This window comes from Muscardinus avellanarius (genome assembly GCF_963383645.1).
Source record: "Muscardinus avellanarius genome assembly, chromosome: 8".
NCBI lineage: Eukaryota > Metazoa > Chordata > Mammalia > Rodentia > Gliridae > Muscardinus > Muscardinus avellanarius.
The window spans coordinates 102262103-102334191 of NC_137794.1; the positions used below are offsets into that span (position 1 = coordinate 102262103).

Genomic DNA, 72089 nt, shown 5'->3' on the forward strand with positions numbered 1-72089 from the left:
ATTTATTGGTATGTTACAAGTATACATCACAGTGAGGTTCCATACATTAAGAACATTCCTGTACACAGCTCTTTGGGATTTCTTTTATACCTGCCATCTCCCTGATGTAAGTAAGTCTGGATGTGGTGAGAATCAGTCAAGCCCGAGTGTGGCCCCGGCATGGCCAGGCACCCTGCAGTCAGAGGAGACCCCAGCAGAGGGCTCCTGGCTGAGGTCTGAGTTTGCCGCCCTCCCCCACTGGACCGAGTCCCACCTGCCAACAATGCTTTAAAAAAAAAATTTTTTTTTTGCAATGTCTGGGTTAGCACCAGGTCTGCTAAAATATATTTTTCCTTTCTTCTGAAAGAAATCTATTGGCGAAGGACTTAAGTTCCTTCCAGACATTATAATTGCTAAATCCTCACCAGTGTGTGATTCTATTGAAGATAAAAATCTCATTACTGGAGGTAAATCGTTCTTTTTCTCCGTTTCAGGTCATTGTGTGGTGCAGATACACCCTGGGGCTGCTGAGGACCTAGGTGCACCTGTATCTTCCTTCAGGCATTACAGGGGATGAAAAGACACCTGGGCTGAGGAAGAAGTGGGAGGGTGGAGGGGCCCAACTGGGGCTCTTGGTGCTGTGTCTGCATGGGAGCTGGCTCTGTTTCTTGTTCTCTCTTCCTTCCTTTTCTCTCTTCCTTCCTTCCTTCCTTTCTCTCTCTCTCTCTCTCTCTCTCTCTCTCTCTCTCTCTCTCTCTTTCTTTTTGTCTTCCTTTCTCCTAGGGATTGAACCCAGGGGCATTCTACTTCTGAGCTGCATCCCCAGCCCTTTTTATTTTTTATTTTTTGACCTGATTCATGGGGAAAATCTACCTGCACCCATGTGACACTAAGCCTGGAAGCCGGCACAGGAATTCTCTCTTGAAATGCCAGCTACAGCCATTATTATTCAACTTACTGATCTTGAATATGAACACGCCATGGAGTGGAGACAAAGAAACATTAAAACCACGTGGTCTCCCACCCAAGTACTAACCCGGCGCGACCCTGCTTGGCTTCCAAGATCAGAGATCATCGGGCGCGTTCAGGGTGGTGATGGTTATGGAGGTTGATTAATGAAGGAGCTACATCGGAATTTGTGTAAAGATATAAATATAGCATGGTTGACCTGGACACTCATGGTTGAGAGGGGGGAGGGGAAGTGGAGGGAAGAGGGCACCAAGCACAGTCTGAATATATGCCATTTTCAATATGTTCCACATAAAAATAAAAATAAAAAATAAACCATATGGTCTGCTATCTGTGACCACTTCTACAGCTAAAGAGAGATCAAGCATCACAGAGCAGGCGCCTCCCCAGGCCCCGCTCTACAGCTCCAGGGCTCCTGCTATGGCTTGCGCTTGGCATCCAACTTCTGGGCTCTAATTGCCGTATGAATCAGCCCCAAGCCTCGCATTCCCTGCGGTGTCCCTGGCAGGGCTGCGGGCAGGGGGAGCCACGCTGAGGTGCCCAGGAATCTTAGCGGGAGTCTGTGAGTGGCTGAGGGCAAGAGCAGCTGCCTCCTCTGCAGCGGGCTCCTTCACAGGAGTCCCCTTTTCACGGAGCCCCTGGGGACCCTCTGGAGGCCAGGGTGGCTGCTCCTGTGGTTTCAGCCGCATGTGAGCGCGGTTCCTCTCTTGGATCACCTATTCCCCTACCGCTGAGAAAATGCAAAACAAAGGAGGCAAGAGCAGAGGAGAGATGAGAGCAGAGGTGCAGAATAAGGGAGCTTGGGAGACAGGAGAGGCAGGAGCTCCCCATCTGCAGAGACCCCTGCGCTCCAGCCTGGCTGCAGGCAGAGCCTCCTCCGGGGCCTGATGGCCTGTCTCCTGGGCGGGATGAGCAAGGGTGATGGCCAGCCACTGCGTTCCACGAGAACCCACCCACGGCTTGCTTCAGCTGCTTTTCTCTGAGGTTGCACAGACTGGAAACACCCTGCCACACACAGCCTGCTTTAGGACATGCTTGCTGCTGAATCACTTCTCTGCACATTGAAGTGTCAGGAGGCTCCCAAAGCTGCAGCCTGACCATGACCTGGGCACACAGATTCCAGTTACCTGGAACAACGGGGTTCTTTTGTGAAAGAAGCTTTATGAGCTTTGATAGTCACGAAAGAGAGTAGGTGGGGCCATCAAGCAGGCAGGCTGCAAAGAAGCTGGAAAATCTCTTCTATAGGATGGAGATGCTGACTTGAACAAGGTAGGGAAATCTTTTAAGAGATTTTAAAGATTTAAGATTTTAAAGATTTAAGATCTTTCAAAGATTTAGATATTATTAGGTCCTTGGCTTCCGGGTACGTGGAGGCCAGACTTCTGGCGAGCATAGCATACTTTCCAAGAATGCTAGGTCAGATACAGAGGTTGACTGTAAACGGCTATTAAAGAGTGTTGATTGCCACACTCCAGCTCTCCACAATCAGTCTTAGTCAGCCAAGATCAAACAGTCTTTGAGATTTTTTTTTTTTTTTTTTTTTTGTCTTTTTGGAACTGGGGTTGGAACCCAGGGCAGTGCACTTGTAAGGCGCGTGTTGCCACTGAGCTATCCCAGCCCCAGTCTTTGAGATCTTGAATACATCAATGCGGCTAATCTAGAGAACTTCAGTTCACAGGCTGTGGATATAATTTTCTGGGGAAGTCTGAGAGAAAATAAAAAAAAATGACCTTGGAGGTTTCCTTTGGTTTATTTTGACCCGCTGTGTACAAAATTCAGATGACCTAGAAGTTCCTGTCTGTTGGTAAATATCGGGACAAGGAGTGCACAGCTCAACGGCTGGAAGATAATTTATTTGGGATAAACTCGGGAGGAGGCGCCTGACCAGGAGAGAGTCCCCAAGAGCCAGGGCCCTGCCTTACAGACGGGCTTCTGTGGGGCATGAGGAGGAAGGATAATTACACAGTCGTAGCCTTTCCCCATTGGTGGTCTTTAAAGGGGGCCGGGCAGGTAGATTTATGAGGTTGGGCAGGGGGATGGTGAGGGCCGCTTTCCCGCCACTGATAGAGTTCATTTGTCCTCCTCCTCTTCCAGCCAGGCCTCACAGCCAGACCTCACAGTGCCCACACTCTCCTGGAATCTCAGACCGGGAGCTGCAGTCCATGTGAGCTGACCTGTGAGCGGGCTCTGGCGACTGAGGGAAGAGGAGGGAGGCGGTTGCTAAAGAAATCCGATGTGGGAACAAAAGCGTGGTTCAAGTCCTGGCCTGGCAGCCCACTTCTAACAGATACTCACTTCCCGTTTTAGTTTTGATGACTGTGAAAGGGGAACAGCAGGTCCCTGTCACAGTGGATTCTGTATTTATGAGCTCTTCCTCTTGCTATAACCTGTATATAATCCCCAAACCAACCCCCAAGGTGCTTGCACAGTTACTCACTGATGTGACAAATCTGAGCAGCCCAGGAGCACACTCTAGCTGCGGTTGACCCTGGCCGGTTCCGTGTCCTCCTTCTTGCTTCATAGTCTAAACCAGAGGTTTCCTTACTTCCTTAAGTTTTTATTCTTCTTTCCTTTTTTGTGACTTCACTCTTAAAAACACCCCTCCAACCTATTGCCTAAACGTTGTCTGGTGTTCCTAAACCCAGGAGGACTGCGGTGTGCCTTATAGAAAAAAACTCATGTCCAGGTCAGCTTTATCCAGGCGTGAGTTTTAGAGTGTAGTAGGCCAGGACTTCAATGCTAATAAAACTATTTGATAAAGTGTCTTTTAGCAGAAACACACACAAAACAAGGCTATAGATTGACTGGTTGATAAAAGTGGTGTGATCAGAGAGTCCTAAGAACCTAACCCCATGCTTCCCCTAGGGACAAGGGCTGGGTATTTGCTAATTCAGTGCCTTTCTGGAACATACCTACCGCAAATAGGGAGACTTGGCTGGTTTTGTTCTAACTAACTCAAAAGCTGTTGTAAAGGTCAACGAGACAGTTGATGCAAAGCTGCTTTCTACACCAGAATCACTAAGACAGGAGCATTGCTCTCAGCCAGCTGTCCAGGGCATATGAAGCAGCGACATTCACTACATCAGTGGATCTCCACCACAGCCCTATGACACAAACCTGTTTGTGGTTGTTATTGCTGTGAATGTTCCAAGTATAAGACAATCGGAGCCAGGAGAAGGGAAGGACCTGCTCAGCTCTGGACAGAGAGCATCAGCTGTGTACGATGCTTTGCGCCAAATGCACCAAAAGATGAATGTGCTTGTCTCTTCTGCATCCTCTACACCTGAACTTGGCCAGCATCTTTCAGAAGCATCCACCTATTTGGGACTGGAGGATTCGCAGCGCACAGCAGGAACGCGAAGACGCTCCCTGCTGGCTGTCTCCTGATTCCTTCTTGCTGGGCTTTGGGAGGCTCTGTGAGGTGAGAAGGAAGTCAGTTAATCCTTTCCTCTGACTAATTTGGGAACTGGGGAGAGGCTGCCACACACCAGCCTCGGGAATACAAACGTGGAGTCAGCTAGTAGTTGGTGGATGAAGGCTTTCAGGAAGAGTTTTTATCAAACTTCTTATTATGGTTTAGATCTGAAATGATTCCCAAAGCTCAGGTCTCCGAGGCAGCAGTATTCAGAGGCAAGGCTTTGAGAATGATCAGATCATGAAGCCTCTGATCTTAATCCTAACTGAATGGTCTACTGGGAGGCAGTGGCAACTGTAGGAAGTAGGACCTCATCCGAGGAAGTAGGTCACAGTGGTGCTCCCTGGAAGGCTACGTCTTGTCCCCAGCCCTTTCTCACCTCTCTCAGCTTCCTGGCTGCCATAGGCAAATGACTTTCCACCACACCCTTCCGCCACGATGTTTCTGCCTTGGCACAGGCCTCAAATCAGCCAAAACCTCTGAAACTGAGCCAGAATAAACCTTTCCTCTTTAAGTTGTTGTTCTCAGGCATCTTGTCACAGAGACAAACACTGACTAACCTAGACCGAGAGGTCCTGCAGGGCCTGGGCAGGCTGTGGGCCACAGGGCTGTGTTACTGCTGCTGCGTGACCACATGGTAGGCTAAGTCTCGCCAGGCCTCTGAGGGACCTACCATCATGAGTTGTAGGATAGGACTGAGTTGCCTGGGACCTGCCAGCGACAAACTTCAGCCCTGAGAGGCTTTGTCTGGAATGCCCCAGGGCAACAGGAAGAGGTAGCTGGACAGGGCTGCAGGAAGCCCCAGGATTTTTATCAGCAAGACTGGCCACTTCAGAAGGCCTGCCCCAGAGCCTCTCAATGCTTCCCATGCACAAAGGTCACCTGGGGATGTTACAAACCCAGATTTGGTTTCAGGAGGTCTAGGGTGGGGTGTGCAGAGGACTGCTTCCTACCCGCAGCCAGTGCCTCAGGACTCCGACCACACTTGAAGTAGCCAGGCTCTATGTTGCTGGACCAGATTACACTTGCAATATTAGTGTTTGTCTCCTCCTCCTCCTCCTCCTCCTTCTCTTCTTCCTCCTTTTCCTCTTTTTCCTCTTCCTCTTTCTCCTCCTCCTCTTCCTCTTCCTCTTCTTCCTATAAAGTAGTGGTAGAGACTTGGGAGAGCAAGGGTCATACACTCAATATAGGAAAATATATTTAAAAATATTTTTTGTAGGCATACATGGTGGCACACACTTATAAACCCAGCATTTGGGAGGCTGAGACAGGAGAATCATTGGTTCACAGCCAGCCTCAGCTACTACTTAGTGAGGCCCTATGCAACTCAGTGAGACTGTTTCAAAATAAAGAAAAAAAATAGGGCTGAGGGTGTAGCTCAGAGGTAGAAAGCCCCTGGGTTCCATCCCTAGTGCTGAAAAAAAAAACCCAAATTGTTTATATATAGTATATATGTCTATACACACATATGCATGAATTTATCAGGGCTCTGCAGAGAAACAAAAACCATTCGATATATATAGAGATAACTAAGATTTATTAAGAAAATTAATTGGGTCACTCTCAGTCATGGAGGCTAAGAAGTCTCATGACATGGGGTCTGCAAGCTGGAGGACCAGGGCAGCCAGCACTGTAATAAGTCTGAGCCCAAAGGCCCCAGAGGACTATCTTCTTATTGTTGAATGAAGCATATTTTTCATTTTGGAGCCCTGACAACCTATCACTGGTGTTTTCCCAGGCTTTACTTGAAGCTTTAAAAATTAATATCTTAGCTGGCCCTAGTGGCTCATGCTTGTAATCCTAGTACATGAGAGGCTGAGACAGGAGGATCACAGTTTCACGGCCAGCCTCTCATCAACCTAATGAAACCCTGTTTCAAAATAAAAATAAAAAATAGGGCTAGGGGTGTAGTTGGAGGTAGAATACCCCTGGGTTTAATCCTCAATAACACACACACACACACACACACACAGAGAGAGAGAGAGAGAGAGAGAGAGAGAGAGAGAGAGAGAGAGAGAGAGAGAGAATACCTTTTGGTTTAGGAGGTTTTAACAAGGAGAGGAGTCTTTTTTTTGGTGGTGGTACTGGGGTTCCTGGAAACCCTTCTACCTCCAGGGTACACTCCCAGACCTATTTTTTATATTTTTATTTGGAAACAGGGTCTCCTAAGCCAGTGAGGCTGGCTACGAACCTGCGCGATCCTCCTGTCTCCACCTCCCAAGCACGGGGATTACAAGTGTGCGCCACCACGCCCGGCTGAGAGGAGTCTTTTGATGTTTCTTTCAATCATGTTTTGGTGGGCCAAACTAACCAGAGAGGAGTGGGAACATAAAAAGAGAGAAAAAAGAGAAAGCAAAGGAGAGGAGAGGAAAAGAGGGGGTATTAAATCTAATAAAATAAAACAGTAGAAGACAAAAACAAAAAACTCACAATTATTTCTGGAAATGCTAACTCTAAACAGCACAAAAAGTAAAATGTATTTTTTTTTTATTTCGTCTACTGCATTTATTGGGGTTTGCATTAGTCAGCATTTTCATGACTGTAATCTAAATACAACTTATAGAGGAAAGTTTACTTTCTGAGAGTTTAGTCCATATGAGGCTGGGACCTCAGATCTTAGGACATAGCAGCAGGACATGGAGAAATGTAGGGTACAAGGCTTTACTCCTCACATTCATCATGAAGTCTCAAAGAAAGAGAAAGCAAGCAAGGGGAGAAATAACCATACATAATCCCCAAGGCTGGTACCCTGGTACCCACTTTCTTCAGTCACACCCTACCAGCTCAGACCATATCACAGTGGAATTATTTACTGCTGGGATTACATCCCTTGTGACTCAATGACATCAACTCCAAACACCAACTTATTTCTTTTAAAGACACATTTTATACTTGACTATAACATTCTACCCCAGTATCTGAAGAGTTGTTACCAATTTCAGCATGCAAATTGCATGTAATTAATTTTTAAGATTTTCCAAAATTTTAACATTTCTAGCACCACTCAATAGTCCCAAAGTTCAAAGTCTCTTTTGAGACTCAAGGTGAACTCTTTGATGTGAGTACCTGTAAAAGAAAATAAATTTTAAAACCAAATTATATGCAACCAATATACAATGTCACAGAATAAACTTTGGATTGTAAGGGGGAGGAATAGTACTATATGAAGAAGAAATGGGAATGTATGGAGATCCATCAGGATAAAAATTTAATATGGAGACTCCTTTCTGGCATCTGGGGCACAAGCTGGTGAAATAAGTCTTCCAAAGAGCCTTGGCAGACACACACCTGTGGTCTGGCTGATTGCAATGAGTAGCATACTGGCTCTTCCAACCTGGCTCCGTGGCTCATAGCTAGTATCCTATCCTAGTGATATTTTCATATTTCTGAAGTTTATAAATCTCAGGGGCTTTTCTTGCAACTCTGGCCTCACCCTCACAGTTTCACAAATTGCCCAATTTGTGGCTTGCAGAGATCCTAACCCTGACACATTTTGCCAGAATATCCAATTCATCCTCAGAATTCTGGGGTTTGGGGGTCTCCATGATTCCTTTTAATTTCACCAAAGCCAGCATTATGTGAGAACCAAGACTGGGTCTACTTTATCTGGGATGTCAATTGACCCTACTACATCTGGGCAACTTTTGGCCCAAAATTCATCTGATTCACTGCTGGCTTCAACTCCATCTGCCACTTCCATCATGGCCATTGCTGGCCTCTCCTCCACCACAGCTACAGCTTCCTTTTTCCTTTCAGCCAATTTATTGTTTTTTCATAACCATGTCTTTCTGGGCCTTAGTTATACACATGCCTTTCTTGCCAAACTGCAAATCTATAAACTCCCTTTGATTTACTTTTTGATCTTGAAATTCAGAGTACAATTTGATGAATGCAGATATCAAAATAAATAATACAGTGTGGATATTTTCTGTTTTATATGACCTCCACCAATATATTAATTATTTTATCATCTTTGAATTCAGCCTCACACAAAGTTTCAGGTAAAGGGCAAAATAACAATAAGTTTTTATGCCAAAGTGTAACACTCTTGGTACCTATTTTATTTTTCTATGGAGTCCTCTTTGCCCTCCCACATAACCTCCTGATCACAGTCTCTTTCATCTGCTTTTCTAGCCACATTTTGAGTCTTTCAATTTTTTCTTACAAAACACTTATATAGAGTCACAAACCACAAGGTTTGTGATATAGCAGGACCTTCACTTCCCTGGTACTATTTTCTGTATTAGTCAGCATTTATAAAGCTGTAATTAAATAATTGACCACACAACTTAGATAAAGGAAGGCTTATTTGCTCACAGTTTAGTATATGTAAGGCTGGGGACCTCAGATCCCAGGTCATAGTGACAGAAAGGCAGAAATAAAAAGCATAGGTTTTGCTTCTCACATCATAGAGTTTTTAGTTCTACCATCATGAAGGTAATACAGTTCAAAAAAGAGGAGGAGGAATTATATATAATCCCAAATGTTACACCCCCAGGAATGCACCTTTTTAAGTCACATACTACCAGCCCAGAAGACCATTCCAATAACTTTATTAGAATAAATTTATTAATTGCTCGAATTACAACCTTTTGACTCAATTATATCAACTACAAACATCAATTTATAAACTTTTTAGAGGATATTTTGTATCTAATTATAACAGAAATTTTATTTTGTTTTGCCTATTGTCTAAATAAAACAAAAGAAGGCTTTATTATATTCTGTATTATAAAAGAATTATATAAATTATCTAAAAAATAAACTTGCCTGGTAAACTTGATCTCAAAGTTCTAAAGATTTTAAAAAATAGTATAATACTAATGTGCTTTCTTTTTTTTATTTTTATTTTTATTTTTATTTATTTTTATTTTTTTATTATTTTTTAAATTAATTTATTTTTTAAATTGGTGCATTGTAGTCATATATCAATCACATTGGAGTACAAGACTTGAGAGGATATATAAGCACACATCATCCAATTAGCCCTCCTCCAGCCCCCATCCCATTCCCTCCCCCTCCCTCCATCCCACACTTCTTTGGTGATTTACTTTGATACATTTGTTTGTGTACCTCCTGCGTTTTAAAGAGGCTCCGTCCTCCAGTATTACATACCCTCTGATTGGTCACATTAGTTGCTTCACTATAGGGCCCTTTCTATAGCTCAACCTCTTCCTGTTGCCCTTTTGCTCCTAGTTATTGCTGATTAGGAGAAGCGTCTGATTTATATTTTCTGCGATATTTCTCTGTGCATGCTGCGTTGCAAGTACCAATCCCACTCTTGATGGTCCCAGTAGTGGCCTGGCTACTCAGTGGATTGATCCAGACCTCGCTGGCTCAAGCAGCGGCCTTGCCTCATGGGAGGCCCAAGTTCTGGTCTCGCTGGCCCCTGAACCGGTCTAACCCCTAAGCTGGCTTTGGTCCCGACCTTGGAGGCCGCAGGAGTGAACTTGCCTCACGCCAGGCTCCGATGCTGGCCATTGGCCCCTGCACCGGTCTAACCCCTTGGCAGGATTCCAATCCCGGCCTCGGAGGCCCCAGCACCGGCCTAGCCTCATGGCAGGCTCCAATGCCAGCCTCGTTGGCCCCAGCACCAGCCTAACCCCTCGGCAGGCTCCGATCCCGGCCTCGGAGGCCCCAGCACTGGTCTTGCCTCAAGGCAGGCTCCGATGCCGGCCTCACTGGCCCCAGCACCGGCCTAACCCCTCGGCAGGCTCTTATCCTGGCCTCAGAGGCCCCAGTACCGGCCTTGCCTCACGGCAGGCTCCGATGCCAGCCTCACTGGCCCCAGCACCGGCCTAACCCCTCGGCAGGCTCCGATCCCGGCCTCAGAGGCCCCAGCACTGGTCATGCCTCAAGGCAGGCTCCGATGCCGGCCTCGCTGGCCCCAGCACCGGCCTAACCCCTCGACAGGCTCTTATCCTGGCCTCAGAGGCCCCAGTACCGGCCTTGCCTCACGGCAGGCTCCGATGCCGGCCTCACTGGCCCCAGCACCGGCCTAACCCCTCGGCAGGCTCCGATCCCGGCCTCGGAGGCCCCAGCACTGGTCATGCCTCAAGGCAGGCTCCGATGCCGGCCTCGCTGGCCCCAGCACCGGCCTAACCCCTTGGCAGGCTCTTATCCTGGCCTCGGAGGCCCCAGTACCAGCCTTGCCTCACGGCAGGCTCTGATGCCGGCCTCGCTGGCCCCAGCAGTGGCCTAACCCTTCGGCAGGCTCCGATCCCGGCCCAGAGGCCCCAGTACCGGCCTTGCCTCAAGGCAGGCTCCGATGCCGGCCTCGCTGGCCCCAGCACCGGCCTAACCCCTCGACAGGCTCTTATCCTGGCCTCAGAGGCCCCAGTACGGGCCTTGCCTCACGGCAGGCTCCGATGCCGGCCTCACTGGCTCCAGCACCAGCCTAACCCCTCGACAGGCTCTTATCCTGGCCTCAGAGGCCCCAGTACCGGCCTTGCTTCAAGGCAGGCTCCGATGCCGGCCTCGCTGGCCCCAGCACCGGCCTAACCCCTCGGCAGGCTCTTATCCTGGCCTCGGAGGCCCCAGTACCGGCCTTGCCTCAAGGCAGGCTCCTATGCCGGCCTCGCTGGCCCCAGTACCGGCCTAACCCCTCGGCAGGCTCTTATTCTGGCCTCGAGGCCCCAGTACCGGCCTTGCCTCAAGGCAGGCTCCGATGCGGGCCTCACTAGCCCCAGCACCGGCCTATGCCCTCGGTAGACTCCGGTCCCGTCCTCGGGGGCCCCAACACTGGCCTTGCCTCACGGCAGGCTCCGATGCCGGCCTCGCTGACCCCAGCACTGGCCTAACCCCTCAGCAAGTTCCGGACCCGACCTCGGAGGCCCTAGCACAAGCCTTGCATCATGGCAGGCTCCAATGCCAGCCTCGTTGGCCCCAGCACCAGCCTAACCCCTCGGCAGGCTCCGATCCCGACCTCGGAGGCCCCAGCACTGGTCATGCCTCAAGGCAGGCTCCGATGCCGGCCTCGCTGGCCCCAGCACCGGCCTAACCCCTCGACAGGATCTTATCCTGGCCTCAGAGGCCCCAGTACCGGCCTTGCCTCACGGCAGGCTCCGATGCCGGCCTCACTGGCCCCAGCACCGGCCTAACCCCTCGGCAGGCTCCGATCCCGGCCTCGGAGGCCCCAGCACTGGTCATGCCTCAAGGCAGGCTCCGATGCCGGCCTCGCTGGCCCCAGCACCGGCCTAACCCCTTGGCAGGCTCTTATCCTGGCCTCGGAGGCCCCAGTACCAGCCTTGCCTCACGGCAGGCTCCGATGCCGGCCTCGCTGGCCCCAGCAGTGGCCTAACCCTTCGGCAGGCTCCGATCCCGCCCCAGAGGCCCCAGTACCGGCCTTGCCTCACGGCAGGCTCCGATGCCGGCCTCGCTGGCCCCAGCAGTGGCCTAACCCTTCGGCAGGCTCCGATCCCGGCCCAGAGGCCCCAGTACCGGCCTTGCCTCAAGGCAGGCTCCGATGCCGGCCTCGCTGGCCCCAGCACCGGCCTAACCCCTCGGCAGGCTCTTATCCTGGCCTCGGAGGCCCCAGTACCGGCCTTGCCTCACGGCAGGCTCCGATGCCGGCCTCACTGGCCCCAGCAGCGGCCTAACCCCTCGGCAGGCTCCGATCCCGGCCTCAGAGGCCCCAGTACCAGCCTTGCCTCAAGGCAGGCTCCGATGCCGGCCTCGCTGGCCCCAGCACCGGCCTAACCCCTTGGCAGGCTCCGATCCCGGATTTGGAGGCACCAGCACTGGTCATGCATCAAGGCAGGCTCCGATGCCAGCCTCGCTGGCCCCAGCACCGGCCTAACCCCTCAGGAGGCTCTTATCCTGGCCTCGGAGGCCCCAGTACCGGCCTTGCCTCACGGCAGGCTCCGATGCCGGCCTCACTGGCCCCAGCAGTGGCCTAACCCCTCGGCAGGCTCTGATCCCGGCCTCAGAGGCCCCAGTACCGGCCTTGCCTCAAGGCAGGCTCCGATGCCGGCCTCACTGGCCCCAGCACCGGCCTAACCCCTTGCCAGGCTCCGATCCCGGATTTGGAGGCCCCAGCACTGGTCATGCATCAAGGCAGGTTCTGATGCCGGCCTCACTGGCCCCAGCACCAGCCTAACTCCTCGGCAGGCTCCAATCCCGACCTCGGAGGCCCCAGCACTGGTCATGCCTCACGGCAGGCTCCGATGCCGGCCTCGCTGGCCCCAGCACCGGCCTAACCCCTCGGCAGGCTCTTATCCTGGCCTCGGAGGCCCCAGTACCGGCCTTGCCTCAAGGCAGGCTCCGATGCCGGCATCACTGGCCCCAGCACCGTCCTAACCCCTCGGCATGCTCCGATCCTGGCCTCGGAGGCCCCAGCACTGGTCATGCCTCAAGGCAGGCTCCGATGCCGGCCTCGCTGGCCCCAGCACCGGCCTAACCCCTCGGCAGGCTCTTATCCTGGCCTCGGAGGCCCCAGTACCGGCCTTGCCTCAAGGCAGGCTCCGATGCCGGCCTCGCTGGCCCCAGCACTGGCCTAACCCCTCGGCAGGCTCTTATCCTGGCCTCGGAGGCCCCAGTACCGGCCTTGCCTCAAGGCAGGCTCCTATGCCGGCCTCGCTGGCCCCAGCACCGGCCTAACCCCTCGGCAGGCTCTTATCCTGGCCTCGAGGCCCCAGTACCGGCCTTGCCTCAAGGCAGGCTCCGATGCGGGCCTCACTAGCCCCAGCACCGGCCTATGCCCTCGGTAGGCTCCGGTCCCGTCCTCGGGGGCCCCAACACTGGCCTTGCCTCAGGGCAGGCTCCGATGCCGGCCTCGCTGACCCCAGCACCGGCCTAACCCCTCAGCAAGTTCCGGACCCGACCTCGGAGGCCCTAGCACAAGCCTTGCATCATGGCAGGCTCCAATGCCGGCCTCGCTGGCCCCAGCATCGGTCAAACCCCTCTGCAGGTTCCAATCCTGGCCACGGAGGCCTCAGTAGTGGCCTTGCCTCACAGCATGCTCCGATGTCGGCCACTGGCCCCGGTGCCTGCCTAACCCCTCAGCAGGTTCCGATCACTGTCTCTGTGGTTATTATTTCAAAGGTTCCAGTTGTAATGTATCAGATCTCTGCCTCCCCCGAATATTGGCCACTGTCATTGCCACTGCCTCCACCATTTCAAATCCTTCCCAGGCTCTTTTTCCACTCTGAATGTTGTCCAGTGTTCCTAAGCATGCGTGATGGTAGCATTCGACATTTGGTGTAATTTCTCCAAAAAAATAAAGTTGGTAAGATCCGGTTTCTGCTTCTCCTGAATACAAGTCTCCACCACCATCGTGGAGAACTCTTTCAACACCGCATTTCTCCTTGGTCTCCGCTAAACTCTCTCCTTATATGTGATGTCTGAGATTCTTAACAATATAGGGAAATAGCAGTCCTCTTTCACGGCGAATTTTTTCATAAGTTCCAGTGCATTTAGATAAGTTTTGTCTGCATCTCCAGTGTCCTGGCATCCATAACGGCTTTAAAATGTATTTTTATATAAAATGTATATAGAAGAATATAAATAGATATTTCATTTATTAACAACTGTAGATTACCATATATCCTCCTGATCACCTCTTAGAGTAATTTATTTATATATTTTCCATGCTGGTCACAGTACAAAATAAATTAAGAAGATTGTCTTAATTTTGAAGTATTAAAGTAGATATACCATTATTATAAGTTATTCTTATTCCACGAGGGGGGGGGAGACTGAAAAATTCAGCAGTTTGTTTTAAATACTAAGTAGAGAGAATAAGAACTCAAATACCAGTTGCTACCAAGGCTGGGGAATGGAAACATGTTAGCCTGCCCCTCATCTCTCCATCAGTCCCTCTCCATTCTATGATGTCAACATTTGGTATTTTCTTCCCAAATGCACCATTAGACCTTGTTTCTCAACCAATTTGCTGTTCCTAACACTCTCCTATAGAAATTTTGAAGCCACCAACGATTAGGCCTGTAACACCTCTTATAAAGTTAGGCAAAGGTCTCCTGAATACTACTTCAGTGATATAATTTTGATATCTGAAGGATATTGACAGTTATGGATTGGATATCTAGTTGGAAGGCTGAAGAACTTCCTGGCAGGTGACCACTACTTTGACAAGGTGCTCATCAACTGGGCGAGTGAACTAGGTAAATTACTCTAGTGGCCTCACAGACCTGCCAGTCATAGACAAAGCAGACCATTCATGTTTCTAACTAACCACATAATCTGCAAGACTCAATTCTAAAGCTGAGTTATTCACATTTCTAATTCTCATGACCCAAAGGCTGAAGCCTAAAGCCAGGTCGAAGAAAAGTATTCAAAAGGCCAAGTGGGAAAGCATAATTCATATGTAAAACACAGGCTTAGTCAAGAGAAAAGGAAGTGATCTGAAAGGGTTCAACTAACTGTAGTGTCCACAAATAAACTAAATAGTAGATAAAAAATTCAGCAAGCAGACCCTCCCTTTTAGCATGCCTGCCCATTTCCTGAGAAGACACAGCATCCAGTAGGGTCTTAGGAGCCCTCCGTGGCCAGTAGACAAATGGAGGAGGGGACAGTCTCACTGACAGGTGATAAGGGGAGAGGGAAAAGGCCCTGGCTGCCCACTGAACCTGGAAATAGCTCTGTTACCACTCTGTGAGACAGACAAAGAAAATCTTTGTCCTCTTTGCTTTATGGATTAAAAAATAAAAGAAGGTTGGAAAGGTTCAGTGGTTTGCCTCAGGTCCAGCAGCCTAGAGGTAACAGAGAGTTTAGCTGCAGGTGGTTTGACCTGGTGGTTAGGGGGAAGCACAGTGACCTGGGGGTCAAGACACCCATTCTGTCTATAGAGAAACCCACGAAGGCCACTTGCCAACTGGAAGTAGGAAGCTGGGGTTACCTGGGGATCCCTGAAGCTGTGTGATTCTCTGCTAGTGAGATGTGGGGCCATCCATTTTCACCTCCCGCTGATTCCTCATAAGACTATCTCAGGGTATGGAAATTAGAAATATAGATTAATAACTTCGGGTGAGAACTCATTTCTTTTTTAAGTGCAGTACCAGGCATAATCCCTCAGCACTTCATGCTGCCCAAACCCAAAGTTCAGCTCCAACTTTGTTTTGGCTACTGCTTGGCTTCCTGATTACACTATGGCAGGAATCTCCATTGGGTCTTTCAAAACAATCAGCTTTACCTGTAATTCATTCTTAGCTCAACTATGAGTTTTAGAATGAGCAAGGAGCTGGTGTTACAAAGTTCCAACTCTGGATGTGGTGTTTATGTGGGGCCTTAGTTCACACCTTGAAGCCCCCTCCACATTCCTTTGGTAACTTTCCTGCCAGAGTTTCTGACTCTCCAAATGGACCTTTCCCCCATCAGTAATGAGATTCAGCTTTCTAAATATTGTCTTGATTTCTATGGCAACCCCCTCCACAGGGAGAAACTAAGAAAGAAAATGCACTCACATCTTATAAGCTCCATATCAAATCTATGTGAAGAGATGGATTTGTTTGGGCGAGGCAGTCACCCTCATCAACTCCCTGGAGTCTCTGAACTTGGGCTCTCTTTGGCCTCCTCCTCCTCCTCTGTTGGGAATACTCTGCTTTTAGCATCTCCCTGCTATTCCTTTTTGACTGCAGAGTGGTGGTAATTGATGTTAATGTCCTATTAAACAGACAGAGGAATGAGCCAGGCACATTTTAGTTAAAAGACAGTTCAATTCTAGCAAGCTTGTTGAAACAGTCTCCCCTCTAATTTAATTTTATTCCCTGGAATCTGGTGGCTGGCTCCTGAATCTCACTCTGTTCATTCACATGTGCACAATCTCAAGAAAAGAGATAAGACCTGCTCCTGCCCTTCCCTGGAAGATTAAGGCTGGGAGGGGAAGATAGAGCACCCAGCAGGGTCTTAGGAGCTCTCTGCTGCCAGTAGACAAATGTGGGAAGGGGACAGTCTCACTGGCAGGTGCTAAGGAAAGGGAAGAAATCATGGCTTCCCACTGACCCTGGAAATGGTTCTGGTTCCAGAATGGAAGGTTCTGCTGAACACACCCCAGCCAAAGCTCGGGACACAAAAAGTGATGAAAGGAAACAGCTTTATACAAAGGCATCCCTGAGGAAGGCCCGAGGGACTTTTATGCCTCAAGTCTCCATCTTGGGGAGCTCTGGGACGCGAATGGCTTTTGTGAAAGAAAAAATGGGTACAGTGAGACCAAAGGCAAGAAATGTTCATATGTAGATTGAGCTAGGCTAGACTTAGAACATATGTTATAATTCTGGTTTTCCACTCTTGTTGACACCCACCCAAGCTTTGGGGACAGTTTCTCAATTTCCATTCTCAGTGTGAAGAAACTGGCATGCAGAAAAACAGGTTATCAGGAAATTGAGAAGCAAAAAGCCAATGTGGGACTTTTAATTTCAAAGGAGCCCCATTCCAGTGTAGAAGCTTGGTCTGATGCCATGAGTGTAAACCTCTGAGCGTCACAGGGTTTCCTCTGAAAGGTGATTTATTTGGCTGCTTCTTTCTGCTTAAATGTCTTGAATGCAAATTACTGTCAGTATATACAGAAGTATTCAGGTTGAAACAGGAGCCAAACTCTTTTTTTTTTTAATTACTTCTAAGTTAACAGTCCAGGTCCATGTGTCTCAAATGATGGACTTCTTAGGCCTTAGGAAACTGTTCCTCTGGAGAGATGTACATTCCCTGGGACTGTGGAAACCATGTGCCTCGAACTGGGTGGCCCGATCAATAGAAATGTACTGTCTGAGTTTCAGAGGCAAACACAGGTGTCAAGGTGTCGGTGGGACCGTGCTCCCTGGGAACTTGTCGGGAAGAATCCTCCGCTGCCTGGTCTAGCTGTGGTGACCGCTGGCAGTCTTGGGTGTACCTCGGCTTGTAGAAGCCCACTCCAGCCTCTGCCCCCACACGGCGCTCTCTGGGTACATATGTGTTTCTATGTCCCTTCTTCTCTTAGAAGGACACCACTGTATTGCCTATGGGCCACTCTATCCCAAAATGGCCGCAGAGAATTAGAAGTGGCTTTTGCTGAAAGCACTGACCCTTTCCTGGCCCACAGATGCCCGATGGGTAAGTAAGCAGGACAGAGCTTGGCATCTCTGCCTTCATTTGTATCTGTCTCCTTTGTTACTTTAGCCTCGGGTCTGTAAGAGTGCGCACGGGCATGTTATTTACTGAAAGAATAGAATACAAGGTTTTTCGGCCCCGAGTTTACCTAGACTAACTCATCTCACTTCAAGACTGAGGAAACCAAGATAAGAGCAACCAAGACATGTTCAAGATGTGCAGGGCCATTCAACGGCCAGACTCTGGAGTGGAACCTAAAAGCTTCTAGTCCCTGCCCCACGCCTGCAGTCACCTTGGGTCCCAGGAACAGCCAAGTCTGTACACAGATCACTTCATGAAGAGATCACCCTCGCAACGGAAGCAGCTACCCGTGAGGTACCCAGGAATTAAGGTTCCCCCACACTTACACAAAAGCCATTATCTCACGGGGACCCAGATTGCCCCGAGATGCCAATGCCTTCTTCAGAGCCACCTCGTGGAACCAGTCTCGAGATGATGACCCGCCAGACCATGATCTGGGCAGGATGACCTGCTCTGCCAGCCACGCAAGCCCCCAACCCACCTTTGTTCCCCTTTTCCATAAAATCTTAAGGCTTTTGTCAGTCCTTGGAAGAGAGATTTGGGTCCCTGAACCCTCATCACTGTTCTTCCCAGTGTGGCCACACTGATCAAAGCTCCTTCCCTTCTTATCACCACTCTCGACTCTTAGCATGTTGGGACAGGAGATGGAGCCTGGTCTGATGGGACCTCGGGGCTGGTCCTTTGCCCAAGGGCTCCAGTAACAATGTCATCTTTATTTACCTAATTACATCTCCAGGGACCCTATTTCAAAATAAGGCAATTTTACTGAGGTGTTCTGGGTTTGCGTATCTTTTTAGGGAACATAATTTAACTCATTACAAGAAAGGATGCAGAATCCAAGGTTTCCTGGATTTGAGTGTCCAGAGAACTTTCTGCTCCGAGCAGGTGCAGCGGCTCTGCACGCATGGCGGCAGCCCTGGGCCCTCTGCAGTGGCTTGGGGTTCTCCCCTTCGCTGGATTCCTGCCATCAACACAGCGTCCATGCCCTGAGGGTCTGACACCACTCATTTTCCATTTCAGTTTTCTGGAGAAGCGTGGGAATTGCCACCCACAAGGACTGCGACTGCAACAAGTGTCCTGAAGCTGCCCAAGGGAAACGGTCCTCACTAAGTGTGTTGTGCTGCCATCTGGTGGCAGGGTGTTTGGTCTGTTTTGCTTTAAAGCAAAAAAAAAAAAAAAAAAAAAAAAAAAAAAGCATTTTGCTTTGGCTGAGGTTGATGCTGCCTCAGGCACCCAAATATCTGAGGCTCCTGCTCTCCGCCCTCCACCCACACAGTCCTGCTCCAGTCTTTAAGCTGGTTTTTCCTAAGCACGCTCTGTCCCCGCAACCTCTCAGAGGAGTCTGTGACCTTTGAGGACTCCGGGCCTTCACATTCCCTGTGTTCTCCTGGGCTATTCTCAGCTTCGTCTCCAGGCAGCTTTTTGGGTCTCAGCTACGTCCATGTAACCCAATGTGTAAATGTTACTGCACTTCTCCAATAAATAAGACCTGTGGCTTCAAGCTTTTGTGACCAAGAACTATAGGAAGGAGTTTTCTTGTAATCAGGAATTGGTGCACACGTACCAAAATCTTCTTTAACTACATTAAGTGCCAGGAAACAGTATTTACTGTTATAGGGCACCATGCCCTTCTATTCTAGCTTGGGCTATTTTAACTTAAAAATGCTAACAATCTTTGATTGATTTCACTATCTACCAATGGGCGGCAATTTGCATTTGAAGGAAAAGTGGCTGAGACTAAGACAGAAATCTGCTTCTACTCTTGTATTTCGCTAATCTGTGTTCCTCCCAGTAGCAAGAATCATCTTTTAAAAACCTAAATTAAGACAGATGTGGTGGCGCACGCTTGCAATCCCAGCGCTTGGGAGACAGAGACAGGAGGATTGCACGGGTTCGAAGCCAACCTCAGCTACTGAGTGAGGCTCTCAGCAACTTAGTGAGACCCTGTTTCCAAATAAAATATAAAATAAGTCAGGGAGTGTAGCCTGGAGGTAGAAGGCCCCTGGATTTCATCCCCAGCACGAGAAAAATAAATAAATAAATAAATAAATAAATTAGATCAGTTTTTTCAGTACTTTACAGCTGTCAAACCCACTTAGAATAAGACCCAAAGCCCTTATTGTGGCCTGCAAGCTCCTTGATGGAAAGGCTCCCTTTCAACTTTATCTTCTACCACAAGCAACCTGGCTCTCTCCACTGCAGGGAGCAGCCTTCTCTGTTTTGCAACCACCTGCTAAGCCTGACTTTGCCTTCTTTGATTCTATCATTTAGCTCTGAGTCCCAAGGTCATCCCTGGAGGCCTTCGCTGGCCACCTTTACAAGCTCTATCACTCTTGGTACTTATCAATTTACCCTGTTTTTTTTTAAATTGCTGTTGTTGTTGTTGTTATTATTATTATTATTATTATTATTATTATTATTATACTGGAATGGAACCCAGGGTATTCTACCTACAAGATACACCCCCAGACCTATTTTATTTTTATTTTGAAACCAGCTCTCACTAGGTTGATGAGAATCTCACTATTTGCTGAGGCTGTCTTTGAACCTTTGATCCTCCTATCTCAGCCTCCCAAGTACTGGGATTAGAGACATTTGCCACCACACCCAGCTCTTAGGCCCTTTTATTTTATTTTTTTTAATCATGTAAAGTTTAATCTTCTAAGTTAATGAAAATATCACAGTTTGTGAGTTAGCGTATGGAAGCAGAAGTGTATGGCACCTTTTTTGTGCAAATAATACAGTATTTGGTGTTTCCATTACTGACAAGCTATGCTGCAGAAAGAGCAATTGTGTTAAAACTTAATTTATCTGGATCATGTTCCATAAACCTCCTGCAGACCTCGTTGGCATCCTGTAATGAAGTTTCATCACTGGTTTGTCCATGGTTCATTGGAAATAGTTCCCACCCATCGAATTCATAGAGATGTCCATCCACATGTTACTAATGCAAGACACTGAAGATCTCCTTTTCCATCTCTGCCCGATGCCCCAGCCGACCTTCATGGACACGGGGCTCACGAGTTACTGGAATAGCATCATAGTTTTCCAGGTATCTGGATTGTTCTTCAGGGCTCTTTGACACAGCCTCCTCCAGGAATTTTTTCAAGGTTGATCCACAACCAGAGTGCATCTCTTTATTATCTTAAATAATAAAAACACAAATAATAAAGATGTCCTCTTTATAAAGTGCATTTTTACTATTTGCAGTAGCATGGATTGGGCCAGTTGTTCCACAGGCGTCATTGAAGATTTGCTTCCTGAAATATACTGAAGACTTAACATCCTGTCCCTGAGATTTTATTTTTCCCTCCTCTTCTGTTCTGACTACTTCAGAGTTATCTGTATAAGGGAAGAGAAGTAACACGGCACAGAATGGTCCTGGTATCATGCTAAGGACTTCAGGATCCATTCCATATATGTCAGCAAGTTGTGGTAGGAATGCAGACCTAATTGTTTGAGAAACTGTTCAGCATTGGCCTCCGGTGGTAGCCAGCACTGACCCACCATGAAAATATCACCATTTGTGAGTTAGTGTATGGTAGTAGAAATTTAAGCATTCTGCCCGGCCCCTTTCTAGCTTTCTCATATCGTTTTAATCTAGTCATTCCCCAGTATCTCTGGGAAATTGGTTTCAAGATCCCTCTCACATACCACGATTTGAAGACCCTCAACTCCCTTATGTAAAATGGTGCACGTGGCCTAAATACATCTTCCCATAAATTTAAGTCATCTCTAGATTCTTAGAATGCCTGATATAATGCAATGCTCTGTAAATACGTGTTTTATTGCATTGTTTATAAAATAATGACAAGAAGAAAGTCTGTCTGTGTTAAGTACAGGCAGGTTTTTCCCCCTGGTTGATTGATGGGTTTTCCCCCTGGTTGATTGATGGGTTTCCGTGGGCTTCAGGGATGCAGAACCCATAGAAATGGAGGATCGACTACACTTACTATCTTCTGGAAGTGTTTCTGGGTCACTTGCTTGTTTCCATCTGGCTCTCCCACTCGGGTGTCAATTCCACAAGAGGAGGACTGTCCTAGACTCTGAGGTGGAGGTCTTGACCAGGGAGAGCTGCTGGGATGAGCATTCTGCCATAGGAGGGGAGATGTTGGGTAGAGATGGCGTCACACAGATGCCTCTGCCACTTTACGGGAGGTCTGAGGATGGACGACCGCTTGGGGTGTCTAGATTTGGGCCCAGGGCATGGCCTCTGGATCTCTATTGTGATGCATATTGATTGCAAGCTGCCCCAGGATGTTGGACAAGAACCACCTGTCTTTACCCAGGCAAGATCCAGAGGGATGACAGCTGGGCTGAGCACCCCAGCACCTGGAAGGGAAACCCGCTGCCATTGCTACAGGCCCTAAGCAAGCCCTGTTCCCTCCCCTCCTGTCAATTCAGCCTGACTTAGGTTCCCATGGCCAGCCTCTTATCCTGCTCTGATAACTTGACTCGCTCCAAGATGCCAACATCTCCCCTTGAATGCGATACAATCCCCCCACTACCAACCAACTTTTAAGGTTAGGAGAAGATGCTCCTGCCATATTCTTTGGGCCACGTTCTAGAATTCCTGGACCTGCACCTAGGGGTGAACAGCCATCTCTATTTCAACAGCCAGGAGGCTCTTGACTGCCCAGTTCCTTATATTACCAGCAGGCGTCGCTGTTGCCTCAAGGGTAGAAAGAAGACAGAGCCTTTCAATAAAATGTCAAGTGGCCTGTTTGGGATTCTTCAACATCTCGTTGCCCGTGATATTTAGTAATCATACTACTTGGTATTATAATGTCATCACAATGATGCTAATGTTGCTGCTGCACATATTTTCATAGACTGACTGCCATGCTGGGCAGGTCACTTCTGATTTGGGGAATACTCTAAAAGGAATTTAGAGACAAAGGGCTGGGGCTATAGCTCAGGGGTGGAGCGCTTGCCTGGCATCAGTGAGTTTTGGGTTTCATGAACAGTACCACAAAATAAAAAGTAAAACAGTAACAGGGAGTGATGAGCCTCTTGCTTTATAGGCAAAGAACATCACCACTGGCTCAGCACTAGTGTGGAGCGGGGGTGAGAGGGAGGAGTTGGACACTGGAGATAGTAAAAATATAAAGAAATGAAGAGAAATGGGCCTTGCTTGTAAGGAGTGTGCAATTCAATTGGGGCCTCCTCTCCCCCTTGTTCTATATGCTAAGAACTATCACTTTCATAGGTCTTACTTTATACATTTTACATATATTAACCCAACAACTCTTCACAAGAACCCTACGGGCTGGGTGTCATTATTACCTATTTTACAGGGAGAGAACTGAAGCTCAAAGAGGTGGGTAACTTGCTCAAGGTCACACAGGTAGTACGTGTAAACAAGACAGAAACCCAGGAACGTGGCCTGGAGTGCGCAGGAGACACACCGTCTCCAGGAACGACTCCAGACCCGAGAAGCTACTAAGGAACTAGGAATAGGAATATACTTTTAACCTTTACGCTTTATAGAAATATTACATATTGATTGTCAAAACTATTGAAAAATATAAATAGGTACATTAAAAATCAAGTAACACTCAAATGTTACCACCACTATTATTATTTTTACACATGCCCTAAGTTTGTTCTATGCATGTTTCTGACAATATATCTATCTATCATCTATGTATCTATGTATCTATCTATCTATCTATCATCTATCAATCATTTATCTATCATCTATCTATGCTTTAAATGTTGACATTGGCTATGGGCCGTATGTCAAATTTTTCAAAGCAAGTTTTTGGTACCTAATGTATTCAATCTAATGCTAATTTACTTATATAATTTTTCATACATTCCCCTATGTTACTAAATATTCCTCAAAACCTAACTTTAATTTGCATTTTAATAGTCTATCAAAACATTCAATCATGTTTTTCTCATTGCTGTTTATAGTTGTTTTCAATTTTTTGCTATTATAACTTGTGCTAAAATGGCCATTTTGTGCAAAAAGCTTTTTTAAATTTCAGATTCTTTCTTTTCAGGATTGTTTCTAAAGAGAAATTGTTGGTTTATAAATACTGTTCAAAAGATGCTTAGTGGATACTGAAAATGCTCTTTTCATAAAAACTGTATTAATTTACATACCTCAAATATGGATAAATGGGGAAAGACTATTTTGTCTTACTCTTGCCAGATTTGATTATTACAATTTAATGATTCACTGGGAGGCAGAGAATCCGGCTAGGTTGTTGAACTGGTTTGGGAAATTAAACATAGTATTCAGTCATTAATTTATATTTTCTCACCATTGAGTTTGAAAATGTTTCATATGTTCACAGACTAGTATATTTCTTTTGTGCTAGTATTCTATTGCCATCCTTGTATTTATTTAACCATTGGGTTATTTGATTCTTAGTGGTTTTCTTACATTAAATTTTACAAACTTTTTTTTAAAACAGGTTTTTGCTAAGTTGTTGAGGCTGGTTAAAAACCTGCACTCTTCCTGTCTCAGCCTCCCAAGTACTGGGATTAGAGGCATGCAACAAATTTTTAACACATGAAGTGTCTATTTTCTTTGTCTTAGTTACTCTAACTGCTCTGATTTGATTGTCTAACTTTCATTTATGGTACTTTTATGTAGATGTTTGAATTTCTATACAATCAATTTTATCGCATGTTCCCCTTCTGACCTATTTCATTGCTTTTAGATGTAAAACATGCGTCTTGGTCCAGGTGCTCTGATGAGAGGTTTGCCCACGGAGTTGTGTGGTTGAGGACCAGCTCCAAACTAACCTCTCCTGGCTCCCACAGGTCCTGTTCTCAGGAATGCTCCCCAAGGCCCTTGTTGCCGGGGTCCACCCCCTACAAGGTGGTGTTATTAACCAGGATGCTGGCAAGATGGTTTGGTCCACCTACCTTCTGAGGTTTCCACTTGATTCGCAGGAAACTCACTCATTCAGGTAAGTACAAGATGCCCTTTGAGTGTCCCCTGTGAGGACAAACTTAAGTAGGCTTCTCTGAGTGCCTCTCTTGACTAGTTCTACACCTTGGACTCTGTCCTTGGCTGTTTTAGTACAGCTTTATCAAGAATCCTGCTGAATCCAGGGGAGGTGGTATAGGCCTGTAATCCCAGTAGTTGGGAGGCTGAGACAAAAGGATTTTAGCTTTGAGACCCTTTGGTTCAATTCCTAAGAACACCAGGGGAGTGGGGAGAGGAATCCTGTTGAATCAGTTTAGCAAAAATTCCCTATTCTCAATATCTGATCAAATTCCTCATCCCCCATTCTTGATATTTGAATCCCCCTGGCCTGCCCTCTGTATGAATCCTGTTGAGTAGGTCAAGCAGGAATCTCCGTAGCCCTGACGTTTCCTCCTGGTAACTTTTCATCCACTTAGCCTGTTCCCCTCCTTGGATTCCTTCGAATCCCCACCTACTTGTTTTTGTTGCACTTGGAGTTGAGGCCAGGCTCTCTCCCCTGCACCAGCACCCCCACTAGGGTAATGCCTTGAGCAAGGTTGTCCTTGCCCTCTTTAACATGTACCAGGGTGAATTTTTTCCTTAACGTTATAGTTATAGAAACTACTAATAGCTTTGCAGAAATATCAGCCCTCTAGAATCTTGTTTGGCATTATTTCTTAAAACTGAGCATTTGCTCACCTATGACTCAGCAGTCCCCTCCTAGGACACTCTTCCCAGGGGTCCGGGGTCACTGTGCCACAGTGTGGAATAGGAGGACTTGCATCGTGAACTTAGGATGGTGCTGTTCACCTCACAGGTGTCCAGTCTGATCACCATGGCCTGCCTCGTTCATCTCTCAGCCCAAGGATGTTCATGAATATTGTTCATCTCTCAGCCCAAGGATGTTCATGAATGCTGTTCATCTCTCAGCCCAAGGATGTTCATGAATATTGTTCATCTCTCGGCCCAAGGATGTTCATGAATGTTGTTCATCTCTCGGCCCTCAATTTCTTCTACTAAATAAAAGACACTAAATATGCCTGCTGGCCTGCTGTGAGGCTTAGCATCACAATTAACTGCCCCTCTCTGCTCCTCATAGTTCAGACATAGGCCCAGGGGTTAGGCAAGCCAAGCCAAAATACTGGCTTTATTACTTCTGAAACTCAACTGACAAATGCAGCTTGATCTGTGGCAGAATCAAGCTCCCAACTCTTCTCCCTCATGACAACTGAAGTTAGGTCCTTAGCACTCCCTGACCCCCACTACACTTCATCACCAGCAACTCCAACACCAATTCTGCTCCAGTGAGCTTAGGACTTGGAGACACAGAGAGTATGCACATCCTGATAAGCCTGTAGGAACCAGAGGTGTTCAGGCCACCAGAAAACCCTTGGTACACAGTGAGCAGGAGAGGCCTAGGAAGCCCAGTGGGAGTCCTTGCTGTCTATGTGGGAATGTTGAGGGAGGAGGGTGCTACATGACATCTACCTCATAGGTTTAAATTGAGTTTTACATGTTGTACAGTGATGATCAATGAGACATGCTCAAGAAAGCGTTAGCCCCCGCTGTCTCCTTCAGTTGGCTTGGCAAATCTCTATTCCAGTCTTCTCCAAAATGATTTAAATCTCAGGCACAGGTTAGCTAATGTTCTGTATTCCTAGATTTGGGGAGTACATTTCAGTTTTCGCTCATGTTTTGAATTATTACTGTAGTTAGCATTATATTAGTAGGAAAATCTGAATATAAGATAAATTAAAATACATAACCTTTGGACCTCAGGTCTTTCTAGAGTCCAGGGATAGATCTAATGGAGGGTGGAGGGAACTCCAGCATTTGTATCAAACAATCTGAAGGTCTCAGCTAGGCATCCTGGCCATTGATGAGGATTCACCCCTCAAAGGGAATAGATGGCAAACAAGTTGGTTGGGTCAATGCCTTGTCTTCAAGGTGAGACAAATGGGCAAAATTCATCCTGCTCTTACTTCACAATTAGAGCAAAAACCTGGAGTCTCTATGGGATTTGACTAATGTTTCACAATTAACTGATCCTCTACACAAAGAGGCTGAAGTATCTTTACTTCCATTTTGCCTAGTGTTTTGGACCAAATTGTGTTCCTAAAGAGATATATTCAAGCCGGGCGTGGTGGTGCATCTTGTAATCCCCGCACTTGGGAGGCAGAGACAGGAGGATCGCGCAGGTTCGAAGCCAGCCATGCTAGCTTAAGAGACCCTGTTTCCAAATAAAAATATAAAAATGGGTCTGGGAGTGTAGCCTGGAGGTAGAAGGGCTTCCAGGAACCCCAGTACCACCACCAAAAAAAAAAAAAAAAAAAAAGATATATTCAAGCCTGAACATCATGTCTCTGTCAGAGTGACTTTATTTAGAAATAGTGTTTTTGCAGATGGAATCAAGTTAAGATGAGGTCATGGGATATGGCTTGGATCCACTATGACTAGTGTCCTTATAGGAAGAGGAGACACACAGAGACTGGGCCCACAGAGGGATGACATGAAGACACAGAGGGAGCGCCAGGGACGGCAGAGGCAGAGACTGGAGTGACGTGTCTATAAACCAAAGAATGGTGAAGATTGCCAACAAAAGCCAGGAAGTAAGAGAAAGGCACACAGATGTTCTCTTCAAGCCTCCAGAGGACCTTGATTTTGAAATTCGGGCTTCTAGAGATATGAGAGAATAAGATTCTGTTATCTTAAGCCACCCAGTGAACGCTATTTTGTTACAGCAACCTGAGGAAACCAATACCCCAGGCATCTCCTTAAATACCAAGGAACCAATGCCTTCATCAAGAGCCATCTTGTTTTATAAAAATATGCCTTATTATCCTAAGAAAAAATAACATTGAGGGATAATTACTAGATCTGATGGTGATTCTCTTTTTTTTTTTTTTTTTTTTTTGTTGGTACTGGGGATGGAACCCAGGGGCTTTTCTACCTCCGGGCTATACTCCCAGACCTCTTTTATATTTTATTTGAAACAGGGTCTCATTAAGTTGCTGAGAGCCTCACTAAGTAGCCAAGGCTGGCTTCAAACCTGTGCAATCCTCCTGTCTCAGCCTCCCAAGTGCTAGAATTACAAGCGTGCGCCACCATGCCTGGCTGGTGATTCTCATTTTTATTAGCAGGAAAGCAATAATAAATCTCCATAGAAAACAAATATAGTATTGATAAATGTTACATGTTATTGCTCTGGAACATTTCATTTTTCTATTTTAGAAGACTTGTAATTAATATCACTATAGAGTTTCTGTCCTTCTGTCTAGAATACATGTCATTTTGTTTGTGGATGAGTTCTTTCATATAAAAAGTATTGATTTCAAAAGATAATGGAATACAAACATTGAAGAATTGCCATCGCTTTTCTTGTACACCCCAGCCTGTGCCTTGAGCAGCACTGTTTGAATATTGTTTGGATGAGGAAAAGCAGTCTGTAAGTCCTCCACCTAAGAATCGATGGGTTTTATTAGGAGCAAAGACAGACTCACTTGACAGATCACATTTCTACACAGACCCCAACTTTCTGAGCCCCGCGCTTTCTTCTAAGCTTTTTTCCTGAGAGCTCTTCTTAGGAGCTTAGTAAAGAGCCTGTCCTTTGAGACCCCATAAATGACTCCACTTAGATGCTCTGAGTTACATAATACACTAAGCCTATGAAAACCCAGACTCTGAGGAAAGTAAGGAGGGAGACCAAGTATGGATTAAAATGTGATTTGAAGGAGGGAGGTAACCTTTGACCCCCAGGTCCGGAGTATCACTCCTACCACCACTGGAATACAAGCAGCTTACTGGGCCTCTTTTCTAGAAATTTTCTTTTAGCAGATCTGAGCCATTGATGGAAACCTATTTGGTTAAAAACACCTTCTCCAGGTGTTTCCCAGCTTTAGGCAAGTTGAAGACATGCCCAGCGCAAAGTTATCCAGGAGGAAGATTAATGCCTTTACCACTGTGGCAAGCTTTAGATCACTGCAGTGTTTATGTGGCTCCTGGCAATTACTGTCTAAGAACGCAGCCACCGAGTGCACAGTTCTAAAAAGTGAATGCACGGGTGCACACACTCACACCCCGCACGCGCAGGACCGTGATCTTTGCTCCCTGGCAAAGTCATCCTGGAGTTTCAGAGTTCTACACTTTGCTCCCTCTCAGGCGCGCCTCTCTCTCCCCCCTTCCTTCCTCTCCCGGCATTCCCTGCTCGTCCGTTTGTTTAAATACCAGTGTGGGAAGTGTGCGCCCCTCGGGGCTCCCACTGCCAACTATGTTTTCTCTGACTCCAGTCTTGGTGGCGGTTGTCTGCATCTTGATCGTGTGGATTTTTAAAAATGCTGACAGAAGCCCCGAGAGAAAGGAGAGGAAGCCCCAAGCTGGTCCCTGGGCGGAGGAAGACCTGAAAGACAGCTCTGACCCCTGCCAGGAGGACGAAGGTAAAGAAACTGGGCATGTTGGGAACGCTGCTGGCGGGGCTTAAGGCCAGGGGGACACGCAGGCCAGATTCAGCACCCACCTCTGTTGTGCGAGCAAATCAGAGTGCGTCTGTCACCCGCTGCCCCTGACCCCGGTTTCCTCCTACTCGGGCGGAAGTTTTTCCTGGCTCCGGTCTGGGCTGGCTCTCTCAGTCTTCCTCTGGGCCTCATCGCAGGCTGCCAAAGTGCCCGGGCCACGTCCTTTGGTTTGGATGGCATCTCAGAGGTGGCACCTCTAGGGGCTTGCTACTTTTTACTGCCCAGGCCCTGTGAATTAGAGACAAGAGTGGCCTCTGTCCTCAAGGGGCGAGGGTCTAATTCAGGAGGCAGAGATAAGCTGGGTGGGCTGGTCAGCGGGCATTTAAGGCAGGCGCAGGGCATGATGGGGCAGTTGGGAAAGGGCTGAGCTGACCTGAGGGATGGCACGGTGTGGGCTTGTGAGGTAGGAGAGGCTGAGAGGCGGGGCTGGGAGAGGTTCTGAGTGGCTGGAAGGGCCTACTGTGGGGGTGAGGATGGAGGGGAAGGAGAATGAGGACATGTTGTGGATTGCCCAAGAAAGAAGAGCCAATAAGAAGTCAGGCGGAGAGGGACAGATTTCCGTGGAACCTCAAGCAATCTGTGTTTAGAAGCTTTTTCTGAGCTGGGTGTGTGGGGTGGATTTGTTCTGGAAGAGGCCCTGCAATTCTCCTGAGGCTCCCCACCCAAACGGAGGCCCCGGGACTTGGGAACTGGAGTGTGTGTGGAGTAGTCTTGATCTCGGGGCTGGGGTAGGGTGACCTGCTAAGAGGTGGTGTGCATGGAGGAACAGCTACTAGATTTGGGGGCCCAGGAGGTGGAGGACACACAGGTTCTGGGGAGGCTGGGGGGAATCCGGGCCTGGGCCTGGGCCTGGGCTTTGGGAAACCTAGAGCAAGCGTGTGGCTTCCTCTGGTTTTCTACCTGGTTGTTCATTTCTGCAAAATCTGCCATCATTTCATTCTCTATTTCGTCCGCTCTCATCCTTCTCTTATCCTTATACAGAGGAATAAAGTCAGTGCTCCGAGTGGCCTTTTAGCTAGTGCAAATCTGGTGTGCATGTAGCATTCACAAATTTCTTGTTGAAATTTTGGCTCCCTTGCATGAGCGATGCATGCTAAGGCCACACCAGCAGTCAGTGAGACCAGCCTTTAAACCAGACTCTCTGCTGCTCATGTCCCTACTCTCAAATACAAGATGGGTGGACATGGTCTAACTCCAGGTTCTGAAGGTGCTGGGCAGGAGGATCATTGGAAAAGAAAAAGGAATTCATTACTGAAAGAACACAGAGACAGTTTTCATGACTACTAATAGCAGAATCAAACCATTTTTGCATATTAACAAGATAGATATAGTAAAGTAAGTATTCCAAGTGATTCTGTTTTAAATTAAGGAGGCTGCAGGTACCAACCCTTTGGCTCTGATTCACAAAGAACTATGATTCTAATTGGAATTGTGATTCAGGATGTCACATTGTCCAGTCTTTGCTAAGAAATTTTGCATTAAAATGTTTATGTAAGAGCCAGGTGACCATATCTGTCCTTTGTTCTAAAACCTCCAGGTCTTTCAAGAATCTTGGCTGGGCTTGGTGGCGCAGGCTTGTAATCCCAGCATTCGGGCGACTGAGACAGGAGGATCGCCATTTGAGGACAGCCTCAGCTACTTAGTGAGGGCGTTTGCAACTCAGTGAGACCCTATTATTTTCAAAATAAAGAATACAAAATAGGGCTGGGGTATAACTCAGAGATAGAATACCTGTGGGTTCCATCCCCAGTACCGAAAAGAAAAAAAGTTTATGTAGTGTGGTAACATCTGAAACATCTGAGAATGAAAATGTCCCTATAAACCTAGGAAAGGAGATTATCACATAGGCTGATTAAGAAGTAGCTGTCAGAACTGGGTTCACACCTATTCAGTGGACCGTTGGCAACGTCCCTCAATACCAGCTTAACCAATGTCAACCTCCCACTGCTGAAAGTCCTGATCAGGGGTGGGCTGACTCCATTACAAGCCCCTCCGAGTAGCAACTGTCTCGACCACGTGCTCCTACGGAGGACATCAGTCACTTACACTCTGGAGAGCCCCCAGCCTCTGAACTTCTTGCTTCTACACCAAATGCTGTGTGCTAGAGCTAGCTTTGAGGGCTGGCAGGAAACAGGAGTTTATGCAAGCCACTTGCTAAATCATCAGTAGCTTCGAGTCAGGCCATAATGGGAATATTTCATCATGGATATTGGCAAATACTGTACATTTCTGTTCTTTCCTTCTTGCCCCACTCCAAGAGCTGACCTACCAACACAGAATTACCAAAAATTTTATACAAGATCAGGGTCTGCTCTGCTCAGAGACAGAGCTTGACCAGCATGGTTCTTTACTAAAAGAGACAATACCTTAATGTTTTATTCTGTCACCCCTGACCCACCAGCCCATTAATACTTTCGAATGGCTGATTTAAAAGGTTGGTTTGCAGCTGGGCATGGTGGTGCACGTTTGTAATCCCAGTACTTGGAAGGCTGATTCGGGGGGATCAGAGCTTTGCAGCCAGCCTTAGCATCTTAGTGAGGTCCTCTGCCAACTTAGTTTCAAAAATCAAAAATAGTCGGGCGTGGTGGTGCATACTTGTAATCCCCCTTGGGAGGCTGAGACAGGAGGATTGCGCAGGTTCGAAGCCAGCCTCAGGTGGCTTAAGAGACCCTGTTAAAAAATAAAATAGGGCTCAAGGTGTAGCTCAGAGGTGTAATGTTTCTGGGGCTTAATCCAATAAATAGTTTGCCAAGATTCTTTTTTTTTTTTGGTTGTACTGGGGATGAAACCCTCCTACCTCCAGGCTATACTCCCAGACCTATTTTATATTTTATTTGGAAACAGGGTCTCTTAAGCCAGAGAGACTGGCTTCGAACCTGTGTGATCCTCCTGTCTCCACCTACCAAGCACGGGGATTACAAGCGTGCGCCACCAAGCCCAGCCAAGATTCTTGAAAGACCTGGGGGTTTTAGAACAAAGGACAGGTAAATGTGGATGAGAGGCTGGAAAGGGAAAGGACAGAATGAAGGCAGCATCCTGGACATTAAGCCTGGATGGGTCCTGCTAGGGGGGAGTAAAGGCCAGCACAGCACCCTGGGGTCCTGCAAAGAGAGAATGAGGCTCAACAACAAACCCTGTTGGGTTCCCTTTGTTGCTTATAGGGGAGAATAGATATCTTTCTCTCTGTTCCTCTCTATTCATCCTAGGTTCATGGCTGAGGCCCCTTTAACAAAGGACAGAGTAACTAGAGGAAGGTACACGTGTTTGTTTGATATAAGTTTTACATGCCACTGGAGTTTCCATAATAGAACGAAGAACCATCAGAAATGGTTACACTTGTGGGTCTTTCCTACTGATTTTTGCAGTACCCAGGGCCTTACACGTGCTAGGAAAGCACACGACCACTGAGTGACACTCCCAGCCTCCATACTAGTGTATTTTAGTGCTAGGTTTGATGAAGAGTGGGCAGCTTCGGTGGCAGAGGGTAGGACAGTGGGGAGTGTGACCTCCCGGTAGCAAACTGAGGGAAACTCAGCAAAGCCTGTTTGTTGAGAGTCTTCTCTATGACCCTTCCTCTTCAGAGACTAGGATATCCATTCCTAAAGGGAGGGAGGCCCTCACAAGAGATTCCCAGTACCTGCTGCAGGGAAAGGCAGAAAATCCTTCCTAGGATCTGCTTCAAGGAAGAAGGGCAAGAAAGGCCAAAGAGCTCTTCCCTCTCCTGCCATATTCTATGATGGCAAGGTAGCATGACTGGGGCCACCAGCTTCAGTAGAGCACCGCTCTCCTCTGTGTCTCCAACTGGGCCCAAAGTTCCACCCACCACAGTGCTGCTAATGAATAATCAGCCAGTATTGCAGCTCGGGAGCAGAATGAGTGAGGGGCCACTGGGCAGCAGGACTGAGCTGGGCAGCTGAGCCCCGAGCTGCTCCTCCCCCACCTGCGGCACCTGTCTGCAGAGACACGTGGCTGCATCAGTCCCATTATATCAGGATCACTGCTCCTCAAGGCTCTCAGAAAATTGCAGGGAAGGAATATATATATATATATATATATATATATATATAGAGAGAGAGAGAGAGAGAGAGAGAGAGAGAGAGAGTGATACAAATTGCCCTTGGCTTCATAATTGGAAAATATTTGGCCCATTTTCAAAGATTTTGAAGTAGAACAGCAAGCACACAAAAGCCATTTAGCAGTGCAGCCAGAAGAATATACCTCCATGTTAACTGTGAAAGGATAGGAGTGACCTAGAATTTCTTGGCTGGCCGAACCTAATTAGGGAGCAGCTTCGGAGCTCCTTGGTAATAAAGCGATAACACAGGCGAGTTGCTGCCGGCATCTGTAACAAACCCCAGGCGTGGCAGCAAAGGACGTAACTGAAGAAAGCTGCAGAGTGACGCACATTTGCTTTGGCCCGCGTGGGTCTCAGAGTGGGAACGACTCCCTGGCGGCTCTGGCTATTCAGGATGGAGGCGAGAAAGCAGAGTTGACAGAGGCTGTTTTCTTTCCTTCCCCAGGGCCACATTCCTAGGGGCAATCAGGAGTTCAAGGGCAGAGAGAAGTGGTACCTTTTGAGTCTGCTCCCAGCCCGCAATTCCTTTAGGTCCTCAAGTGCTGTTCCTCTAGGGAGCTCCCTGGACTCCTGGCCTGGCTTCCCTGCCACTGGCTCGCTGCGCTGCCAGTTCCCCAGGCAGAATGGAGACATCTTTTCTGTGAGGCTGCAGGATGAGCAGCCCCGGGGTGCAGGACACCCCTGTGGAGGTGATAAGGACCACTTGTTTGTCCTGGTCAGAGCCATGGCTGGCTCTGAGAGGTTTAGACGGCGTCTGCTCTATTGTGCTAGGTATGAGCTTGCTCCTTGAACTTCAAAGGCTGCAGCAGCTTCCCAGTCAGGCGCCTGGGCTGCCTGTACTTAGGCAAATGCTGAATGGACCTTAAGAGTAACTTAGCATCCTAACAGTAACGCATTTGCTCCTATACCACTTACTAGCAGCAGTTATACTAATCATAAAGGGGGTGAAAGTTTTATGGATATGGCAAGTCTTTATTGACCCCTTAGATAAAGTTCAGGATTGCCATTATCACGTGGGTGAAGGCTATTCATTCTGATGCGGATGAAATCAGTTCAGAACTGATTGATAGAAAGCTGGCAGGTATTTGTTACCACTCCCCCATCACGCTTCCATCCTAAGTGTGTACCGTCTAGCCCCAGTCGGCCTCTGGTAGCAAAATGTAAAAAGAAGGTTCCTCACCTATAGCTGTGAGCCAACAGTGGTCCTGCCAACACTGCAGGCGGGGTTTCCCAGTCTCTGAACTCAGCCCCTTTTTGATGAGCATCCCATGCCCTCCCTCCTCCCCAGTCCTCCTGCCCCAGGAGGGCGACCTAGGGAGTGTAAGCATGGGAAAAGGCCGGTCCTCTCTGGATCCCACCTGGAGAATGCAAGTCCCTCAGGGCAGGCCGTTCCTCCTCGTCCTCTCTTCCCCTGTTCCTGGTGGCCACGCTCATCTTCATAAGAGGCTCTTAAACTGGCATGCGATCTTCTCGGCTCAGATGTGTTTTCAATCTGACATTTCCACTCACAGGCATCTCACGGTCGACAGACTATTGATTCCTATTGCTCCTTTCTGCCTCACAATCCCAACATGGTTTCCAGTCTGCCTTATCTCAGTAGATGGTGCCACCCTCTGCCCAGGCTCTGAACCCGGAAACCTGAGAGCAGTCCATACTTCCAACCTCTCCCTCCACACGATAGCAAGTCTTGTGACTTTTATCTCCAGGATGCTTCAGAAATCTGTCATTCTTTCTGTTTCCTTGGTGGTCTAAGCCACTCTCATCCTTCACCTAGGCCAAGACAATACCCTCTGTACCGGTCTTCCTTCTCCACTCTGCCTTCCTCCGATGCACACCATTCAAATCATGTTAGATGATGACGTTTTTTTGTTTACAACCCATCTATAGCTTTCTATGGTACTTAGAATTAGTCAACAGTCTTAGTAAGAGTACATCCTATGGCCCCATACACCCTGGCTCTTGATGATTTCCCCACCTGTATCTTAACCATTCCTTCCCTTGCTCAATTAGACGCAGCCATGTTTAGTTTTATGGCTGCTCAGACACTCCTGGAACACACACCCTTACCTCCCCGATCTCCTCAAAACACTGTTATTCAGGTCTACCATCCTCTCAGAGCGTTTCATGGGGCCGTTCTTCCTTATTCTCTGTCACTTCATAGAGAATTAATCTTCATAGGTGTGGTCATGAGATAGGACACCCAGTCAGAGCCTTAGAGATATTGTCAGGAGTTTAGACTTAAGAAAGAGTAAGCGTTCCCCAACCTTCCCCCTAGCTGCCCATGAGCAAGTGACCGGACACAAGTGAGCAGACACTTCTGAAAGATAAGGGAGCGGTTCCTTAGGCAACCCAGAGTCACAATCCAGGAGTTCTTCCTAATGTAAACAAGAGAGAGCTAGGTAAAAGACTGGAGAAAGCTGGGGGATGGTACTTAAGCACCTTGCTAGGTATAATAAAATTCAAATTTACTCCTCCCCTCTCCAGAGTGAGAGGCCGAGGGTATAAAAATTATATGGGCCCCTTGTTTGAGGCATTTACTGATAAATAAATAAAGAAACGTGTCTCTGATTCGGCCTCTGGAAATCCTGTCTCAGAAATCAGGGGGAAACTGAAGAGGGGGAGACTGAGTCTCCTGCAACAGTCACAGTTTATAATTCTATCTTCACCCACATTTGTTGATTTGTTTAAGTATTTAAGCCACAAGAGTGTAAAAATTGAGGCCCTCCACAACTTAGTGAGCCCCTGTTTCAAAATAAAGAATAAAAATTGGGCTGGGGGCGTAGCTTGAAGGTAAAATGCCCCTGGGTTCAATCCCTAGCACCAAACCCTCCCCCCAAAAGGAGTGTAAAAGTCATATCTATTCTGTTCATATATGTATTTATAATATGTAATATTATATATCACAGCAAATGCACAATAAAACCCTCATTGACAAATCATAACATTTCTACTTCCTAGTTTTGTAAAATTTTTCATTTTCTTCATTTATGACAAATCTAAAGTCTAGAGTTTGAAAGATAGTCAAAAGCATTGGTCAGAATTCTGTAGATTTTTTTCTTCTCTTCTTCTTCTTCTTCTTCTTCTTCTTCTTCTTCTTCTTCTTCTTCTTCTTCTTCTCCTCCTCCTCCTCCTCCTCCTCCTCCTCCTCCTCCTCCTCCTCCTCCTCCTCTTCCTCCTCCTCCTCCTTCTTCTTGTCATTGTTGTTATTTTTTGAGCTTACATAACTTTACAGGCATTTTTGAGAACTTTGTCTTTTCTCCCTGGTGGCTGGCCTCCTTGTGACCAAGAGAGATCACTGAAGTGGCTACTCCTCTTGTCCTTATTTCTAGATGCTGATGAATGGCAAGAACCAGAAGACACGGTTGAACACATCCCATTTCCCCACACCCGGTATCCTGAGAGGGCGATGGTTAGGAGATCGCAGGAATTTTATGAGCTTCTCAGTAAGAGACGGTCAGTCAGGTTCATAAGTGATGAGCAAGTCCCCATGGAAGTCATTCATAACGTCATCAAAACGGCAGGTTTGTAATTGTGCATTGGGTTTTTGAGAAAGCCAGCTGTCTCACTGGTGTGACAATGTTAGAATAATATAGAAGTTCTAACATGTAAATAAGGCCTAGAATGATATATTTATCAGACCTACTATGCTATGGTATAGTATTCTAAAGTGCTAGCGAAATTTACCCATCTGAATTTTCAAAGCAAACCAATGTAAGACAAACTCATTTTCAAGGTAAAATAATATTATCACAGAGGAAAAAGAAAAACCAAGAGAAAAAAGAGAGAAGTTATGAGAGAAAGCCTCGTATTTGAGAGTCTCCTTTTACTCCTATCTAAATCACATTTATGTTCATTTATAAAAATTAATGTGTGTCTGCCGGGCGTGGTGGTGCATGCTTGTAATCCCCGTGATTGGGAGGCGGAGACAGGAGGATCGCGTAGGTTCGAAGCCAGCCACGCTGGTGTAAGAGACCCTGTTTCAAAAATATAAAATAGGTCTGGGAGTATAGCCCGGAGGTAGAAGGGCTTCCAGGAACCCCAGTACCACCAAAAAAAAAAAAAAAAAAATTAATGTGTGTCAGCTGGGTGTGGTGGCGCGCGCTTGTAAACTCAGCATTCGGGAGGCAGAGACCTGATGATAAAGGTTCTTGGACAGCCTCAGCTACTTAGTGAAGCTCTTCACAACCCAGTGAGACCCTGTTTCAAAAAATAAAAAGAATAAAAAATAGGACCAGGGGTGTAGCTCAGAGGTAGAATAACCCTGGGTTCATCCCCAGTACCATTAAAAAAAGAAATTAATGTGTGTCAATTTTTAATTCATTGTCCAACATAAAATAAATAAGAATAAAATACTTTATTTCAGTTCATTATACAAATGCACTAAATGGTTGAGTCCTTTAGCAGCAGTTATGAAATTTTCACTTTATGTCTGTACATGTATGTACACATATGATGCTAAGGTAAATTTGGCATCATTAAAAATAGTAGGGAGAAATGATTTATTATGTTTAGAGATACAAATACTTAGTGACTAAATAAAATGGGTACAAAGTTAAATAGAAATACTGCATAAATTAAGTGACTTGTTTAGTTTTTGACTTTTGTTTTACAGTCAACCATGACTTCTAGTGTTGGGAGTGGTGTGTGACAACCAAGAACTCCAAGTGTCCGAGGCCTTACTCCTGCCCCAGGGAGAGCTTATTCCATTAAATTAGTCAATAGGAAGAAAAAATATAATATTGCTTTTGAAATATTCTACCTGTGGGCCACTGAGGTCCAACCTTGGGAAAGATGGGCTATCTCTAAGACCCAGGGGTGACAGGTGAGAAGCATCCAAAGTTCTTCCTTGGAATCTCCAGGGAATTTAAGCTCCTGGACAGATGTGGTGTCCCATGAAGCCCTGGGACCAATCAAGGTGGTGTCCCATGAAGCCCTGGGACCAATCAAGGTGTGGGCTGAGGGTTCCCGAGGCCCATGGGGAGAGAAGGGCATGCCACTGTGCATGCTGAGCTCAGAGGGCCTGGCGTCCCCATCTCTTGTGTATCCCAAGAAGATCATGAACCCTGTAGAGCCACACTCAGAGCTTGATCGAGGAACCTAACACTTTATAGTTTAGTTGCCTCTCGAGCAGTGTTTTAAACCACTTCACTATTGACAGTTACCATTTCCAAAAAACTTCATGACTTTATCCTCTTTCAAGAATATTAAAATTAATGATACTTGGGAGAATTTGGACTGCCAGAACTTCCCTCTGGGTTTCCTTAGAACAGTTGTGGTATAGAGACTTAGGGTTATTTTCTCCCCCAAGGGGTAGCCCCCACAGTGTAGAAACTGCTGGCCCCATCTCAGATAGCTAGCTGGGAGAGACATGATGTGAAGCTGGGCAGAATGGAGTCAGTAGCTGCCCACCAGAGTCCACTGCCAGGGACTTAGTCTCCCAGAGCATTATTATAATTATAGTAATAATAATAATTATTATTATTATCCTTATTATTGTTGTTATAATAATTATTATTATTATTCTTTTGTGGTACTGGGACATTCTACCCCTGAGCTTCAACCCCAGCCTAATTTTATATTATTTATTTTTATTTTGTGATCCTGGGAATAGAATTCAGGGGCCTCTACCTCTGGGCTACACTCCCAGACCTATTTTATATTTATTTATTTACTTACTTATTTTATTTATTATTTATTTATTTATTTATTTATTTATTTATTTATTGGTACTGGGGATAAAACCCAGGGGCATTCTACCTTGAGCTACACTTCCAGCCCTATTTTTATTCTTTATTTTGAAACAGGGTCTCACTAAATTGCAGAGGGCCTAAGTAGCTGAGGCTGTCCGCGAATTGCTATCTTCTTATCTCAGCCTCCCAAATGCTGAGATTACAAACGTGCACCACCACGCCCGGTTCTGTTTTATATTTTATTTGGAAACAGGATCTCACTAAGTTGCTAAGAGCCTCACTAAGCTGCTGAGGCTGGTTTTGAACCTACGATCCTCCTATTTCAGCCTCCCAAGTGCTGGGATTACAAGCGTGCACCACCATGCTACCTGTCTTCATTTCGAGTAAGGTTGAAGTACTATGTTTATTCTTAATGAATTGTCTGATGCTTTATTGCAGTTTGATTTTCTGATTTTAATTTAATGTGGAATAGGAACAGCCCCAAGCGGGGCCCACACAGAGCCCTGGACCTTCGTGGTCGTGAAGAACCCTGACATGAAACATAAGATCCGGGAGATCATCGAGAAGGAAGAGGAAATAAATTACATGCAGAGAATGGGGCACCGCTGGGTTGCAGACCTGAAGAAGCTGAGGTACATTGCTGGGGTTAGGGGTGTTTGGTTTGACTTCTTAAAACAAAATGCCCATTGCTGCCGTTTCCTGGTTCTGCAGGTTTTTAAAATATATTACTTTATTTTGGACTAACATGTACTAATTGTACATATTAGTGTGGATCAGTGTGATATTTCAACACAAGCAGACAACATGTACTTATCAGATCACATCCTGGTAGCTGGGTGTGGTGATGCATGCCTGTAATTCAAGTACTTGAGAGGCTGAGACAGGAGGATTACAGGTATGAGGACAGCCTCAGCAATTTAGCAAAACCCTGTTTCAAAGGCATGCTTGTAATCTCAGCATTTGGGAGCCTGAGACAGGAGGATCATGGTTTGCAGACAGCCTCAGCTACTTAGGCCCTTTGCAACTCGGGGAGACCCTGTTTCAAAATAAAGAATAAAAAAGAGGGTTGAGGGTGTAGATCAGAGGTAGAATGTCCCTGGGTTCCATCCCCAGTACTGCAAAAACAACAACAACAACAACAACAACAACAACAACAAAAACAAAACCAATATATGGGCTGGGGGTATAGCTTGGAGGTAGAACACCAAAAAAAAAAAAAAAAATCACACCTGGTTTTGTTAGAGAGTTCAGTTCTGCCTCTGGAAGGATTTATAGAACTTGATTAGACCTCTCCTAGTGTAGGCTCTGATCCAAATAATTGCTTTTTAAATAAAATGTTGAGTAATTACTTCATTTTCTATCCATCTGGAACATAAGATTGCGAAATGCTTTTCAAGATCTCCAGTGAAGCAAATTATATTTTTATAAAGTGATCAGGTCTTCTAAATTATTTTACCAAGCAGGCTTTAGTTAGTACAAGAATAATACCTGCTACTTGTTAGTAACTGTGGATTCCCTTATCTCTAAGGCAGAGTTGAATGAAACTCAGTGTAACTAGATGGACGGAAGGTGGTGGTGCCACCTTCTTGCACCTTTCAGAAGGCTGTACCTGGAGACCAGTTCAAGTTCTGAGCTCTCAGAATGTAGCGGTGCCTGATAGCTCTGTCTCTCACTGTGGGACTTTTGTGGCCAGTTCTAGCACCTGCCGTCAACCTACAAGCCTAAGAGAAGATGGAGGGACTGCAGTCTTGGGGGCACAGTGGGACCCCTCATCCAGGAGTGGGAACCAGAGTGAGGGCAGGTGGGCCTCGTGGCTCTGTTCCTGCTTCATTATTGTCCTCAAGGGACAATTTTCTCCTAAGATGTTTAAAATCTATCAGAGTCGATTTCTTAGGGAATTATAGCTTATTGTCATGGTCTAGAACAAGTGCAGGATATTAATAATTAATTTATGAATCTGGTTGCACACTCACGGGAAGAAGTTGCATCATGAGTGGGAGTCAGGTCGGGTTTCCACAGTTGGAGAGATGCTGGACTCCGGGTGTGCACAGCACCCTCCAAAGACCCTTCCCCTCTCACTTGCCTCAGCCCGGAAGAATCACTCGCTCTCTCATCCGTGTACCCAAAGTACCTCATATCCACCTTCAATATGTCTAAAATAGCCATTACCAAGCATAGCACTTTCTTTGTTTGTCTACCAAGATACCCTTGAGAATCCAATTAAGTTATACACTTTCTCAACCAACAGTATGTAGGTACATTGCCCCCCCACCCAAACACACACACACTGCGGTCCAGGGAGCCCAGGTTTAAAAACTCTCATGTTATATCACCCAATACCATTCTGATACATAATAGGTGACTGAATAAATATATTCTTTTTAAAAAATTGAATAACAGCCAGGCGTGGTGGCGCACGCTTGTAATCCCAGCATTCGGGAGGCTGAGACAGGAGGATCACGGTTCTTGGTCAGCCTCAGCTACTTAGTGAGGCTCTTTGCAACTCAGTGAGTCCCCGTTTTAAAAATAAAGGATAAAAAATAGGGCTGGGGGTGTAGCTTGGAGACAGAATCCCCCTGGGTTCCATCCCCAGTACCGAAAAAAAAAAAAAAAAAAAGAATAACAAACATGTCTTGTCCTCCTGTCTCATTGAGCTCTGAAACCGTAGCTGTTATTAATTCTCAGTATGGATCCAGTTTACCTTTCAAGTCTTCTCTGACTTGCAGGGACTCTCTATCCAAGTCAGAAATGTATACATAAGCTCCCAGCCACCTGCGCCCAGCCTGTGCCCCAGCCCACCAGGCTTCTGGAAGCTTCCTGGCCTGCCCACCGGCTCCTTCCGGACTCTGCCTCTACCACTCACTCTCCTCGCTCGCCTGGTGCCGGCGTCCCCCTTCTCCACTTGGCCCTGAGTGTCTAGCTTGGAGCCATTTCTGGGGACTCTTTCCAGTTTTCTTACTCAAAATTAACATTCTGTCTCTGAATTACTCCCGAGACACCCGGTCTCTACTTCTTTATCAGCACTTATCAGCCTTCACTGCTGAATATTGATTGGCTAAGTGCAAAGTTATAAGATATATTTTTGTTAGTGTTCAGAATTACATATTTCACCATACTGGGTACTTGCTAATGTGAGTTTATTGAATTCATGACCTTGGGCAGAAAAAGGTAAACAACACTTCTTCACACACATACCACACACAAACACATATCACATACCCACACACCACACACATGCCACACACACCCATACACCACACACCACACACAAACCACACACATACAAACAGACCACACACACATACACTGTACACACACCCACACACCCATACATCACATACCACACACTGTACATACCCACACACTACACACATACAAACACACCACACACACTACACGCCCATACACCACACACCACACACTGTACATACCCACATTCTACACACATACAAACACACCACACACACTGCACACACACATACATTGTACACATACACTCCACACCATACATACCCACACACCACACACATACAAACACAACACACACACACACACACACACACACACACACACCACAGTTTTATTTTTTAGTGTAAATATATGACAAGTAATGTGTTTTTTATTTTTATCATAAATAAGCTAAGGCAGTAAAAAGAGAACACAAATTAAGAGTCAACAATTCTCCTGAATCTCTCCCCCACCCCACCAGAACCAATTGGATCAAAGAATACTTGGACACTGCCCCTGTTTTGATCCTCATTTTCAAACAAGTACATGGTTTTACTGCAAATGGCAAGAAGAGGGTCCACTACTACAACGAGATCAGTGTCTCCATGGCCTGTGGCCTCTTGCTGGCCGCTCTGCAGGTGTGTGGCTCTCCCCAGGCCCGAGGGAGGCATGGGAGGGGTGGGGGGCAAAGGGTCCTTTGGGAATTGTTTATCCCCAGTTGAACTCTTAAGTGAGGTAGCCCCAATGTGAAAACTAATCCTAGGAACCCGGCTTGGTGAGTGTAATGGTTCAGTGAGCTGGAATTCTTCCTGAAAACTCACTTGTAACGTCATGTCAGAGTCAGAAAAATGTTGTTGAGTTCGCTTTCTGAACAACATGTAGGCTGAGGGTTTTGGCTGACACGCATGGAGAACTTCAGAGCCCCAAAGTCACTAACTCCTTAGTTTTCATCTGAGCTGATGAAACGACTGAAAGGCCATCAGGAGGAGTCTCCTCCCTGAGCAGCTGACATTGTATTGCATTAGAAAGGTGGCCAGGCACAAAAACAGATACATAGACCAATGGAGCAGAATAGAAGACCCAGAAACAAGTCTACACACTTACAGCTAATTGATTTTTGACAAAGGGGCCAAAAACATACATTTTTTCCCCAAAAAGATAGCCTGTTCAACAAATGGTGTTGGCAAAACTGGTTAACCATATGCAGAAAATTGGAAATTAATCCCACTTTCTCACCCTGTACAAAAGTCAATTCAAGATGGATGAAAGACTTGGAAATTAGACCAGAGACCTTGAGGCTCCTTGAAGAGGGCATAGGTCCAATACTGCAACACATAGGCACAGATAAACACTTTCTCAACAAGACCCCAAAGGCACAACAATCTAAAAGATGAATCAATATGTGGGATTGCATGAAACTGAAGAGCTTCTGTACAGCAAAGGAAACTGTCAAGAACCTCAATTGAGAGCCAACAGAATGGGAGAAGATTTTTTCCACCCACTCCTCTGATAGGACTAATATCTAGAATATACAGAGAACTCAAGAAACTCAACACTAATAAAACAAATAATCCAATCAAAAATGGGCAAGGAACTAAATAGACACTTCACTAAAGAAAAAATTCAAATAGCCAATAAATGCATGAAGAAATGCTCAACATCATTGGTAATCAGAGAGATAGATGCAAATCAAAACTACCCTGAGATTTCACCTAACTCCAACTAGAATGGCAACCATTCAAATCACAAACAACAACAGATACTGGTGAGGATGTGGAGAAGTGTGAACTCTAAAACATTGTTGGTGGGATTGCCAATTAGTGCAACCACTTTGGAAAACAGTATGAAGAATCTTCAGAAGAATGGAAACAAATTTACCATTTGATCCAGCAATACCACTTCTGGGTATCTACCCAAAAGAAAGGAAACCAAACTTATGCATGCATATCTATGTTCATAGCTGCACAATTCACCATAGCCAAACTATGGAACCAGCCAAGATGTCCATCAACAGATGAATGCATTACAAAACTGTGGGATATGTATACAATGGAATTTTACTCAGCCATAAAAAAAAACACAATTGAAGTATTCACAGGGAAATGGATGGAACTGGAGAACATTATGCAAAGTGAGATTAGTCAGTCACAAAAAGTAAGAAATTGGATGCTTTCCCTGATATGTGAAAGGTAAGGAGAAATGGGTCATAGGAGGAACTCTAGGTAAAAAAGAGATCCTATAGAGGAATAATAAGGCAACCTAACTGAGGGGATGGGAAGGGGGAAGAAGGAAACTCTCTAAAGCACACGATGTACTTATTCATATTGTAGTCAACCACTAAGGCAAGCATGGGAGGGAGGGATGGAGAGGGAGTGGGGTGGGGACTGGGTGGGGGCTAGCTGGGTGATGTGTGCATTTATGGCTACACAAGTTTTTTTTTTTTTACCCCATTATGATGTATAAATACACTTCACTAATAAAAAATTAAGAAAAAAGAAAGGTTGCCAGATGCTTACAAATAAGCCCGTCTCCCTAGGAGCTGGAGCAAGGAGAGCATCCATGACGAAGGGCTGAGCATGCCTTCCAAACCATTCCATCATTCCCTCCACAGATATTTTCTGAGTCTCTCCCTGGTCACATTTCTGGGAGGAACTGGAGAAAGCTGTATCATGAATTATTCTCCTGGGGACTGGGATCTGGGTAGAGATGGAAAGAGATGGTAAACACACAAATATGGCAAACAAGATTATAAGCATGAGTGATACTGATTCCAAGGAACAATCGATTGAGCTTTTTTACTTTCTCACAGAAAAATGTGGATTCCCAGTAACAGCTTACCTAACACATAAAAGTCATGCTGCATGAAATAGAAATGTGCTTTTAGAAGTCTAGAACAATTGTCTGAAGGTGCTGGCATTTGCTGTCCCTCCTGAATCTAAAGGCAGGAAAATAGAGGGGCCTGTGCAGCATCAGACACAGGCACCTCCCGCTGACTGAAGATACTGGAAGAAGCTGTGTGACCCCAAAGGCAGCTCAGATCTCAACACACTGTCTCAGAAGCCGGAGCCTTTGTCCCTTATGGTTGAATCTGCTGCCCTCTAGCTGCTGATAGAGCAGAATGCTCTGAGCAAGTCATAATTGAAGGAGAAGAAGGAGGAGGAAAGGGAGAAGAAGCAAGGAGAAAAAGAAGAAAGGAGAAGAAGGGAGAAAAAGAAGGAGAAGAGGAAGAAGGAGAAGGAGAAGAAGAAAGAAAATCTCCAGCACAGCAATTGGGCAGCATGAGCTCCCCAAGCAAGACACACAGGGGCAGCTCCAGACCATCCTCCTGCCCCAGGCAGAGAGGGGGCAGCTGACTTTAAAAACACTGGCAGAGCTGGGTGTGGTGGTGTATGCTTGTAATCCCAGTACTTGGGAGGCTGAGACAGCAGGATCTGTGTTCCAGGCCAGCCTCAGTAATTTAGTGAGGCCCTCCAAAACTTAGTGAAACCCCGTTTCACTGTTTCAAAATAAAGAATAAAAAAAATGGGTTGAGGGTGTAGCTCAGAGGTAGAATGGCCCTGGATTCCATTCCCAGAAACACACACACACACACACGCACGCACGCACGCACGCACGCACACGCACGTACACATGCACGCATGCACAGGCAGTGAAAGGGGCTGCCAGGAAAGTGTCTGGAAGCTACGCGTTGTTCTTACTTAGATGTTAATTATTTGGAGGCTGTACCCTCAACATCTCCCCTGGCTGCTGGATCCTCTTACCTCTGGACATAAGCATTCTCACTAGGCGTGAACCTTGGCTTCCATCATGGGGTTTTGTAGTTATAGAAACTCCCTAAACTTATTGTTGAGAAAAAATGTAAATCTTTATTAATACATTAAATGCCAAGATACAACGGTCAATCTACAAGTTTAAAGTAATGAATATAATAATTTAGGGTATATCTAAAGATTGTAAAGTAATATGAAAAGCTCTATGATTTTATTGGTGACATCACAGATATTGTTAGCACTACTGTGACTTATGGTGTATATTTATAATTGAAGAAAATTTCAGTCAGACATTAGTGAATATAAAGTCATATTTTCTTTTACGAGTGCACAGACCTGCTAAATTCAATCCTTGGCCTTTTAGGGGTCTTAGGACTCCAGGTAGAAAATTCTTGACCCATGGTAAGACCAAAGTATGCACATCAAGAGAGACTAAGAGATAAAATACTAATAGAAATCAGATTTATATTAATGAGGAATTATTTAAGATGTTCTGTGTGTATTCACAGATTTCTACTGCCAAATGATGACCAAAATATAAAACACCAAATTAACATTTAAATATATTGTCAATGAAAAGTTAAAAATTTCTCTATTCCAAATTCAAGCACTATATTAAGGCATAATAGAAAGAGAAATGCCATAGGAAAGAGACAACCTAAACTCATGATGAGAGAGGAAAAAAATCACTGGATCTTTCAATGCAAATATTCTTGAGCATAGCCCCTGTGGCATTAAAAACTCTATAGAATGATCCAGTTTGAGGGGACTTCAAAAAGAAACTATGTGAAATTACCCCAGATCCTTCTATGTGAATGGGTTCAGCCGGGCGTGTTGGCGCATGCTTGTCATCCCCGCGCTTGGGAGGTGGAGACAGGAGGATCGCGCAGGTTCGAAGCCAGCCGTGCGCACTGGCTTAGGAGATCCTGTTTCCAAATAAAAATGTTAAAATAGGTCTGGGAGTGTAGCCCGGAGGTAGAAGGGCTTCCAGGAACCCCAGTACCACCAAAAAAATAAAAATAAAAATAAAAAAATAAATGGGTTCAAATATTAAGTCACTCCAGTCAACCCTTATACATACAAGTCAATCCTTACACTTAAGTTCAAATGGTAACGTTATAGATATTATCAACAAGCCGTAGTCAATAGATAATGGGATTTCAGGGAAGAACAATTCATAGGAAAATTCGAGTAGAATTAGGGCTGAGACATTGCTCAGGTAGACTGCTGTTACCATTTGGATCATGTACTGGTATGTAGACCAAGCCCTTAGTAGAAAGAATTCCTGGTTGTCTTTTCGTCCTTCCTTAAGTGTAGTTCCTCCATAAAATAACCCCTCCTTATTGTTTAAGCATCACTGAAAAATAAAACTAGCATGTTTCTTCTTTCCCCTGCTTGGTTAAGAGAGGGCAGTGGGTGGAAAGGTTGAGGACTGCAGGTGAGATTGGCTGCGCCTTTACCTGAGCTGGCAGACGTGTGCCGCCCAACTTCAGGGAAGTCATGGAGGAGCGGGGATAAGCAGGTGTGAGAGGGATGAGGACGTCCCCAGGCTGGAAGCAGAGCTGTGATTTTGCCTTTCCTTTTCCTCTCCTGTCTCAGAATGCAGGGCTGGTGACGGTCACTACCACTCCCCTCAACTGTGGTCCTCGTCTGCGGGTGCTCCTGGGCCGCCCCTCAAATGAGAAGCTGCTGGTGCTGCTCCCTGTGGGGTACCCCAGCAAAGAGGCCACGGTGCCTGACCTCAGACGGAAAGCTCTGGATCAGATCCTGGTGACAGTGTAGGCAGGAAGACGCTCTGAGGACGCCTGTGCCTCTACTCTCGGGGCTCCTGACTGCTCTTAGGCTCAGGTCTCTGCTGCACGCTGGCCCACAGGGGCGGCCACTGAGTGCTGAGACACCGCACCACACTCTCCGGCACTTTGAGTCCACATAGTTTTGTGCCTGATGCAGATAAAGGGATCAACAAGCATGTGTGCTTCTGTTTCTCATCCACTTTGGAAATACACGCGCATTTTACTAAGACAATGCCCTAGTCGAAATGGTCACGATGGTAGAAAATCACTGGTTATTTTTACTTTGAAAGAGGTCCTATGGAGGAAAGAGTCATCAGAAAATTTAACACAGTCCCAAGGATTCAGCTATCTCATGATTTTTTAAAAATTTAAACCAATCAAATGGCTCCTGCCCTCTGATTTTTGGTGGCTTTTAGACAAAAGATGTGCTTTGGGGCTGTACTCATTTGCCAAACTTCATAGGTATTCTGCCAGTTTTAAATAAGTGGTCATTAGAGTAGCCAAAGATCACACAGAGTAGAACAGAGCATGCCTGTAGAACATGGCCTGGGGCTGACTGTCAGTCGTCAGAAGTGAGATAAACAGGTAAACGGTAGATAAGCAGTGAGTTGCACCTTAGTGTGTTGGAGCCGACTCACACCAGCCATGCAAGTGGATGAATATTCAAGAATTGGCAGCCAGAGGTTAAACCATTTATAGCTTGAACCTGCCTGTGGTAGAAGTGTTTAGACCAGAGCAATTGGCCAGATGCTACAAGTCAGAGCTTGCTTTCTTTTCTTTTTATCTTCCTCTTTTAATTTTTTTAAGACAACTGTTGAACATACACAGCATTTCTTTCCTCTTTAATGAGATTGACTATCCCTTTCTCCAGATGACAGTAAAGCTGTTTGAGGCTGGCAGGTCACAGGTGCTCCTTGGGGATGCCAGACCTCGGAGTTCACCATCCCCATCCCCATCCCCATCCCTATTCTCATCCCCATCCCCATCCCCATCCCCATCCCCATCCCTATCCCCATCCCCATCCCCATCCCCATCCCCATCCCCATCCCCATCCCGGTTACCATCCCCAGCTATCTATCCTCCCCCCGGGCCTCATATACACAGGTTCCTTCTTATTAGCTGAGCAATTCTACTCAACTCTTTACCCCTGGACCCCTTTCCACTATCTCTTTTCTATGTTTGTTTTGCTTAATTCCCTTGAGAAAAATCTCTCTTGCCATTTGTCTCAGACAGTGCAAACAAAAAAGCCCTCCATGTAGTTTATTAGAATAAGAGCAGGTAAATTTTGTGTCAGAGAGAAGGAAGGCCTCTCTACTTTAAAATACAATTAGACATGCCAGGCGTGGTGGTGCACACTTGTAATCCCCGCGCTTGGGAGGCGGAGACAGGAGGATCCTGTAGGTTCAAAGCCAGCCTCACTGGCTTAAGAGACCCTGTTCCCAAATAAAAATATAAAATAGGCCTGGGAATGTAACCCGGAGGTAGAAAGGTTTCCAGGAACCCCAGTACCACCAAACACACACACACACACACACACACACACAATTAGACATTACAGGAGCCTAGACCTGCAGTTTCCAAAGTCCCTTGAAACACCCAGAAGCCTCTTTTGGAATCTCCAAATTCTTTCATCCATATCTAGTTTTCTTTAAACATCTTTTCTCCTAGATCTATACGTTTTAATATATACAAACTTTATTACATTTTATTTCTATTTAAAAAAATATTAGTATTGTGATAAGTATTTGTCCCTGCAGCACTGTTTTATCTAGAGTGCGGTGTTAGTAGACTTGCATGGGCTGAAATGGGAATCTAACCACTGTACCTCATATTGCTTTTTGTTTGTTTGATTGATTTTGGTTTCTTGGTACTGGGGACGGAACCTATGAGTGTTCTACCTTTTGAGATACACCCACCTTAGCCCTTTAAATTTTTTTTTTCTAGCCGGGCATGGTGGCACACGCTTGTAATCCTAGTACTTGGGAAGCTGAGACAGGAGAATCACACAGGTTCAAAGCCAGCCTCAAGCCGGGCGTGGTGGCGCACGCTTGTAATCCCCACACTTGGGAGGCGGAGACAGGAGGATCGCGCAGGTTCGAAGCCAGCCGCGCTGGCATAACAGACCCTGTTTCAAAAATATAAAATAGGTCTAGAGTGTAGCCTGGAGGTAGAAGGGCTTCCAGGAACCCCAGTACCACCAAAAAAAAAAAAAAAAAAAAAGCCAGCCTCAACTACTTAGTGAGGCTCTCAGCAACTTAGTGAGACCCTGTTTCCAAATAAAATATAAAAATAGGTCTGAGAATATAGCCTGGAGGTAGAAAGCTCCTGGGTTTCATCTCCAGTACCCCCCCACACACAATTTTTTTTCTTTTTGAAACAGAATCTCTCTACATTGCTAAGGTAGGCCTTGAACCTGCAATCTTCTTATCCCAGTCTCCCAAGTACTGGGATTACACGCATGCACCACTACACCCAGATATGTCATATTGTTTTATAGAAAAAGATAATCTGTGTTGTAAATATCAGAAAAATAAACATACTCTGGCATCATAGTATAAATAAATTGAAGTTCTATTTATATACTTTTCTTCTATTTCTTATGTCTAGACGCTAACCCAGGGAACTTGCAGAGTGTTGAGGGTCAAACGAAAATATTGCCTCCTTTCTAGGATCTGGCCCAGCTCAAAGTGGGCCGATGGGCCTGGGCTGGAGGAGACTCTGGCTCCCAGGACAGTTATTCAAGTGCAGACCCATAGAGAGGGAGGAGAAAGCAGAGGCTGCTGCATTGGTGGTGGTGGGTTGGAGGATAACATCACAAAGGTCTGCTCACCCAAACACTGCACCCAGAAACATGGCCCAACTGTTCCTAGGTGATAAATGAAGGTTCTAGGTGATGAATGAAGGTTCTAGTGTGCAGATTTGGGAGAGCCAGCCTTCTTCTCTTTGGGTGATGGAATCAACAGTGACTCTGAATATAAAAACACTGCACAGGCCGACCTGGATTCCAGGTTTCCTCCTGCTTTCAGGAACACTTGGACCTCAAGAGTCAGAATCTGCATTTTAATAAAATCTCCAGGTAATCTGCATACACACTAAAGATTAAGAAGTTCGGTTGCAGGTGATTGTTCCATATAACAGACATAATAATCAAGACCAAAGTGTAAACCTCGATTGTATTTTAGTTTGGGGTGGGGAGAGTAAAAGATACCTGGGAAGAGTTGGATGTTGACTTGGCGTTGGGTAATGTTTTAGTTATGTGAGTGGTGCTTGCTGGAGTAGTTAGGAATGAAGCATCATCTCTACCTACTATTTGCTTTAGAGAAAAAGAAGGTGTGTGTGTGTGTGTGTGTGTGTGTGTGTGTGTGTGTGTGTGTGTTTATTCAGAATTGGAGAGTGTGTGTCTGAGAGAGTGGTAATATGGTAAAATGTTAGCTAGAACATATATTGTTTTCATTATACTCTAATTGAAACTTCCATCTCAGAAATATTGGGAGCATAGTGCCTATTTCTATTTTGTATTTATTCTTCCCATGAAAGGAAGAATGATTTCTCTGATGGATAAAGAATTGGGGGAGAAATGGTTATTGTATATGTTCAAACCCCAACAAAGTGTACTTCATTTTAAGCCAAATTTACAAACTGAGGCTGATAATTTACCTTAAAGGGTTCAACCATCGAGTTCTCTAAAGATGGGAGTTTCTGAAGAATATTCAAATTGATATTTAAAATATTCATAGACATCTTTTAGGAATACTTATACTTAGAGGAAACCTATATACATATCAGTGGATAATTTGCCTAAGAAGCACAAAAAATAATTGTGATTTTGGCAGATACCAGCAGTGTTCCCTTGTGCTTTGTATGAAATGGGGCTGGTGATAATGTAATATCTTTAATCCATACACAAGGACTGTTGATGAGAGGTGCAGTTCTGCTCCTGTGGCACCCCAAATCTGCCAACCACCACCAAAATACTGCAGCAAAGGAGACCAGAGCAGCATCCCATCTGGGTGGCCTCAGCTGACACAGAGGATGTCCTGGGCAGCTTTGAGGGAGAACAGCACCAGAGCAGGGATCCTGCCAAGCTAAATACGGCTGTTCTGATGGAATGTGAGATGCTATTTTCCCATTTCTGGGAATTCCTAAAAAGTCACGAGGAAGGAGAATGGTATGTGTTCTTATCGTAACTTGAGCGTTGTGGCTCAGAGCCAAAGGTTCAGAACTAAATTCAGCAGCATTGGGACATCTTTAGAGCATTTATGTCAGCAAAGTCTGCAGAGTGTGAACTAAATACAGAAGCCAATGAGGTAATCAAGGGAGTCAGCTAACCAAGGTGGAGTTGCCAACTTGCTTCTAGTCCAGAGTGTAACTGGAATGATGTTTCTCAAATCGCATCCCTCTGAAACATGCAGACTGGGAACATCCTGTTGTCATAGTAACCCCGGACAAAGTTCAGGGCCTCCGCTCACCTGGAGAACTGTATTGCTTCTGACACTGGCTCCTAAGCAAGTTCGATGCCTTTAAGACAACAACATGTCATGTTCATGAGCCAAATTTAAATAAGTACCACTACTCTTTTTGGAAGAGAGGCTTTGATAAATGCTTTGATAAATGTGATGACCTAGTACCTTTGAATCCCTTCAGGTAGCAAATCTCTTCCCTTGTTGAGTAAGTGACTTCCTGAGTCTGGGAATATTTAAAATTAAACATAGAGATGATAGCTAAATCAAATTCATAATATATTTTTCACATTAAATTTAGAGATAATTTTATTCAATGATTTAAATGTTTGTAAAGTTTGTGATTCTAATTTAAAATGTAAACTTGATTTCGGGCTTGTGATTTTTGTTGAAAGGTATAAGAACGTTTGACTTAGCTCATTAATAATATTGTAACAGATTCGCTATATATATAAAACTTTAGTTTATTAGAATTAGAGATATTTAAGTGTATGGGAATTCCAGATATGGTGGTACACGCCTATAATCCCAGCTTTGTGAGAGGCTGAGGCAGGAAGATTTCTGAATTTGAGGCCAGCATGGGCAACTTAGTGAGACCCTGTTTCCAAAAAGTAAATATACATAAATAAATACAAGAGTGCTTTGGCTTAATTGTTTGTAAACCTATCATGTCAATTATTTGGAATGCCAAGATAAAAAGATCAAATATGATAAATTTATACAAGGAATTCAAAATGTTTAAGATTTTTTAATAAACACAACTTGTAAACAAGACAATTTGAGGGAAGTCAGCTTATTCAACCTTGATTAGCCAAGCAATTACCAGTGCCTCTCTTCCTAAAAGAGATAGTTGCACTTTATTTAAATTTACTAAAGTCATAAACAGTAATAATGAAATATGTGCATTGAGTTCTGTGCTTCTATGACAGAATGCCACAGATTAGGTAGCTTATAAACAAGAGAAGTTTATTTGACTGAGAGTCCTAGAGGATGAGGGCTACATCTGGTGAAGGTGGTTGTTGTTGTTGTTGTTGTATCATAACATAATTGAAGCCATCGCGTGGGCAAGAAATTCCACTCAGAGCCTCGAGCCCTTTTCATCTGCATGAATCCACTCACGAGGGCAGGGCCTTCATGATCTAAAGGCCTCCCATTAGGCCCCGCCTCCCAACACAGCCGTTGCAATGGGGACTAAGTTTCCAACACCTGCCTTTATGAGGACACATTTAAGCTCTAGCAAGGTCAGAATGCTTCAGGCTGAAAGTAACAAACAAAACACTCACCTCCAGTGGCTCGAACAAATAGGGGATTATTTTTCTCTCATAATGAGTTTGGCGGTAGATACTTGGACACGAGTCCATCCATTCAGAAAAGTCAGTGCCAAGGCCTCAGTGGTTGTCTTGGCCGTTTTTCATAACCACAAGATACTGCTGTCACTTCACCCATCACAACCAAGCATAACACTGAAATCATAATAGGTGTTCAGAAGCATTGGGTAATTATTGAATGTATGCAGACATCTCTATCTGGTCACAACATTTTATAATGCAAGGGGGATCTGGAAGCCTATATTTTAATGCTCCAGGTGATTCTGCCGACCAGGCGAGTATGGGAAATATGGTAAGCATTCTCTAGAAAAAAAAAATCCATCCCAGGCTTGTTAGTGCTTCTATGAGCCAAAAAGGTAGATATAAGGTCTGTATTTTCAGCCTTGACCTGAGCTCAAACTCTTACACCAGACTGATTTCTATGGCCATCCCAATAGATGACCTTCAAGTTTCTCATCTTTCCTGGCTCAGAGCAGTACCTTTAAGTTCTTCTCACCTTTACCTGGGCTTTCATTACATACTCCTTTGGGAAGAGCCCAAAACTAAAAATCACCTAAATTTCTATCATTTTCTCTAATCCTGCCATCAAGGTCCATGCTTAAGCCTTAAAGACTCTGGCCAAATATTGCCCATGGGAAGGAAGTACCAAGAAGCAACCTGAGTGAGAAACCCACACTGCCTGCTGCCGTGAATAACAAAATACTTTGCTGTGGTCCAGGAGTCTTGTGTCTTCTCTCAGTATCTATGACACTGAGGCAGGTTACCATGTTAACTTGCAAGGGTGGTAAAATCTCAAGCCCTTCACAGTCGGTACACTGTACCAGGTGTTCTCTCTGTCCAAATTCTCCTCCCCCAGATATTGTCGTGGCGGGTTCCTTCACATCAGTAAGGTCTTCAGCTCAACGGTTATCTCTTCCAGGAGGCTTTCTTTGACCACTCAATCTATGTATTTTTACTCAAGTCAGCTTTTTTTTGCTATGACAAATAGTTGAGGTAGTCAACTTAATAAGAGAAAAGAGGTATTGGGCTGCCAGTTTGGGAGGTTCCAGGCCATGATCCTGCAGAGCCATTTTTCTTTGGGCCTCTAGGTGCAGGACATCATGGCAGTAGTGAACTTGCACAGCAAAGCCGCTCACCTCAGGTCAAAGAAGCAGGAGAAAAAAGGAGGAAGGGGCTGAGGTCCTACAGTCCCCTTCAAGGGCATGCCCTCCATGGCCAGGTGACCGTCCACTGGGTGCCACCTCTTCAATCTCCCACCTCTTAGTAGCACCAAGTCTTTTAATACATGGCCTTTGGGTGTACACTAAAGACCCAAACTATAGTACCGGGTAAGTCAGTTTCTCATCATTGATACCAAAATATCTGACAGTAGCAACATAGAGGACAAAAGGTTTATTTTGGCTTCTAATATCAGCTCACGGTCATCACACTCGGAAGCAGAAGCATCAGGGCAGAATGGCCTGGCTGAGGAGCGCTGCCCAACTCACGGCAGCAGGGAAGGAGAGGCGGTGGGGGAGGGGCCATGTCACCCCCCCAGGGACCTACTTCTTCCCCCTAGGTCACACCTCCCACGAGTCCACTCAGCTACCAGTGGGTAGATCCTCTTGATGTGGTGAGAACCCTCACGATCCAGCCACTACCCGAAGTCCCAGCGCTGACCGCTGTCGCACTTGGGAACCAAGCCTTCAACACAGGAGCCCTTGGGGGACATTGCAGGTCCAAACCATACTAAGCCCCTCATCCTCCAAACCTCAGTCGCTCTTGGTCACCTCAGACATTTAACAGAGTTTTAAAATTGCACAAGGCAGCATTTCAAATATACACACAGGATCTAAAGCATAGCATGACAAATAACTGTGTAGCCCCAACTTAGGTTAAGACACAAAACATCAGTCTATAGATGGATTATAGTTGCTACTCCCTACCACTGCCCTCCCAATTTCACACTCTTTCTTCCTTCCCGCCACAGAGGACAACACTAATTCTATTTGGGTGTCATTCATTCCCACACATTAAAAAAAACACCTTGCCACCAAATAGCATCTAATATTACCTTGCATGTTTTAACTTTACAGAGATGGCATCCTACTTTACATATTTGTCTGCGACATGCGTCTTTAAGTCGTGTGTGGGACCAGCCGCATGGATATGGAAGGATCTAGTTCATTCATTCTCACTGTTTCATACTGTTGTGGGAACAGACTGCACATTAGTTGCTCTTGTTAGGTATTTAAGTCCTTTCACATTTTTTCTTTGTCTCAATGTTTAAGAACTTCTCTCGGGTACATAGCTAGGAGTGGCATTGCTGGGTCGAAGGGTATTCATATTTCACCTTCTCCATTGTAAATTCTGCCCTGGCCTGGCTATGGTCCCAAGGGTCCATGTGAGCCTGGTCCTCAGGTGGCAGTTTGAGGAGGTGGAGAAGCATTTAAGAGCCGGAGCCTAGAGGCAGCTCAAGATCACTGGAATGTGCCTGAAAAGGGATAAAGAATTTCGTTTGGCAAACAGCCTCAGCTACTTAGCGAGATGCTTCGCAACTCAGTAAGACCCTGTTTCAAAAAATAAAAAAGGCTAAAAAATAGCTCTGGGGGTGTAGCTCAGAGGTACAATGCTCCTGGGTTCCATCCCTGGTAATGAAAAAAAAGGGGGGAGGGATTAAAGAGCCTGGCATGGTGGTGGTGGCCTACATCTGTTATCCTAGTACCTGGGAGGCTGAGACAGGAGGATTACAGGTTCAAGGCCAGCCTCAGAAACTCAGTGAGGTTCCCAGTAACTTAGTGAGACCCTATTTCAAAAAATATTTTAAAAAATAGGGCTGGGGGTATAGCTCGGAGATAGAATGGCCCTGAGTTCAGTTCCCACTACCACACACACATACACAGAAAGGAGTTAAAGTAGCTCGCAGGCGACCCCTTGCTAGCTGTCTAGAGAGGGTTGTTGTAAAAGGAGCAAGCAGAAACCTTCTCTGTCTCTCTGCCTCCTGGTGAGATGCGGCTGCTTGCTTCTGCTTGCACTCCTGCTGTTGTGTGGCTGTGGCACCATTCTCTCCCTCCACCAGAGGGCCAACTTGCCTTGAAATCAGAACTTCCAAATCTAAAGGCTAAATAAATTTCTCTTCCCCAGCTGCCTGCCTCAGAGTTTTCATTACAGCTATTTCTAAAATGAACGGTCTCAGCTAACATTCTAACTGCTAGAATCTCAATCAACTGACCACACAGCTTAGAGGAAGGAAGATTCATTTTCTCATGTTTTTTTTTTTTTTTTTTTTTTTTTTTTTTTTTAGATTCTGGGTTCGGTCCACAGAAGGCCAGTGTCTGCACATCTCAAAGCATGGGCAGAAAGCAAAAAGGAGAGAGGAGAGCTCTACTCCCACATCACAAAAGAGAGCAAGCAAGGGGATTCAAAGACGCGGTCCTTGAGGCCACACCCCCAGGGCCCACCTTCTCTAGTCACACTCACTGGCCTAAGCAAACACTCAGATAAATCCATTGGGATTTATCTACTAAGGAGATTACAACCCTCATGACTTAACTCTATCAACCCTGAGTTTTTCAGGGACACTCTATACCCGACCATAACATGGACTAACAAAATCAAAGACATCTTATCAGTTATGCTCACCTCTCTAACCCCCAGCACCTAGAACGCTGACTGCTACATGAATGTTTATTGAATGTCTGGCCAAGTGGAGGTCAGGAGGATGCTGTGACTTTTCTAGGGTCATGTAACTTTCTTAGCTACCCAGTAGGATTTGAGTCCAGGCTGCTGACTCAGTAAAACAGAGGAGGAAGTTGTTATTGTCAAAACAACCCCATGGGCCTAGGAAGAAAGTCCTGCCTTAGTTCACACTAATAACCAGGGTCATTCCCAGGGGGTGTTTGAGCTGGTGTGGGCCAGGTACATGCTTCCAGTGTAGACTGGAGTTGCAGTCTGGAAGACTGTTCAGCAGGTAAGGACCTGGACCCCAGAGTACAGCTCCTGGGATCCTGGGGCTTCAGTGGCAGAGGAGAAGAGTGGGGGCCGGGGGCTGCCCCATTGACCCAACAGAGGCTTCCTTTATAAAGTCTGAGGTCACATCAAGGCTTAATTTAAAAGGCAAAGAAGGAATCACAAAGTGCCCCTCTCCTCGGCTCTCCATGAATGCTTGTGAGGGCAGGAGGACAGCCCGAGGATTGCTTTGGGCTGAGATGGGGAGCCCTATAGGGACTGCTCGGATGTGTGCACAAACTTGGAAAGTGTTAGCTTGAGGTCTTCCCATGTGTGTTTATCCTGGCCTTTCTTCCTAGTTATTTGCATTTGGTGTTTAGCCCACACTGTCTTGGATTTAGCTTGGAATGTATAAATCACTTAGCAAGCGAGCGAACAGCAGGGCCACCAAGGGGATGGAAGATGAAACCCCCAAAGCAGGGTTGAGAGAGGGCAACTGGAGGAGGAGGAGGGAGGAGGGAGGAATGGTGGGGGCAGAGAGACCCTGGGGACAGGAGCTCAGGGGGCGGTGAGAGTGCCTCCTCCTCCCCTGAGGACCTGCTTGGACAGATCAGGTACCTGGAGCCAGAGACAGGGGAGGCTGAGCCACGCAGGGGAAGAAAGTGAACCTGAGTAGCCGGGGTGCCAGCTGCCTGCGGGGAGGTGGACGTCACTCAGACAGACTGCTTCCCCGCAGGCCCCAGTAGTCAGATCAGACCACGTGCCTTGCTTTCCAGCTCTCCTCCATACTCAGACCCAGAGTATCTTTTCACATCATTTTCCCAGCTTCACAGTCATATCCTTTAAGACCCAACTTTATATTATCTTGTTGAAGACGTCTTCCCAGATTCTTCAGTCAGATATCAGTAGGGAAAGAACAAGACTGGCCCATTCCTCTCTTTGAGCATCATGTGTCCTCTCTTAGGGCAGGTGGCATCCTCTGCCCTCGGTCAAGCCTTCCACCAGACTCTCAGCCCCTAGAGAGCAGGAGCCAAGTAAGTCTGTGCAGCTCTGCATCCTCCGAGCACAAAGCTTGGGACCTGGCGCATGGTACAACCTTGGTAGGAACTGGCTGGTAGGAGGAACACGGAAGAGAGGCTCTGCTATGCTATTTTAATGGTATTACTGGATGGCTGGAGAACCTCAATGAACTCTTTTCTGCAGTTTTGATGGGAAGTTCTTGGAGTCTCAGATTCAGTAGCTAGATAAATGCGCTGTAACACAGTCCACATAATTATGGGTATTGTGGGTTTGGAAGGTGGGGTGGCAGAAAGCGATTGAACTAAGTGCAACCTCTGCCACTTTGGGTTTATAATTTAATTTCTGGTCACAAACTGGGAGCATTGGGCTGACTAAACATTATGTTTTTGCAAATTTTTGGACTGAAAATGAATCAAAAGGCTACTTCTAAGCTCACTTTATACTCTTAGAAGGGATGGATGCCCCTGTGTTGCTACATCCAAAGTAAAGGATTACAGGGTGTGTCAGGATCTACCCAAGGAGACAGATGCCATTCTAGGTATTTTCAGAAGAGGAATTCAGAACCGAAAATTGGCTGTGCAGGTGTAGGAACACTGGAAAACCAAAGGGAACAACAAGATGATGAATGGCTAGTGCTTACCCTCCTCCCCCAGTATCACAAGGACAGAGGAGACCATCTGGAGGAAACTGGACCATAGGTGGCCTGTCAGGTAGGAGCTGGTGTCAGTGACACAGCCATAGCCAGGAAAACCACCCAAGCCCAGAGGAGGAGAAATACCTCACCTGGCCCTCCTCCTACCAGTTCTTCCCACCCGCCTTGCTTTTCTTTCCTTCTTTCTTTCTTTTCTTTTCTTTCCTTCTCTTTCTTTCTTTCTTTCTTTCTTTCTTTCTTTCTTTCTTTCTTTCTTTCTTTTCTTCTTTCTCCTTTCCTTTCCTTTCCTTTCTTTATTCCTTCCTTCCTTCCTTCCTTCCTTCTTTTCTTTCTTTTTTGTTTCCTTCTCTCTCCTTCCTTCTTTTATTTTTTCCTTCCTTCTTTGAATAAGAATGCCTATAGATTACTACTAATACTAGAAAAGAAAATTAGACATGGAAAATAAAAAGTAGACAGCTCTCAGAAGCTGTGACAGTAGTAAGAAACCTTTGCCTTCTTCTCAACCTAAAGTGCTCATGTGAACTGCAGAAGAACACTCTCCCATCCTCGTTGGCTTGAAGAGGAGCAGGTGTAGGAGTAGGGCCTCTGAGCCCGACCACACTGACTACACTCCTGTGTGATTCTTGGGCAAGTGTTCCAACATCTCCATTAAGTATGTGTCTTATAGAAAGGGGGAAGTGGTAACAGTGGTCCCCACCTCAAAGGCTATGGTAGGATGATGGAGCGAGCCCCTCTGAGGGCCTGAGACAGGACGTGGCAAACAAGGTGAGCACTCTGATCCTGAGAAGGCTTGGTGCAGGGCTGAGGTGCTCACCCGCTTTCAGATGCTACTCTGGAGAAAACCTGCTTTTGTGGTCCTCCCTTGTGGCACTGTCTGGACTTGCAGGTGAAATGTCATCAACTGTGGCCTTTAATCAAACACACACCATTTCCACCCGTGAAAGTCCAGTGCTATCTTGGCATCTTGCCAGATTCGTCTGGCTAGAACCCAATTAATCCAGCAGCAGGAAGGAGGAAAGACAGAATGGGGCTGTCTTTGTTCACAACATGGTATTTCGATGACGGCCACCCTCGGGCTTCATGTGCTGCACCTGCAGAGTCAAGGCCCTGCCATCAGCTTATGATGTGGTCACTCAGCCCCAGGCCGGAGCCCTGCATGGCTCCAGAGGGGCCTGCCCAGAGACAGATGCCTGTGCCACCGTTCAGTTGGTAGCCGGTCCCAATTTGTCCAAAGCCCGTGGCTCTGCAAGCTGGTTTCTCGGTGAGCAATCCCCTCTTTCCTCTCGTTTACTTTCAAAGTTGTAATATTAATAATATCACATGTAATACTACAATGCTCTATATGTAAATACTATAAATATGAATATCTGCCACATATTAATACTACAAATTAACACAGTATAAATTTCTGAAAGAACAAAACTTAGGCTAGTGATTCCCCAAGGGTATATGACCTTAAACTATGAACCATTAAAACAAAACAGGACTCTATTAAATATACGAGATGCTCCAAACAATAAGATTCAGTTCACAAAATTGAAATGGGGCCTTTGAAGCCCTTACCGGCCTCTTGTGTGCCCACAGTAAGTGGACCTCTGATTTTTCAATTAGGTGTTTAAACGTAATTAGATCAACACGTCTGCAATTTCCTTAATTAAGTTCTAAGGGAGTGAAATGACTTATCTCATGCCAATTTTCACCCATGCATGACTTTTTTTCCGTGTTGAAAGCAGAGCTCGGAGTTTCCTAGCTTAGAGGCAGAAACTAAACCAGAGCCAGCATGTGCTCTGGTGGTGCCCTTTAAGAGAAACTTGGGTGGGGGTGGGAGAGAAGGCAGAGAGAGAAAACAGTTTAAAAGAGGCAGGACACTCACTAGTGAGGACGAATGCAGGACACGAGAACCAAAACTGATAGACTCCAGCTTTAAATCTTCAAGACCTTATGTCAAAAGCTTGTTTTTGCTTTGTTTTGTTGTTTTGGTTCTGGGGATAGAACCCAGGGACATTCTACCTCTAAGCTACATCCGAAGCCCTATTTTATTCTTTTTTAAAAAAAATTTTAAAAGGTTCTCACTAAGTTGTGGAGGGCCTTATTAAGTATCTGAGGCTGCCCATAAACCTGTGATCCTCCTGTCTCAGCCTCCCAAGTACTGGGATTACAAGCGTGTGCCTCCACACCCGGCTCCAAAGGCTTGTCTTAATGCCCAAGTTCATACTGGATGCCATATGAGTCTTTGTTAAACAAAAATAAAATCTCTCCCACTTATTTTAAATATATCTACTTTCAATAAAGATTTAAGGCTGTTGAAACTATTGAAACCTATTTTAAAAACAAAAGAGTTAAAACCAATAAGGAAGACAACTTCTGATTTGGTATTTCCCTTCTTCCAGCACTTGGGTGCAAATATATAGACCTTCATTCACGATGTCCATATTAAGTTATCTAAACAGAAGATCTCTTGAAAATAGTTTGAGTGTGTAAAGGCTTTCTAAATAGTTCTTAGATGTTTGTTCTCCACCACATAAAACCAATCTTAGTCAATTTAAACACTACACGTAGTAGATCGGTCACAGCCAAAGCTCCAGATCACAGCTGTTAGATTAAGGGCTCGCTTCAAAATGATGAATTATATCAAGGCTTTAAAACAACTCCAGCCTTACATACAAATAGATGTGATTTGAAATGCCATTTTCCCTCCTATAGGCCATAATTCTAGGCTCAGTCATAGAAAGTAAACTGGAACATGTGCCAGCCGATTAACAGAAGACCTACCATTTTCATATTCTTGCTCAGAAAGGAGAGTCTGACAGCTCGCTGGCCTTTTTCCAGTTAACTTATGTCACAGAATAACTTATGTGAGGTGTCCGCCAGCCATTCCTCATTTGAAGTTATTGTTTGGTAAAATGAAGGCGTAGAGTGGAGATTCTTTCCCATGCCTGAAAACTAGAAAGTAAACACAGGTAGCCGCAGTTAGGTCTGAGTCTGTAGCTTGGAGGTAGAATGCCCCTGGGTTCAATACCCAGTAAACACACATGCACGCGCGTGCACACACACACAGCATCAAATGAGATCATTTATATTGTGATGCTACAAATCACTCTCTCTATATTAGAAGTGACATTTGCTCCATCAACAACATTATGTACCCACGTGAGAATACCAATGCAAATCTCAATATTCTGTATGGGGAAGGAGCCGGGGGAAGCCCAGCAGGTGCTGTGTGCATGCATGCCACTACCACTATGACTTACATTATGATGTGAGGCTATAGTGTGCCCAAAGAAGAATATATGGAGTGACAGCTGCAGCGGGGATAGGAATACTGCAGACAGTAATCTCAAGTATGCTCCTATAACATGGATTCAGTATCATTGCCCTGTACTATGAAGGGCAAGGAAAATGAAGTCACTTGAACAACGGAATAGAAAGAATTCAGTAATCTCTAGATGTCAAACACTGCTTTTTCTAATGAGCTGTGGCTTCAACTCACAATAGCTCTGATCATGGCTTCTTGGGAGAAAATGTAAACAAATATATCTTAAACACTCAAGAAATGCAATTATGCTATACTAATTGCACGCTGTAAAATGGTGCTTGTCAAAAACCATATGTGGTCTCTAAGGTCAACTCCAGATGACTTAACCTCAGGACACAAATTGTTAAGTGAATTTGCTGCAGACAAATGCTGGATTTTTAGAAAATCAGAAGGCTGAGTTTTATTATCTAGTAAAGTATAGAAATGGAAAAAATAATGCAGTGTCTTCACAATGTCTCATGAGTCCTGGCTTAAGCAGAAAGCTTATGTATGTGCTCTGTAAGGGTGAGAATTATATGTGTCAAGAGTTTCTATCAAGTATAAGAAAGACTTGCTGGGCGTGGTGGCGCACGCTCGCTCGTAATCCCTGGGCCTGGGAGGCGGAGACAGGAGGATTGCGCAGGTTTGAAGCCAACCTCGCTGGCTTAAGAGACCCTGTTTCCAAATAAAAATATAAAAAAATAGGTCTGGGAGTGTAGCCCAGAGGTAGAAGGGTTTCCACTGACACATTTTTGGATTTGTGGAAACTTCTAATTCATGCTCTCCAATTCAGTGGTGTTTTTGTTTGTGTTTTTTAACTGATAAATACTTAGCACAAAACCCATCCTAAAGATCCAGAACAATCCTCAACAAAGTTCTTCAGACATTTACACCAAGTCTATTTTACAAACAATTCTTAAAAGGACAGTTATTTAATTTCCCAGAATATAGTAAATTGAAATAGGAATTCGAAGAATAGTGAAGGAGGCAGGTGTGGTGGCTCACACCTGCAATCCTAGGACGTGGGAGGCTGAGCCAGGAAGATTAAAGTTTTGAGGCCAGCCTCAGCAATTTAGTGAGTGTCTCAGCAATTTAGTGAGACTCTGTTTCAAGATCAAAAATTAAAAATAGGCCAGGCGTGGTGGCACACAATTGTAATCCCAGCATTTGGGAGGCTGAGACAGGAGGATCGTGGTTCATGAACAGCCTCAGCTACTTAGTGAGGCCCTTTGCAACTCAGTGAGACCCTGTTCTAAAAATAAAAGAACAAGAACCGGGCGTGGTGGCGTATGTTTGTAATCCCCGCCCTTGGGAGGCTGAGACAGGAGGATGGCGCAGGTTCGAAGCCAGCCTCAGCTACTTAGTGAGGCTCTCAGCAACTTAGTGAAACCCTGTTTCCAAATAAAGTATAGAAAAATAGGTCTGGGACTATAGACTGGAGGTAGAAAGCCTCTGGGTTCTACCCCCAGTACCACAAAAAATTAAAATAAAATAAAAAAATAATAAAAGAACAAAAAATAGGGCTGGGGGTATAGAGGAGGCTTTCTGTAGGTTCAAAATACTGAATGGGTTAAAGATAATAACAGTATCTTGCTAATTTGTGATTGACAGAAAGCTGAGAGAGATGGTAGAGTCTAAAAGATTCTAACAAGGAATTATAAAATAGAGCTTACGCCAGGCACTGCCTGTCATCCTAGTACTTGGCAGGCTGGGGCAAGAGTATTGCAGGTTTGAGACTGGCCTCAGCAACTTAGGGAGATCCTGTTTCAGAATAAATAAAAAGGGCTGGGAATGTGGCTTAAAGTTAGAATGCTCCTAGGTTCAATCCCCAGCACCAAAAGAAAAATAGAACTTAAAAATGAAATTGAATAGGGATTAAAGGAAAAGTCCCATAACCTTAAAAAAAAAAAAAAAACCCCAACAACAACTACCCATAGACAGTGGGGTACCAGCAGGTCGTTTGAGGAAATCTTGGAGATTTTAGCTGATGGGTGCAAGCACAATTTGAGCTATTATACACTTGCAAATGTCTGCTGTCATATTATTAGAAGAGACAAGATTACAGCAACATAATGCTTTCAGTGTATTTACCAGAGTTTATAATTCTCATAGAGGGATATCTGTTTAGGAGGATTTTTTTTTTTTTTTTTTTTTTTTTGCGGGTCTGGAAATGGAACCCAGAGGCATTTGACCTCCGAGCTATACCCCCTGCCCTATTTTTTTATTCTTTATTTTGAAACAGGGTCTTACTAAGTTGTGGAGGGCCTCATTAAGTAGCTGAGGCTGTCCACGAACCGTGATACTCTGGTCTCAGCCTCCCAAATGCTGGGATTACAAGCGTGAGCCACCATGGCCCGGCTTGTTTAGGAAGATATTGACACATTTTAATATCTGGGGGAAGGTATCAGAGACGGTAGGTTAATAGATCAAGGTCTGAAAATAGTCGGAGAGAAGTGTTAAGGACAGGGACATGGTAGGTATCTTGGCATTATTTTAAGATTTGGCCGGGCATGGTGGCGCACACTTGTAATCCCAGCATTTGGAAGGCTGAAACAGGAGGATCATGGTTTGCAGACAACCTCAGCTACTTAGTGAACCCCTCTGCAACTCAGTGAGACCTTGTTTCAAAATAAAGAATAAAAAATAGGGCTGAGGGTATAGCTCTGAGGCAGAATGCCCCTGGGTTCCATCCCAGTACCACACACACACACACAAAAAGATTTGTCACGTGGTCTTGAATTTTACAGAAAGTTAAAAGAGGACAAACCTTAAGTATTAAAAAGGGCTTTCTATGGCCGGGCATGTGGCGCACACTTGTCATCCCCACGCTTGAGAGGTGGAGACAGGAGGATCGCGCTGGTTCAAAGCCAGCCTTGCTGGCTTAAGAGACCCTGTTTCCAAATAAAAATAATATATTTAATATATTATATATAACACATATATAATATATTATATATATAATAGGTCTGGGAGTGTAGCCCAGAGGTAGAAGGGTTTCCAGGAACACCAGTACCACCAAAAATAAATAAATAAATAAATTAATTAATTAATTAAAAAGGGCTTTCTGGAAATTACAAATAAATGGTTAAGTCTTGTGAAGGAGATTCCTGCCAATGAATAAATGCAATGAAATGATTACCTCCCGAGCACACTGTAGAGAACTTCCTTGCATCTGTGAGAGGAGTCTCCAGAACTGTTCAGGTTCTAAGACTGTGATTCTATAAGCACCCTGGTAACAGGAAACAAATGTGAACAGCTACGTAATCATTCTCCTCAAGGCTGGGTAAGGTAGAAATATGATACGTATTTGGTTTAATATATAAAGGTCTTTTCTACTCCCACAAAGATCAACCACTTATTTTCTAGACTCTATTTGCATTAATATTTGCTCTTAAAAAATTATGACTTCATAATATTAAGATGGCTATAATAGTAATGCTTTAAAAAAATAGAAAAGAACAAGTGTTGGCAAGGATATCGAGAACTTGGAGCCCTCCTATACTGCTGGTGGGAATGTAAAATGTACAGTCTCTGTGGAAAACAATTTGGCCATTCTTCAAAAACTTAAACAGAATTGCCATATGACTCAGCAATTCTACCTTTAGATATGTAGCCAAGAGCGTTGAAACCACACTTAAATAAAACTTGTATATGAATGTTCATAGCAATATTATTTAAAATATACAAATGGTGGCGGTGTTGGGGGGAAGTGAGGCAGGTGGGGGTAGGGAGACTTGATAAAGGAAACACTTCAATCGACACTGCACGTGTACAGCATTATCAATGCCCCCCTCAATATCATGTTCAGGGAAGGGGAAAGAGTGGAGTGGGAGCCAGTAGGAAGCTCACCAAGTGCTATGTGCATGTATGTCTCTAATACTCTGAACTTCATTACGATGTGTGATTACAATGCACCAATAAATTTTTTAAGTAGCAAAAATTAGGAACAACCCAAGTGTCTATCCACTGATGAATATATAAATGGAGTATAGTTAAAATGATAGAATATCATTCAGCCATATTGTTATTCAATGTCAGTACATGAAAGAGCTCATGTATTGACATTGAGAGTTGATATAATCAAGTCATGAGGGTTGTGATCTTATCAGTGGATAAATTCATTGTAATGGATGTACTATGTGTACTATGTGGTAACCTAAACAGATGGAGTGTGGCTGGAGGAGGTGGGTCACTGAGGATTGACCCTGGGGACTCTGATTGTGTCCTTGAATCTCCTTACTTGCTCTTTCTTGCTTCTGGCCTCTATGATGTGAGAGCAGAGACTTTGTTTTCTTTCTCTCTCTCTCTCTCTCTCTCTCTCTCTCTCTCTCTCTCTCTCTCCCTTCCCACCACTATTCCCTAAGCAGCTCAGATATAACTGGCCTAACATGGACTGAACCCCTGAAATCTCCAAAACTGTAAGCAAATAAATCTTCCTCTGAATTGTATGGTCATGTGTTTTGGGTCACAGCAGTGATAATGCTGGCTGAAACACATAAGAAGGAGTAAAGAACTGTAATGCTATGAGGCAAGTGAGATTTCAAAACAGGCTGAGAGGAGCCAGACATCAAAGATCATTTATTATATGATCCCATTTATACAAAATGTCCAGGATGGATATGTCAGTTGTCTCATTAACTCTGTGACTAGAATACCTGACAAGAACAACTTAGAGGAGGAAAGATTTATTTTGGCTCACAATTTTAGAGATCTCAGTCCATGGTTGGCCAGCTTCATTGCTTTGGGCCCAAGGTGAGGCAAGGGCATCATGGTGGACCGGTGTCATGGAAGAAAGCTGCTCAGCTCATGGGAGCCAGGAAAGAGACAGAGAGAGTAAGAGTGAGAGGTAGAGAGAAAGGAGGAGGCCAGGGAGAAGATAAACCTTGCCAGAGAACATTTCCTTGACCTACTTTCTCCAGCAGGCCTCACCTTCCAGTGCTCCACTCAGATACCAATCTATCCAATGGGTTATTCCACTAATGAGGTCAGAATCCTTTTGATCCAATTACTGCCCCAAAGCTCAGACGCTGAACCTTGCTGCACTGAGAACCATGCTTTCAAAATGGGGCACTGGGGGACGTTCTAGATCCAAACCATAATAATATTTACATCCATAGAGACAGAAAGTAGATTTGCAGTTGCTAAGGTCTGGAGCAGGAACAAGGTAGGGGAAATAGGTACTTACTGCTATATATCCAGGGCTTCCTTTTGGGGGTGATAAAAATGTTCTAAACTTAGTTTGAGGTGATCGTTGTACAACTTTGTGAATATACTAAAAGCCATTCAACTCTACATTTTATTTTATTTTTGGCACTGGAAATGGAACCCAGGGACATTCTACCTCCGAGCTACATCCCCAGACCTTTTTTTTATTCTTTATTTTGAAACAGGGTCTCAGTTGCCAAGAGCCTCACTAAGTAGCTGAGGCTATCCTGAAAGCCATGATACTCCTGTCTCAGCCTTTCAAATGCTGGGATTAAAAGCATGTGCCACCACGCCCGGCTTCAACTCTATACTTTAAAATGGTGAATTTTAAGCTGGGCATGGTGGCGCACACTTGTAATCCCCGCACTTGGGAGGCAGAGACAGGAGGATCACGCTGGTTCAAAGCCAGCCTCGCTGGCTTAAGAGACCCTGTTTCCAAATAAAAAAATATATAAAATAGGTTTGGGAGTGTAGCCCAGAGGTAGAAGGGTTTCCAGGAACCCCAGTACCACCACCAAAAAAAAAAAAAGTGAATTATAGATAATGAAAATACAGATAAAAACAATGTCAAGTGTTTAACATATTCTTGCTTCCAAAGTAGAAAATATCCTAAAAAATACAATATATTTGACTTTTTCCAGAGGATTTTGGCTCCATCATGTTTCCTTCCCAGCTCAGCTATTTTATCACTCTCTTTACTCATGCTTCTACAGATCTATTTGAAATGTGCAGTTATTTCAAAGCTACTTGTAAGAGCAACTGCAACACGTCCTTCCCCGGATATTGTTTTCTAATACAGACTCCTGAGTTTCCTGTGACTCTCTCAGTGTGGCTGGCATTGAGACCCGCTTGAGAGTGTATGTGGATGAGCAGACGACTATACAGAACAAGGTGGCATATGGAGCTGAAAACCTTAGGTAAGTATAGGTGAGAACACAGGTCAGACAGGAAGATCCCAGGCCAAGTAAGGTGGAAACAGAAGCTGGTGGGGCGAGGCTCCAACCTTCGAGCTACAATTATTAAAAATAGTTTTTACTGGTCAGTTTTACTGCTATGTGAAGAACACCAGCCCTGCTTGTCTGAAGGGTGGCTATCAAGTCTGGTCTTAGCTGCTGCTGGCCTACTCCTCCCTCCTGGCACCTTCTCAACAGCAGGAACATAAAGCTACATCTCTCGTCCAGCAGATGGACATGTAAGCCGATAAAGCCTGCTGGTGTGTTAGAGTGCTGCCATGACCACGTCTGGGTTCTTGGTGGATTCCTGTAGACAAGAAAGTCAGTGATTGAAGTTTAGGCTTTGTATGACATGAATCTTCACTCCGTAACGGGCCTGAGCCATCTGGAAACATCTGTGCAGGAATGCCACAGATAGACTCTTTCTGTCTTCTCTTGTCACGGTAGTGGGAAAATCAAAGCACCTTGTGAGCTGCTGTGATTCCAAGTCCAGGCAGTTACTAGACATCTCCAGAGATGACCGCTAGGTGGCACAGTCGTGTCAGAGGTGGGGGAGACTCCCGCAGAGATGAGGAAAATGAATCTTGCTAGACAACTTCATCAAATACTTAAGGAGCTTAGTTTACTGCTTTTTTTTTTCCAGAAATTTCTATGTGTTGGTAATTTATGTCTTCCAGATCGTGTAAATACAGATGCGAGCGTTAGTCATCTAAATCAACTGTTCGGTAACCGGAGCCAGGCTATAAAAATGACGACTTCTCTTTGTTTTCTGTTCAAGTATGTTGAGTATTCCTTTGACACACATTCTTTTGTTTCTCACACAGTTACATCAGTGGCCTGGGTCTCATCTCTTTAGTACACAGACCGATACAGAAGAAAATTGCTCATCTTTAATGTACTGGAAATTCTTTTGCAGCACATAAATTCCCTAGCCCCTTTAAAGATGTCGCTCGTTTTCTTGTGCGCTGCATTAAGGAGCTCCAGCTTTGGGGAAGATGTGAGAAAAAAGAAATGTCCCAAGACACAAAGTAAATGCTTACTTTCTTTACCTAGGCTTAGTTGTTGTTTTACTTTAAAACAAATAAGGGTAAAGTTTTACTCATAGCCAGGGAATAAGCCAGCAAGACCTGGCAGGTTAGTGAGACTGAACCTGGGCCCCTGCCGGTGATCATACAGGACTGGCTGCCTCCTGGGGCATCCTCTGCCAGCACCACTACAGCCGGACACACTCAGACTTCAGGGAAGGAGCTGAATACAGCTGCATTTGAGACAAGTTCAGAGTGAACCAAGAAAAATAATGGGGCTATTTAGCCTGAGGTCACCATGTGATCAGTAGGGGGCTCTTCCTGTGGCATTGAGAAGCCAGAACAATCCTGCTGGCCCGGGAGAGCTTGGGTTTGAGATCCCCCTAAACCAGAGGAGGCCCTACTGGGTGGGTGGCAGCCCCGGACTGGTTAAAGAAAGGACAGCATATCCAAGAAGGTGGAGGGTGATGGGGAGAGAGTAGACCTCTCTCCAATTTGGTCAAGCTCTCTCCAATTTCCTATTGGTGCTGTTTTCTCAGTGAAAGGACAAAAACCAATAGAGTCTAAATTATACAACAGGGTGTGACTTAGTTTTATAGAGGGGCTGGGAAACCGCTTTTCATTGGCCAATAGGACTTCAGGAGCTATTTATAAGTGTGTTACTGAGGTCTCCAGAGATGACCTTTAATTCTAGAATGACATAGTTAATTTTTCTTTCTTTTCCTGCCTCAGTCCCCAGGATATAAAAAGAAACTTGTGGCATTTTGATACCTTGTAAAAAGTAGAAATGCCTTTAGCTTTTGAATAAGTTGGATCAATTTTTATAAAATATTACATTTTTATAACCTTTATTTACTTTTTATTTTTAAGCTCCACTTTCCTATCTTTTTGTTGATACAGATGTCATGCAATGCATTCTGACATTATACCTTTGCACCTTATAATCATGTTCTGGAGACAGGAGAATCGCGCAGGTTCGAAGCCAGCCTCAGCTACTTAGTGAGGCTCTCAGCAACTTAGTGAGACCCTGTTTCCAAATAAAATATAAAATAGGTCTGGGAGTATAGCCCGGAGGTAGAAAAGCCCTTGGGTTCCACCCCAGTACCGCAAATAATAATAATAATAATAATAATAATAATAATAATAATAAATAATAATGTTCTGGAGTTTGAGTGCTTTTATTATTTAAAAAATGTCATGTCCTATGAGAAAACACATTTAAAAAAACTAGTGACATTGAATTCTTCATTTAAAAAAGTTTTTTGAACACATAAATTCTCCTCTTCTATTTTTAGGAAGAAATTTTAATAAGTATTAAATACCGATATTTTAAAAAACAATAGGATTTTTAAAAAAATAAAATGATTGCCAGAAAAAATACGTAGTTATATACCTATTCATATAACTATTTATTGCCATTATTTGTCAATTCATCTTTGATGCAATCTGGGAACAATGAAGCAGTCAGTAGATACCTGTTTTAGAATGTGAAGAAATTATTCACCACAGGTGGATAATCACACACACACACACACACACACACACACACACACACGTATATGTTTAAAATTTGAAAGGGAAAGCAATAAATTAATTTATAACAAATATTTAGATACCTAGTCAAAATAAAAAGTTTGAAGATCTTAAAAGTTATTTTCAGTACTTTCTTCTGGTGAGAAAATACAAATAATAAAGTTGCTGGGCACTGTGGCACACACCTGTAATCCCAGTACTATGGAGGCTGAGGCAGGACAATTGCAACTTCTAGGCCATCCTGGGCAGCTAAGTGAGACCCTGACTCAAAATAAAAATAAAAAGGTCTCAGGATGTAGCTCTGTGGTAGAATGCCCCTGAGTTCAATCCCCAGTACTATAAGAAGGAAGGAAGGAAGGAAGGAGAGGGGAAGTGAGGGGAGGGGAGGAGAAATAAGAAAGAAAAGAGAGAGAGGGAAAGAAAAAATGATTGATTTCATTTCGTAATAATTAAACTGAATCTCAGGATGGTAAAGATTTAAGTATGACTTATACTTGACATCAGTCATAGCAAATAATGCTGGCTCAGTAGCAAACACACAAATATTTCAGCAGTAAGGGTCTGTTTCTTACTGTTACCACGGGGCAATGCCGATCTCTCGGGGTGGGAGGGGGCTCCGCTCTACATCTCCTGCAGAGATCCGGGACACTTATCTGCTGCTGCCTTGGTTTCCTCTCTCAAAGTGGTGGTAGGTAAGTCACACTTAAGCACTCAATCTAGAGGTGGCTTACATAATTTCTGTTTCCATCCTATTGGTGAAAGTTAGTCCCAAAGACCCATCCCTGGAAGAAGAGAATCTGAACATTTATATAAGCTATTCAGGCATCTGCTATACATACATATACCAGAAGTATAAAGTTTAAGATATTAAACTGTTTCAGGGTTAGAATGCCAAGTCCCCTCCTCAATATACTCTTCCAACAGAACCTGCCCACTCACCCCATACCCAATTAGCCACAAACAAAACCTTACTCCGGGAGATAGCTTCTTATTTCCAGCATGTGTCTAGGTAAGGAATCTTCATGTGGTCTTGACCAAGGGACTTTTCAATAAAATAAAATAGTATATGTTAAAAGTTGATTGACTTAGTCCATAAGGAAACTGCTTTATGTCCTTTCCCAATATAGTAGACACCTACAAGTTGCCCCATCCCTTCCTCTCGGTGCCCTCACAGGGTAGAAGGGGCAAGTCAGCTTCCGGGGCCTCTGTCCTAAGGC

At 45.1% G+C, this 72089-nt stretch overlaps 1 protein-coding gene and 1 pseudogene across 3 annotated transcripts; one reads left to right on the forward strand and one right to left on the reverse strand.

The window, feature by feature from the left end:
• Positions 1 to 20252: 20252 nt before the first annotated feature.
• LOC308266220 (ubiquitin carboxyl-terminal hydrolase isozyme L3-like) lies at positions 20253 to 20992 on the reverse strand (annotated as a pseudogene). The gene is made up of 2 exons: positions 20684 to 20992; positions 20253 to 20626 (listed from the first exon to the last, which is right to left on the reverse strand). The product of its transcript is annotated as a ubiquitin carboxyl-terminal hydrolase isozyme L3-like (transcript).
• Positions 20993 to 28674: 7682 nt separating this feature from the next.
• On the forward strand, positions 28675 to 47463 carry IYD (iodotyrosine deiodinase; the record flags this gene model as incomplete). 2 transcript variants are annotated; one of them, XM_080699831.1, is made up of 5 exons in its annotated part: positions 28675 to 28840; positions 36323 to 36514; positions 39156 to 39315; positions 42393 to 42549; positions 47281 to 47463. In XM_080699831.1, the coding sequence occupies 5 exons, from the start codon at positions 28675 to 28677 to the stop codon at positions 47461 to 47463; spliced, it is 858 nt and encodes a 285-aa protein (XP_080555957.1). The 2 variants fall into 2 exon arrangements, with proteins under 2 accessions (XP_080555957.1, XP_080555958.1); XM_080699832.1 differs by lacking the exon at positions 28675 to 28840 and having other exon boundaries at positions 36323 to 36446.
• Positions 47464 to 72089: the final 24626 nt, after the last annotated feature.